Below are 72,089 nucleotides of genomic sequence, written 5' to 3' on the forward strand. Positions count from 1 at the left end.
ACCTATTGTTCTTTACGATTCGTCCGGAAATTGCACTTGTCCTTTCACGGTAAGCCAAGGGTGTAACAAGTCCGATTTATGTATCCCGCTCGATCGGGATCTGATAGCAGCCCAAATAATAATTAATTAATGTGACCGTGTACCTAATGGGGCTGGCAATCGGATTTGACTGCTACGGAGTTGTTACATTCCATTTTGTCCTTCTCCAATGCTGTAATAATGAAATGTCTGGTGACAAGAAGAACGCCAACACAGCTTCACTAATCAAGACCTATATTCGTCTCAAAAACACAAGAAAAAGGAGACAGCCACTGCCTTCGTCATACATAATTAATTACGGCTAATCTCAGCACAGGCCTCTTCGTTATTCATTATTGTCACACGCAAATTCAATCACTGCAATCCAACACTGCAATCCAACACTGCAATCCAAATGATGCCGGCGCGGTAGACGCGAAACCAAAAATATCGGCACAGAAATACCACTGATCACTCTAGTAATTATACTTCTTCACTTTCCCGTATTATTCTAACACAAAGGTGTTAAACCGCGGCGATGGCCACTCCCTTTGTCGGTAAACCCTTGCATTACAGCAACAGGCCTCCACACGGCTCGGCCCGCAAACTGAGAACTGACTCAACTCTACACTCGCTCACGCAACACGACACACTATCGATTGTTTGCCCTATCGACCTGTGGCAACTGCAAACTTATAGTAAGGGCCTACGGACCCCTTACAATTTACATGGATACTCTGCAACACATTCAAGTGCCTGGCAAAGGGTTCATCGAGCCTCCTTCACAATTCTCTATTATTCCAATCTCGTATAGCGCGCGGAAAAAACGAACACCTATATATTTCCGTACGAGCTCTGATTCCCTTATTTTATCGTGGTGATCGTTTCTCCCTATGTAGGTTGGTGTCAACAAAATATTTTCGCACTCTAAGGAGAAACCTGGTGATTGGAATTTCGTGTGAAGGATCCATCGCAACGAAAAACGCCTTTCTTTTAATGATGTCCAGCCCAAATCCTGTATCATTTCTGTGACACTGTCTCCCATATTTCGCGGTAGTACAAAGCGCGCTGCCCGGACTTTTTACATGTACTCCGTCAGTCCTATCGGGTAAGGATCCCATACTGCGCAGCAGTATTCTAAAAGAGGACGGACAAGCATAGTGTAGGCAGTACTTCCTAGACGTGTGTGTGTCCGTTGTCAGTTTTGTTAAATGTCTATAAAATTTTTCTTTCTCCAATACCTTTTTTTCCAATGATATATTGAAGGAACAAGAAACCAGTCCAATACGCTCATAGTCAAATACGTTTTTTTTTTCCTAACAATGAACACAGGAAGGACGTTCTGGCCTAAGTGCCTTACAAAATAATTTCTAAATTTCTCACAGATTGAGAAGCTTTGTTATTCACTTTCTTCCCTAAAAAAGGCGAACTCATACATTTACCCCGAAGACTGTTAGGTGCTCACTTACTCAGAGCGGATAAGAATACTTCGATGGTGTAATACCGATCGTAGGAGTGAACTAGATGGGCCGTTACGTCATAAAACTATGTTCGCGTGTCGGCACGCAGGGCACGGGTCGTCGCTTATATAACGCCACGCTGCGAGCAAACTCCCGAGAGGGAGCGTCTTACTAGATGGGTGCAGAGGCAGCGAGCAGCAGGCAGCGGGGCTTCTTGCGCAGAGACTGGGCCTTAATTAAGTTTTTCGTCGGCTTCTGCGACGCCCGCGTGTTTTACATCGGCAGACAGCGGGGGCGGGCGCCGGCAGAAGGAGCTACGCGGCTCCCTCCGTGGTCGGCGCCGCCCACGTCGCAAAGTGCCGCAGTTGTGACTGCCGCCGCCGGAATAAAGTCGACCCCCACGCCCACCCACACACCCCCACACCACGCTCCTACTTAGTACTTGCCACAAGCTCCTCAGCATTTACACCCCACGAGCCGCCGTGCAAGACGCTAATCAACGCCGAGACTTTATTCTGCTGCAGCTGGAATGCTCCACCTGTCTAACTCTCAGTTACACTCTGTGGAAAATTGTTTAGGGCCGTAAGAGAAACCGTGGTTTCCACTTGCACCAAATTTCGATAAATTTAATTCAAAATCTTCAAATTTGTGTGAAATCTTGTGGGACTTAACTGCTAAGGTCATCAGTCCCTAAGCTTACACACTACTTAACCTAAATTATCCTAACACACACACCTGTGCCCGAGGGAGGACTCGAACCTCCGCCGGGATCAGCCGCACAGTCCATAACTGCAGCGTCTTAGATCGCTCGGCGATAAATTTAACTATCAGGCTTAATTTTAACAGAAGACTAACCTGTTCGCCACACGTGTAGTTTGATACAGATATAGAGCAAGTTATTGACTCTCTTCGAAACATTTGTGTCTCGGTATTTCTCACAATTAACATCTAACCACAAACCAGCCGCTGTTGATACGCGCTGTTTGTTAGGAAGAAATAGTGCCGTAACTAATTGCGACACGACAAGTTTATCTTCAGGCGCCTTTTTCAGTTCCGAAATTACATTCTGCTGAACGTGTGATATTCGCTTATGGGGTTAAGGTTACTTACAAGGGAACCTCCCCATCGCACCCCCCTCAGATTTAGTTATAAGTTGGCACAGTGGATAGGCCTTGAAAAACTGAACACAGATCAATCGAGAAAACAGGAAAAAGTTGTCTGGAACTATTAAAAAATAAGCAAAATATACAAACTGAGTAGTCTATGCGCAACATATACAACATCAAGGACAATGCGAGCCCAGGAGCGCCGTGGCACCGTGGCTAGCGTGAGCGGCTGCGGAACAAAGGATCCATGGTTCAATCCACCCTCGAGCGAAAAGTTTACTTTCTTCATTTTAGCAAAGTTATGATCTGTCCGTTCCGTTCGTTCATTGACGTCTCTGTTCACTGTAATAAGTTTAGTGTCTGTGTTTTGCGACTGCACCGCAAAACCGTGCCATTAGTAGACGAAAGGACGTGCCTCTCCAATGGGAACCGAAAACACTTGATCCCAAGGTCATAGGTCAACCGATTCCTCCACAGGAAAACACTTCTGATATATCCTATACGACACTGGTGACGGCATGCGCGTCACATGACAGGAATATGTTGTCGACCCACCTAACTTGTACACTTGGCGAATCGGTAAAAAGATTCTTCTACCTTGCCCGATTTAGGTTTTCTTGTGGATGTGATAATCACTCCCAAAAAAGTGATGAAGAGTTTGTCACATAAACTGCAACAAATGAATGCAACAGTTTCACAGTCGGACAGTTCTCCCTGTGTTCTGTCAAAACATATGTTTTTAACGATTTCAAATTTTTCCGTGTGTAGACCGTCAAATCCTGCATATGTCCAAACACATCAGAACATGTCCAGGAATTTTGGAGATCGAAGTTGATTATGTGTGAGTGCCTGAACTTTGATAATTGTTTGAAAATTATAAATTAAACTTTTCACTCGAGGGAAAACTTGAACCAAGGACCTCTCATTCCGTAGCTGCTCACGCTAACCACGGGACCATGGCGCTCCTCAGCTCGTATTGTCCTTGATGTTGCCTATGTTGCGCATGGACTACTCAGTTTGTATATTTTGCTTATTTTTTTTTCATAGTTCCACACAACTTCTTCCTGTTTTCTCGATTGATCTGTGTTCAGTTTTTCAAGACCTATCCACTGTGCCAACTTATAACTAAATCTGAGGGGGGTGCGATGGGGAGGTTCACTTGTTAGGGTGGTGATGCCTTACGTAACAAAGCAATGTAATAAAATCACAATATTTAATATAAATAGACCAACTAGTGAACTAAGTGACATCTACAAATTCCTAATATAAGGACTGAATTAGGTTGGTATTACTTACATCCCGCTTTCTGCATCTCTTCATTTTACTACTGACTTTAGTAGCAGAAATTCATATTTCGTCCCTGCTGGCATTCATACACAAGGAGAGCGATTTACATAATAAAACTATGCCAATCGCTGCGTCTGTCAGAAGTTACATGTATGCAGATACAACAGAAAAGTAGTGCGGTTAGATGTTACACTAAATACAATTTACATCAAATGAGCGTTACATGTATATAATGTAAACGAGTAAAAGTCAGTTCATCATGAAGAAATAGATATTCCGTTACATATTGCACTAGATAAAAAAAATATGAGAAATTTCTACACACAAATACTGTGAAGGTAAATATTATGACAGCATGCTAGCAATTACCTCTTTAATAATTATTATATGTCGCGTAATAGACGAGAGGTAAAATACAAATTTAGATACACAGCTGTTATAACAATAATTACTACACTAACAGTACGATAGCTTAATGAATATTTAGTTTAATTTAATTCTTGTATTAACTTTTGAGAAATCGATTAATTAATTAGCAGGCTGTTGTACCACTGGACAAGAACATTTCTGAATTTTACTATTGCCAGTGTGAATGGTGTTTACGTACGTTTAAAAACAGAAAGCAGTTGGACACAGTTCTGAAGATATGCTGAATTAGCTTAAAGCGAGCAGCCATCTGAAGACGAATGTAGCGAATGTAGCTAACGCTACCGGTAACGGCACTGGTTGCTCCTAATTAACAGCATCGGTTACAGTAGCTGGTCGCCGCTTTTACTTTTACGTAAGAGTTAACCTTTACTTTCAAACTACTGTGGTCTCACCATGTCAGTTTTCCACAAATTGGCACTTGTGACGAATATTCATATCTAACAGCTATGTTACCTAACTGAAATTATGTGGTACTCTAGCTTTAAATACCCCGACTGATTAAAAATATCAGGACACACCTTTGTAATGCGGAATTGACCACTACATGTAGCATATGGTAGACCGACCAGCATAAAGGGAGGTGGAGAGAATTGTGTTGTCAGTAGAAGAAGCACAACATGCAGAATTCAGAAATGGATCAAATGGCTCTGAGCACTATGGGACTTAACTTCTGAGGTCATCAGTCCCTTAGAACTTAGAGCTACTTAAACCTAACTAACCTAAGGACATCACACACTTCCATGCCCGAGGTAGGATTCGAAGCTGCGACCGTAGCGGTCGCGAAGTTCCGCACTGGAGCGCCTAAAACCGCGCGGTCACAGCGGCCGGCACAGCAGAATTGGTCAGTCAGCGCAGCTCAGTGCCTTCTAGTGCGGACTACTGTCTTCTAAGCAACAGGTACTTAGGGACATTTCAAACCTTCTAAAGCTGCCCAAATCGATGGGTGGTGAAGTGCTTGCCAAAACAAGATCAGACAGATATCCTATACTGAGGGACAGCGCGGTGGTTGTAAAAAAATCGCATGAAAACGGCAGAAGGAATCACTCGTGTTTGCCAAAGACATATTAATAGTCCAGCTAGCAGAATGAGTGAGTGTAGAAAGCTATAAATAAGTAGTTATAATGATCGAGCAACTTCTCATAACATTTTTACAGTCAGTGCTAAGCAACGTTTTAGACGGTGTAAAAAGCGTTGCCACTGGATAGTGGATGACTGGAAACAAGTGATTTGATGAATCACGCTGTATACGATGGAAGGAGTCAGATATGGCGAATTCCTGGCGACATTGTGTAGATGTAGTGCTAACAGTGAAGTAGGGTAGGTGTGACGGCATGAGGGTGGTTTACGTTGTCGTGGAGTGGTCCCCTCATTACACGTAAGAAAGTACTACATGGGGAAGAATAGGAACACATTTTGCAGCATTGTGTTCTATTTACGTAGATGAACAGTTCGGAAACGATAGTTGTTTGTGTTACCGTGACAGTGCTCCCTGTCATAAAGCAGTACCTGAGGCAGTGGTTTGTGGGGAATAACATTTCCGAAATGGACTGGCTGCCGAAAGTCCTGATCTGAATCCAATGGAATATACAGGGTGTTTCAAAAATGACCGGTATATCTGAAACGGCAATAAAAACTAAACGAGCAGCGATAGAAATACACCGTTTGTTGCAATATGCTTGGGACAACAGTACATTTTCAGGCAGACAAACTTTCGAAATTACAGTAGTTACAATTTTCAACAACAGATGGCGCTGCGGTCTGGGACACTCTATAGTACGATATTTTCCACATATCCACCATGCGTAGCAATAATATGGCGTAATCTCTGAATGAAATTACCCGAAACCTTTGACAACGTGTCTGGCGGAACGGCTTCACATGCAGATGAGATGTACTGCTACAGCTGTTCAATTGTTTGTGGATTCTGGCGGTACACCTGGTCTTTCAAGTGTCCCCACAGAAAGAAGTCACAGGGGTTCATGTCTGGCGAATAGGGAGGCCAATCCACGCCGCCTCCTGTATGTTTCGGATAGCCCAAAGCAGTCACACGATCATCGAAATATTCATTCAGGAAATTAAAGACGTCGGCCGTGCGATGTGGCCGGGCACCATCTTGCATAAACCACGAGGTGTTCGCAGTGTCGTCTAAGGCAGTTTGTACCGCCACAAATTCACGAAGAATGTCCAGATAGCGTGATGCAGTAACCGTGTCGGATCTGAAAAATGGGAAAATGATTCCTTTGGAAGAAATGGCGGCCCAGACCAGTACTTTTTGAGGATGCAGGGACGATGGGACTGCAACATGGGGCTTTTCGGTTCCCCATATGCGCCAGTTCTGTTTATTGACGAAGCCGTCCAGGTAAAAATAAGCTTCGTCAGTAAACCAAATGCTGCCCACATGCATATCGCCGTCATCAATCCTGTGCACTATATCGTTAGCGAATGTCTCTCGTGCAGCAATGGTAGCGGCGCTGAGGGGTTGCCGCGTTTGAATTTTGTATGGATAGAGGTGTAAACTCTGGCGCATGAGACGATACGTGGACGTTGGCGTCATTTGGACCGCAGCTGCAACACGGCGAACGGAAACCCGAGGCCGCTGTTGGATCACCTGCTGCACTAGCTGCGCGTTGCCCTCTGTGGTTGCCGTACGCGGTCGCCCTACCTTTCCAGCACGTTCATCCGTCACGTTCCCAGTCCGTTGAAATTTTTCAAACAGATCCTTCATTGTATCACTTTTCGGTCCTTTGGTTACATTAAACCTCCGTTGAAAACTTCGTCTTGTTGCAACAACACTGTGTTCTAGGCGGTGGAATTCCAACACCAGAAAAATCCTCTGTTCTAAGGAATAAACCATGTTGTCTACAGCACACTTGCACGTTGTGAACAGCACACGCTTACAGCAGAAAGACGACGTACAGAATGGCGCACCCACAGACTGCGTTGTCTTCTATATCTTTCACATCACTTGCAGTGCTATCTGTTGTTGAAAATTGTAACTACTGTAATTTCGAAAGTTTGTCCGCCTGAAAATGTACTGTTGTCCCAAGCATATTGCAACAAACGGTGTATTTCTATCGCTGCTCGTTTAGTTTGTATTGCCGTTTCAAATATACCGGTCATTTTTGAAACACCCTGTATTTGGGATGAATTAGAACGTCAGTTGTACTTTTTTTTTTTTCCACTGGACACAACGTTCTTTCGCAAACATATGACGTATGCGGTCAATTTGCTCGCTGGACACGCGACACATTACATGTTTTCGGGAGATGTATTGTCTGTGATGCATTATTTGTTGTACCTGCAACACGAACACGAGCTCATACGTTGTAGTACAAAATACAGAACTTTCTTCGCGAACTATTTAGGAAGCGTATTTCACAATCCGCTCAATAAGCTGTGTTGTAACCGCGACCAGGACGGCCGCGGGGTTGCCGAGAGTGAAGCGCGGCGGGACCAAACGGGAGCGGCCAGCAAACAAACAAACGAACAGGAAAGGACAGACGCGAACAACGACGGACTTCCGAGCAAGACCTTACGAACAACAACATGCAAAAAGCAACGGGGTCACAAGAGACAACCTAACGAATCCACAACGTCCACTGGCACACAGAAACAAAGTAAACACGCTGTCTGTAGGTGAGACGTCGATAGACTCGCTTGGATGTCACACTGCCGCGCTAAGCGAGGATGGGGTACGTCGCTATTGGCCGCTGGGACCACGTGGTCCACTGTGGCGCCCTCACGTTATACGCGAGCAGTCGCGGCTTACATCTACATCTACATCTACATCCATACTCCGCAAGCCACCTGACGGTGTGTGGCGGAGGGTACCTTGAGTACCTCTATCGGTTCTCCCTTCTATTCCAGTCTCGTATTGTTCGTGGAAAGAAGGATTGTCGGTATGCCTCTGTGTGGGCTCTAATCTCTCTGATTTTATCCTCATGGTCTCTTCGCGAGATATACGTAGGAGGGAGCAATATACTGCTTGACTCTTCGGTGAAGGTATGTTCTCGAAACTTTGACAAAAGCCCGTACCGAGCTACTGAGCGTCTCTCCTGCAGAGTCTTCCACTGGAGTTTATCTATCATCTCCGTAACGCTTTCGCGATTACTAAATGATCCTGTAACGAAGCGCGCTGCTCTCCGTTGGATCTTCTCTATATCTTCCATCAACCCTATCTGGTACGGATCCCACACTGCTGAGCAGTATTCAAGCAGTGGGCGAACAAGGGTACTGTAACCTACTTCCTTTGTTTTCGGATTGCATTTCCTTAGGATTCTTCCAATGAATCTCAGTCTGGCATCTGCTTTACCGACGATCAACATTATATGATCATTCCATTTTAAATCACTCCTAATGCGTACTCCCAGATAATTTATGGTCTTAACTGTTTCCAGTTGCTGACCTGCTATTTTGTAGCTAAATGATAAGGGATCTATCTTTCTGTGTATTCGCAGCACATTACACTTGTCTACATTGAGATTCAATTGCCATTCCCTGCACCATGCGTCAATTCGCTGCAGATCCTCCTGCATTTCAGTACAATTTTCCATTGTTACAACCTCTCGATACACCACAGCATCATCTGCAAAAAGCCTCAGTGAACTTCCGATGTCATCCACAAGGTCATTTATGTATATTGTGAATAGCAACGGTCCTATGACACTCCCCTGCGGCACACCTGAAATCACTCTTATTTCGGAAGACTTCTCTCCACTGAGAATGACATGCTGCGTTCTGTTATCTAGGAACTCCTCAATCCAATCACACAATTGGTCTGATAGTCCATATGCTCTTACTTTGTTCTTAACCCTTTGTTTCCTGACATAAGAAAAAATTTACTTTTTAACATTTTCTTTGCAGAATTTATGCTATTGTGGCCTCAAAGGACGGTAGGATTTTTTGTAAAATTTTATTTTATTTTTCACAACTTTTTTCTCTCCTGGTACTTAGAAGTACCGTCAGACTCCATGTACAGAATCACAACATGCGCAGAAAAATGCTCCAATTTTTATAACTTGTACCTTATTCCACATAAATATTAAATATTTTTACATTAGAAAATTAATTAACCGAAATATGATATTTCTGAATTTTTTTTTAAAAAATTTCGCATAAATTTATTCTAGAGCTACTTCACAATACATAGTAACTTAGCTATACATTTTTGACAGTATATACATATCACATATTTACTGATACCTCATGAAATTGTAGGAAACAGTTCTTTTTCTCATTGCAGCACAAATACACTTTACATGTACTACATTGTGAATGTGGTCTCGACTGAATTTTATTTTTCGCACACATTTCGCATCGTCCTCTTTTACAACTGAACACTACAAAATGGTTTCCTCGGTTGCCAAGACGTGCATCCTTCGGAACAGAAAAGTTATCCTTCCTTCTCTTTGGGAGAGTTATTTCATCTTTACCAGAGTTTCTCTTTTTGAGATTTGGCACTTGCTGTACATTCATTAGCCCTAGTGCCACAGCACGCCTGAATTCCAGCAGTGGAAGTGCCCCATGTAGATAACTGAAAATGACGTAAGCATTGACAGAAGCAATTTCTATTGCTCCCCAGAAGAGACGGTACCACCATTTCTTTGATCGCTTGTCAAGACCATAAGTTGAATGTAATCTGTCTGCATGATCCACACCACCCATGTTTTTATTGTAATTACATACAATAACTGGACATGGTATAGTCATACTAGTTCCATCTTTCTGTTTTCTTGTCACTACGCTCTGTTCAATGCCATGGAAGTTTGACGCAAAATAAACTACTTTATTTTCCTTCCATTGAAATACTGTTAGGTCTAAAGATGACTCTCTGTGATTTGATTTAGACATTTTTCTTTAGGTAAATTCCCTGGCAAACCTTTCCTGTTTGTTCTAATTGTTCCACAGGCAAATGTATTTACCAATTTCTGTGTGAGAAAAAGTGGACAGAACAACTAGTGAGACGTAACGCACTGTTGCTACAATGAAGTGTTCGCACAACCTGACGGTACTAATAAGTCCGCCTTATATTTTCCACTTTATCTCATTCACTTGTAACGTAATGCTTCAAACTATTATAAAAAAACAAAGAAGGTAAGTACGTACAATGGAAAACTCAACGGAAGTTTCAATAAATTGCGCACAAATTCAGGCAACACCATGGAAACAAGCACATACGATCTTCTGTTTTCACAGCAGCGCGCGAAAAACAATTTCAAGCTCTGACCGCCAGAGAGGTCTATGTATTGCACAATAACATCTATGAAACAGTAGAGCAGAGTTACTGTTACGTACCGACGGGCTCTCAGATCACGAAACTGCACCACGAGAAAATAATTAGAGTCAAAACTTACTGGTACTTTTAAGTACCGTCAGGCAACAAAGGGTTAAACGACTGTGGGGAACTGTATCAAACGCCGTGCGGAAGTCAAGAAACACGGCATCTACCTGTGAACCCGTGTCTATGGCCCTCTGAGTCTCGTGGACGAATAGCGCGACGGCTGCAGAGACCTCTACTGGTAATCGATGTCTATGCCGTCTGGCGCAGATTCGAAACCCGCGGCGCTCGGTACCAGAAGCTGGAGCGTCCCAGGGACGAAATGACTCGTTGATCGCACCTCTGAAGACGATAATTGACACGGTTTATGCATGTTTGCATATTGCACATTCAGAAGACAGCTGGCTCCATCCTGCTAGCGCCAGATGTGACTGGATAATGTTTACGAGTCCCATGCATCACAGTAAACGGATATGACGAGTCACAAAATCTTCCGAAAAACAGTCGGCACCCGAAGTTGGGATGCTGCCCCAATGGCGAGAACGATCAAGTTTATCCGTCTAAACGCAATACTTATGATGTATCATTGTTTCTTGCTGAAAATGTTGAGCCGGCCGCGGTCGCCGAGCGGTTCTAGGCCCTTCAGTCTGGAACCGCGCGACCGCTAAGGTCGCAGGTTCGAACCCTGCCTCGGGCATGGATGTGTGTGATGTCCTTAGCTTAGTTAGGTTTAAGTAGTTCTAAGTCTAGGGGACTGATGACCTCCGATGTTAAGTCCCATAGTGCTTAGAGCCATTTATACATTTAATATTCAGATATCCTCAGTAATAACACATATCAAAAGCTTCTATTCTCTTCCTGTGTGACCTGTTTATGGCCCACTTTTGAATTTCAAGCAAGGATACACTGCACACTTTTATAAAAGATTTCCAAGCTCTTTTTTTTATGAAGCATGCATCGATGACCCAAAACATTATGACCACTTGCTTAACAGCGTGTCGTTCCACTTTACAAACACCGTACAACAGAAATGAAATGAAATGATCGTGTCATTGATGGCCGAGGAAGTTCGGCCGCCGGTTGCAAGTCTATTTCAGATATTGCCATTTTGGGCGACTTGGGCACCGGTGATGATGAGGACAACACAAAACCCAGTGCAAGAGTGGAGAAGATCTCCAACGTGGCCGAAAATCGAACCTGGGCCCGCTGCATGGCAGACAGACGCGTTATAATTCAGCTAAGCGTGTGGACCAGTAAAACAGTGTTTCTGCTTGTGAAGGATTCTACAAGTCCCTGACAGGATTTCAGAAGTATGTGGCACCAGACGTGTACACACAGGTCTACATCTACATCTACATCCATACTCCGCAAGCCACCTGACGGTGTGTGGCGGAGGGTACCTTGAGTACCTCTATCGGTTCTCCCTTCTATTCCAGTCTCGTATTGTTCGTGGAAAGAAGGATTGTCGGTATGCCTCTGTGTGGGCTCTAATCTCTCTGATTTTATCCTCATGGTCTCTTCGCGAGATATACGTAGGAGGGAGCAATATACTGCTTGACTCTTCGGTGAAGGTATGTTCTCGAAACTTTGACAAAAGCCCGTACCGAGCTACTGAGCGTCTCTCCTGCAGAGTCTTCCACTGGAGTTTATCTATCATCTCCGTAACGCTTTCGCGATTACTAAATGATCCTGTAACGAAGCGCGCTGCTCTCCGTTGTATCTTCTCTATATCTTCTATCAACCCTATCTGGTACGGATCCCACACTGCTGAGCAGTATTCAAGCAGTGGGCGAACAAGCGTACTGTAACCTACTTCCTTTGTTTTCGGATTGCATTTCCTTGGGATTCTTCCAATGAATCTCAGTCTGGCATCTGCTTTACCGACGATCAACATTATATGATCATTTCATTTTAAATCACTCCTAATGCGTACTCCCAGATAATTTATGGTACTAACTGCTTCCAGTTGCTGACCTGCTATTTTGTAGCTAAATGATAAAGGATCTATCTTTCTGTGTATTCGCAGCACATTACACTTGTCTACATTGAGATTCAATTGCCACTCCCTGCACCATGCGTCAATTCGCTGCAGATCCTCCTGCATTTCAGTACAATTTTCCATTGTTACAACCTCTCGATACACCACAGCATCATCCGCAAAAAGCCTCAGTGAACTTCCGATGTCATCCACAAGGTCATTTATGTATATTGTGAGTAGCAACGGTCCTATGACACTCCCCTGCGGCACACCTGAAATCACTCTTACTTCGGAAGACTTCTCTCCATTGAGAATGACATGCTGCGTCCTGTTATCTAGGAACTCCTCAATCCAATCACACAATTGGTCTGATAGTCCATATGCTCTTACTTTGTTCATTAAACGACTGTGGGGAACTGTATCGAACGCCTTGCGGAAGTCAAGAAACACGCCATCTACCTGTGAACCCGTGTCTATGGCCCTCTGAGTCTCGTGGACGAATAGCGCGAGCTGGGTTTCACATGACCGTCTTTTTCGAAACCCATGCTGATTCCTACAGAGTAGATTTCTTGTCTCCAGAAAAGTCATTATACTCGAACACAATTTCCGCAAATTATGGCATGGAGGTTTACGGTCACGTAGCTGGTGCCACACATGTGTTCCAGTGGGTACAGATCAGGCACGTTTGCTGGTCAAGGCATCAATGTTAGTTCACTATAATGCTTCTCAAACCACTGCATCATGATGCTGCCCTTGCAACACGGACTGCTATGCTGCTGGAAGCAATCGTCGCCTTGCGGGGAGACATCAAGCATGAACCAATGTAGCAGTAATGTTGACACAGTTCACTGCTGCCATGATGACTTCGATTACCACCACAGGTCCCGTAGTAGCCCAAGTCAATGTTCTCCATAGCACAATTCTGCCATCATCGCCCTGCATCTGTGGCGCGGTGCATGTTTCGTGCTGCCATTCGCCTGAATGACGGCCTATAAGGACCCAATCACTGACCTGGTGCAATAAGAAATACGATTAATTCGATAGGCAACACGTTTCTAATGATCCACGTTAAAATCTCAGTAATGTTATGCCCATTGCAGTCATAACTGACGATATCGTTGGGTCAACACAGGAACACGTAGGGATCGTGTGATGTGGAGCTCCGTGTTCAACAATGACCTTCGAACGGTGTGCTCCGAAAAAGTTGTGCCTGCACAGCGCCTACACAGTGGGGGATCCTCCAATCCTTTTTTGTATCGGTCGTCCAATTCCAATACAGCTTACGCGTTATTCCACCATTCTCCAACCAGTTTCCGCAGGTGCTCAGGAAAGTAGTACGCCAACAGGCGACCAGCTTCAACGTTTCAGAGATTCTCGTTTCCAGCCGCAGCGACACAACAATGTGCCTTTTGTCAACACAGCTTATATTTGTGTATCTCCACATTGGGAGCCTGTGTCCTCGCTATAATGTCTGCCCGCTCGTCTCTCTTCCGCGTACGTTCTCTCCTTACTGCGTCATGTGCTCACAACACCACCAGGAGGCATTGGACCTGACGGTGGGCAGTGGTCATGACATTTTGGCTCATCAGTGTATATACAGACTGAAGCAATGAATGGAAACAGTAGCAAGGCGCCGGCCGCGGTGGCCGAGCGGTTCTAGGCGCTTCTGTCTGGAACCGCGCGACCGCAACGGTCGCAGGTTCGAATCCTGCGTCGGGCATGGATGTGTGTGATGTCCTTTGGTTAGTTAGGTTTAAGTAGTTCTAAGTCTAGCGGCTGATGATCTCAGATGTTAAGTCCCATAGCGCTTAGAGCCATTTGAACCATTTTTGAATAATAATACACTCCTGGAAATTGAAATAAGAACACCGTGAATCAGTCCCAAACATGCTCAATGGGGGACAGATCCGGAGATCTTGCTGGCCAGGGTAGTTGACTTACACCTTCTAGAGCAGGTTGGGTGGCACGGGATACATGTGGACGTGCATTGTCCTGTTGGAACAGCAAGTTCCCTTGCCGGTCTAGGAATGGTAGAACGATGGGTTCGATGACGGTTTGGATGTACCGTGCACTATTCAGTGTCCCCTCGACGATCACCAGTGATGTACGGCCAGTGTAGGAGATCGCTCCCCACACCATGATGCCGGGTGTTGGCCCTGTGTGCCTCGGTCGCATGCAGTCCTGATTGTGGCGCTCACCTGCACGGCGCCAAACACGCATACGACCATCATTGGCACCAAGGCAGAAGCGACTCTCATCGCTGAAGACGACACGTCTCCATTCGTCCCTCCATTCACGCCTGTCGCGACACCACTGGAGGCGGGCTGCACGATGTTGGGGCGTGAGCGGAAGACGGCCTAACGGTGTGCGGGACCGTAGCCCAGCTTCATGGAGACGGTTGCGAATGGTCCTCGCCGATACCCCAGGAGCAACAGTGTCCCTAATTTGCTGGGAAGTGGCGGTGCGGTCCCCTACGGCACTGCGTAGGATCCTACGGTCTTGGCGTGCATCCGTGCGTCGCTGCGGTCCGGTCCCAGATCGACGGGGACGTGCACCTTCCGCCGACCACTGGCGACAACATCGATGTACTGTGGAGACCTCACGCCCCACGTGTTGAGCAATTCGGCGGTACGTCCACCCGGCCTCCCGCATGCCCACTATACGCCCTCGCTCAAAGTCCGTCAACTGCACATACGGTTCACGTCCACGCTGTCGCGTCATGCTACCAGTGTTAAAGACTGCGATGGAGCTCCGTATGCCACGGCAAACTGGCTGACACTGACGGCTGCGGTGCACAAATGCTGCGCAGCTAGCGCCATTCGACGGCCAACACCACGGTTCCTGGTGTGTCCGCTGTGCCGTGCGTGTGATCATTGCTTGTACAGCCCTCTCGCAGTGTCCGGAGCAAGTATGGTGGGTCTGACACACCGGTGTCAATGTGTTCTTTTTTCCATTTCCAGGAGTGTAATAATAATAATAATAATAATAGTTGACAATAATGAAAGTAAGGATAAATGGCAATAATAACAGTAATAACAAAACAAAGTGCATTAAAAATAATATAGACTAGTTTAGAACAATTTAAACCATGTTTAGTATTGTCAGGAAAGAAAGGATGAAGAACAAGAAAATTGGAATGACAGTAATAGTGGCTGTTAGGAGAGGACTTGATCTAAGTAAATAACTGTAAGCGAGTAAATAACTGTAAGCGAGGAGAAGGGAAACGTTGTAGGGGGAAGGGGGATTGAAGAGTGTGGGCTGCAGACCAGTATGTAGAAGAGATAGCTATTGCGAGAGCAGGTGAGCCATCAGCTGCTTTTTGAAGCCTGGAAGTGATTTAATTTCTCTGATATTTTGAGGAAGATTGTTCCAAAGTCGGGTTTCGGATACAGAAAATGATTTAGAAAACATGAAGGCGTTGTGTGGTGGTACTGAGAGGATCTTACTTTGTTCGGAACGAGTATTTCTGCTGTGCTGTTCAGATAGTAATGTAATGGCTGAAGGTAAGTAAGACGGAGTCTGATGATTGAGAAGACGATGGAGTAAACATCAAGTATGGTAGTCCCTGCGTTTATCAGCACGTAGCCACGATAATTGTTGATAGGTTGGAGGGATATGATCGTAATAACGAACGTCACAAATATTTCGGACGCAAGCATTCACCGCCAGTTCAAGCCTGTGATAGTTTTCGTACGAAAGTCCTTGAAGAGTAGCATCGCCACAGTCGAGAATAGGGAGTGTTAGAGATTCTACGAGCTTCGTCACTAATCGAACACGGATCTCTTGCCCACTTGGCAGATGCAACTAAACACTACGCCAGCCTGGCACAGTGGCTTTGTACAGATGCGCACACTACCCTAAAGAGTTTTCCTCCTTAATCCAAATTTCCATTCACGCTTCAGCCCACTTGGTATTCCGCCTAAAAGCGAAGAGCATTGCAGAGGCTCTCCAACTGTATTGGAATAGCACCTCACCATCGACGAAGTCAGTCAGGAAGTCCCGTTTCGTTCGATGCTGATATACCATTTCAATACAATTGGAGTGCCTCTGCATTGTTATTCGAGTTTAGTGGAAATACCAAGTGGGCTGAGATGTGCTTAGGAATTGAGAAGGGAAACTTGTTACAGTAGTGCGTGCAGCTGCGCAAACCCACTGCGCGAGAGTGGCGTAGTGATTAGCACATGTGCCTACTGAGCAGGAGACCCGAATTCGAATACCGGCCTTGGTACAAATTTTGGTTCATTGCTTGATTCTTCTTATCTACACGATAGATCCTTGAGACTTGTAAAGATATGTGGTACCATAAATAGTTTTGCTTAAATTTATATTCGACGTTAACAAATTCCCTTTTTCAGGTACACCCTTATGGCTATTACTAGTCTGCATTTTACATCTTACTATTTTGGCTATTACCGCTTGTTTTGGTGCCCAAGTAGTGAAACTCGTAGACTACCTTTATTGTCTCATTTACTAAACCAACTCTATCACTATCACCTGATTTAATTCGACTACATTTCATTATCCTTGTTTTACCTTTGCTGATATTCTCCCTACAACCTGTTTTCAAGACATTATCCATCCGTTCAACTTCTCTTGCAAATAGTTTGTCGTGTCTGAAAGAATTACAGTGTCATCAGCAAACGTCAAAGCTTTCATTTCTTCTCTGTCACCGTGATTTCCATGCCATACTCCTCCTTGATTTCCTTCACTGGTTGCTCTAAGTAGTAACAGGAAAACATTTGGGAGAGGCTAGAAACCTGTCTTACTCCCTTCTCAACTACTGCTTCCCTTATACGCCCCTCGAGTATTATAACTGCAGTCTGATAACCGCACAAGTTTTAGGCAACCTTTCGATCCATGTATTCCCCCCCCCCCCCCCCTACCTTCAGAATTTCAGTGTATTGCAATCATCATTGTCAAAAGATTAAAAACACCATGTAATTTATGAAACTAAGTCAAACTGTGTTATCTACTCTCACAAAAATTTACATTGAACAGCAAAAAATAAAGGAGTCATGCACTAACTAATCTGGTGATATGTTATAGCACAGTCTCTCCTAACAAGCGACTGGACACGCCTAGTTCGACTCGTTAGAGGTCGGTGAACAACTCCGTGGCTCACAGGAAGACTAAACCTTTACTTTCGCGTCAAAGCATCCATTTCCTCACTTGTACGATCCAGTGCTCGCCGTCACGTCATCCCTCCTTTTGATTTCCTGTGTTCGCGACTACAGTAAAAAGGAACGGATCGAAAAAAAAGAGGAGCGGAAGAGAAAAAGCGCTGGCGCCCTCTACTATCCCGAGGGCGTGTAAACGGCCGTGGCGGACCAATTGGCGCGCTAGCTGCCCCAGTATCGTCGGCTGACCGCCTCATAAATATTAACACCCCGTTCGCTCTCCTCCGCCCGTGAGAGGACGTATAAAAAGGCAGGCGGTTACACTGAACACCGCGTAAGGGCTGCAATTTTTTTACACTCCGTCTGCCAGTAGTAACTCGCCTCCAAGCTAATACCCATTATTACTTGCGTCTGTTGAAGAGCTATGACCTAGTAAGGTTATTCGTAGTACAGAATACTTCGCTACGTAGAGAAGTGCACGAAACTTGCCTAGCTGGAGTAGGTTTGTATTAACGTACAGCGGTGCCCATACGCTGTTGCCTGACCTTATTCTGAACCAAACATTGCTTACTATTTTTAATGATACATGGTAACTTAATGATGTTCTTCTCTAGGCTACAGTGACTAATAGGTTCCTCTATATATATAAAAGAATGCAGAATGATTGCAGACCTAAAAACACACGGTTAACGCAAGCAGGAGATCCCGGGTTCGAATCCAGGTCTGGCACACATCTTCACTCGGCACCGCTGACTCTACATGAAGTCCCGATGCAGCTGACATCATGAATTCCTTCTTTTTTCTTTGCATTCTCTATCCCCCACTTTCAGTTTACGTAATAACTACTACACTATTCGCCATTAAAATTGCCACACCAAGAAGAAATGCAGATGATAAACGGGTATTCATTGGACAAATAGATTATACTAGAACTGACATGTGATTACATTTTCTCGCAATTTGGGTGCATAGATCCTGAGAAATCAGTACCCAGAACAACCACCTCTGGCCGTAACAACGGCCTTGATACGCCTGGGCATTGAGTCAAACAGAGCTTGGATGGCGTGTACAGGTACAGCTGCCCATGCAGCTTCAACACGATACCACAGTTCATCAAGAGTAGTGACTGACCTATTGTGACGAGCCAGTTCCTCAGCCACCATTGACCAGACGTTTTCAATTGGTAAGAGATCTGGAGAATGTGGTGGTCAGGGCAGTAGTCGAACATTTTCTGTATCCAGAAAGGCCCATACAGGTCCTGCAGCATGCGGTCGTGCATTATCCTGCTGAAATGTAGGGTTTCGCAGGGATCGAATGAAGGGTAGAGCCACGGGTCGTAACACATCTTAAATGTAACGTCCACTGTTCAAAGTGCCGTCAATGAGAACAAGAGGTGACCGAGACGTGTAACGAATGGCACCCCATACCATCACGTCGGCTGATACACCAGTATGGCGATGACGAATACACGCTTCCAATGTGCGTTCATCGCGATGTCGCCAAACACGAATGCGACCATCATGATGCTGTAAACAGAACCTGAATTCATTCGAAAAAATGACGTTTTGCCATTCGTGCACCCGGGTTCGTCGTTGAGTACAGCATCGCAGGCGCTCCTGTCTGTGATGCAGCGTCGAGGGTAACCGCAGCCATTGTCTCCGAGCTGATAGTCCATGCTGATGCAAACGCCGTCAAACCGTTCGTGCAGATGGTTGTTGTCTTGCAAAGGTCCACATCTGTTGACTCAGGGATCGAGACGTGGCTGCACGATCCTTTACAGCCATGCGGATAAGAGGCCTGCCATCTCGACTGCTAGTCATACGAAGCCGTTGGAATCTAGCACGGTGTTCCGTTTTACCCTCCTGAACCCACCGATTCCATATTCTGCTAACAGTCATTGGATCTCGACCAACGCGAGCAACAATGACGCGATACGATAAACGGCAATCACGATAGGCTACAATCCGACCTTTATCAAAGTCGGAAACGTGATAGTGCGCATTTCTCCTCCTTACACGAGGCATCGCAACAACGTTTCACCAGCCAACGCCGGTCAACTACTGTTTGTGTGTGAGAAATCGGTGGAAACTTTCCTCGTGTCAGCACGTTGTAGGTGTCGCCACCGGTGCCAACCTTGTGTGCGTGCTCTGAAAAGCTAATCATTTGCATATCACAGTATCTTCTTCCTGTCGGTTAAATTTCGCGTCTGTGGCATGTCATCTTCGTGGTGTAGGAATTTTAATGACCAGGAGTGTATTTTATATTCCACACACGCACACACACACACACACACACACACACACACAAATCTGTAGCTCAGATTAATCGACGAGTTACAGGTCTCAACATTCGGTACAGCTCTCACTACTGCAATGAGTTCTGTCCAAGTATGTACGCAACTTAATTGCAGCCCCATTGATCGAAAGCCAATCAGAATAGAGCACTGAGGGGGAAACATTGCCCTGCAGTAACAGCAACAAAGATAATTATTTTTGACGTCACTGAGGAACCGCAACGACAGCAGTTAATTCATGCATTCTATAAAATGTGTGTGTGTTTTCCGCATCTCCACATCTCCTCCTAAACAACACAACCTGTTTCAACCAAACTTTGTACACGTAGCCCTTACTGTCAGCAACAATCACTGTGGGGTTAAGAACCGCTTACCTATCCTAGTTCAGGATATTTGACGTCTTAAACTCTCAGACGCGTGAGAAAGTGCCGAACTGTGCATGTCGTTTAGATTTACTTCTTTTCTACTAATTCTACTCGCAACACATTTTGCCGACAGTATCCACATATGCCGCCTAACGAACGTGTAAAATTACGTCGCTGTAAGACACATAGATCGGGAGATATGACGTCATGAACACTAAGATGCATGAAAAACTGTAGTGCCGTGCACGGCGTTTATATGTATTTGTTCTTTGCCACTAAGTCTGTTCGCAGCATATTTCATTGACAGTAACGGCATATGCCGCAGAAGGTATCTACACAAACACGAGGGCTATTCGGAAAGTAAGGAACGATAGGTCTCGAAATGGAAAGCACAGTGAAAATCAAAACTGTTTGATTTGCAACGGTTAGCTACACCTTCCAGCTACTACTCTACACATTCGCCGCTCAGACTTAGACATCTGCCGTCGTGTTGTACCAACTTTTCAATTCCCTCGTTACAGAAGACAGCCGCCAGTGCTTTTCGACAATTTTCTACTCTGGACTGCAGCTCGTTGTCTGTGTCAAAATATTGTCTACACAGCCAGCGGTTCATCTGAGCAGAGATGAACCTCAGGGGTAGCCAATAACGGGCTGTAGTGTGGGTGATCAAACACTTCCCATCGGAAACGCTACAGGAGCATCTTCATTGCCCCTGCAGAGTGCGGCCGAGAATTGTCGTGTAGAACAAACGGCCGAAAATTGTCGTGTAGAACAAACTGCATGACAGTTATGTTATGTGGATTGCATAGCTTGAGGCGAAATCTTTCGCCAGGCCCTCATACTTGGCGGGAGACGCTAATTTTTAGCCGTCTTTACATTCTCACTGTGAGCTTAGAAGTGAAAAGAGCGACATGGTGCGATCGACGGGCGTACTAGACACAGTGCCCAACGCATCCGTGCAAAGCTTCATCAGATTTTCACTGTATTTTCCATTTCGCGACCGATCGTTCCTTACTTTCCGAATAACCCTCGTACATCATTGCAGGACACATAGTTCAAGAGATATGACGTCATAAATACCGAGATTTGTGAAAAAATTCCGCATCGTGCGTGAAGTTTTTACACATTTATTCTTGACTACGAAGACGCTTCCACAGTCGAGTCAAGGAAATCCCTAACATCTCGCAGCGCTTTTGACAGCTTTGAACTGCGAAGCGCTAACGCCCGTAGGCTAAAACGAAAGCCATCTGTAGGGCTATGAAGAGGCGTTGCCATGGAGACGTTTACAAAATCGCGTTCCCGGCACCAGCGTACAGCAACTGTTCAGGATCATGTTTCTTAATTGGGATACAGTACATTTATACATTATGCATATTTCACCCCACGATTGTTTCATAATTTCAAAAGTCTTTTCGCGAGTACATGGAAATGAAATATTTTTGATACTTCACTACAAGCACATTTCATTTTTGGTTTTCGTTTCTAACAGAAAATCTGCCAAGTCCGTATCCGGGCAATGCAGCTAGTATTTTAATAAAAGGCAGCCAAAATCGCAATAAATGATTTATTTTTAATTCAGGTAACCGGTTTCGGCAGGGACGACAATGTTCAAACCATGGGCCCCAGACGGCGTGAGGGACCGCTTCTGGGAGCCGCTGTTAGGTACTGACTGGTATCCGTTACGAACTTCGTGAACGGCTTCCTCACGTCATCCGGAGTCTTTCGTCTGCAGAAACTGGTTACGAGAATTATAAAGAAGTAAGTTATTGCATTCTGCACAGCTTTTTAGTAAAATAAAAAAAATAGCAACAACAAAGATGTTCACCTGTTCAAGAGGAGCAGAGAAAATACGGCTGACTTACTGCAGCGCCCTACAAAAGTATTACCTTGACCTTTGTTAAATATTAGCTGCTTGCTGCTATAATGTTGACATACATCGATAGCTACGGGGAAAGTTAATGTAGTATAAGATCAAGACAACCTTTCTGCTTTTGTCTTTTTTAATCCATCAGACTTTCTGTTCTTCGCATAGGCTTTGCTAACTCCTAGTATTTCTCCCCTCTGTTGCTACTTCCAATGCCAAATCAACTCTTACTGGATGTCGCAGCAGATGTCCCGCTGCCAGCCGGTGTGGCCGCGCGGTTCTAGGCGCTACAGTCTGGAACCGCACGACCGCTACGGTCGCAGGTTCGAATCCTGCCTCGGGCATGGATGTGTGTGATGTCCTTAGGTTAGTTAGGTTTAAGTAGTTCTAAGTTCTAGGGGACTGTTGACCTCAGCAGTTAAGTCCCGTAGTGCTCAGAGCCATTTGAACCATTTTGAAGATGTCCCACTAATTCTGTTACCTGATAAGTGTCCTCTATTCAGTTGTTTTTCATCCTTCGCTAATCCGATAGGACCGATGTCCTCGTTGTTTGGTTCCCCCCGCCCCCCCCCCCCAAAAAAAAAAAAAAAATCAACCAACCAACCAGAATAACGGAAAAAAACTTACTTGGGGAATCTGTATGACCGAATTATAAAATAACATCTATAGACTGAAATTATAGCTAGTAGGAGAACACATTGGCTTTCTCACAGGCTGATCCCGCGTAGGAAACTGATAAAAGAAGAGCTAGAGGAAGAAGGACCCACAAAATTTTCATAGATTTACAAACACATACCACAACTTATCAATAAAGAATATGCATCGATATCTTGTGAAGAGCACGATAAATACGATGTTGCAGTAAAAAGTTTACGGGGGATTAGAGACAATAATAATTATTATCTCTAATTACTGTCTCTACTTATTTTCTCTAATTATTCTCTGTAATTGGTTATATTACCCAGGAGTTTTCTTATCTCATTTTAATTATTAAACTAAGATACGAAATCTCCCGAGCAATACAGCCAACTACAGGCCCTAAACAAGTATATTTTATAGCACGTACCCTGTTTGAATATTATCTGAAAAAAGATCTTTAACGAGTTTAGAATTCACCAATGATCAAACAATTACTATTGGCTGCAGATGACTATGACACAGAGCACTTTACGAACAAAATATTACGAACACACAATACAGCTGGATTAACAATAAATTTTTTTTAAATAAAATGTCTCACTATCGGAAGTAAACAGCCTGTCATCATCATAGCTGAAAAAAACTATGCATACATGCCAAAAGAATAAATAACTGTGAGCTATAATATCAGATCACGGCTCCAGAAAACAAGAAATAGGACAGAGGACAACAGAAACTAAACGAGCTAGATAAGCTGAATTCCATCCTTTGGTGAGGTAAGACAAAGACAGAACAAAAGTTATATGAATTAATAATAAAAAGCATGTGTTTTGTGGCGTGGAGTTATGGGATGTGGCAAAATAGAAGCATTATTGCAAGGGAACTTTTTAGAATAAGTTGTAGAATTTCAAAGCGAGGGAAGATCTCAAACCAGGAACCGAACGAAAAACTCAGTGTCTATGAGCTCAGAGGCTGAAAAACGGTGTTTAAAATGCTATGTGCAGGTAATAAGACTACGGGATGAACCATGTCTGCAAGAGATACTACGTTGGCGTCCTCCACACAGGGGAGAAGAGAGCAAGACCCTGGACAGAATGAAGAAATAAAGTGAGGGAGGATACGCCGCGAAGGAACGTAAAAGAAAGTTTATACAGGGATCGAGAGGCTTGCATACGAGGTTGCAAGAAGTTGGCTAAACAGCTGTTAAGAAATCGCTAAATAAATACGAGGACGTTTCCAGCCGTGGTTCTGATCATAACTACCTAGTTGTTGGACAAAAGGATCAGAACACAAGAAACACCCATTGATAAATTTAACAGATCAGGAATATATGAACTCACATGCTGCACCTGCCAGTCAGTGTACATAGGACAAGCATGCAGAAACTTCAAAACAAGATATTCAGAACATCTCAGAGCTTTAAAAAGCAACAGCTCCCATAGCACATTTGCTGACCACCTTGTAGCCAACAATCACCACCCAACCACAATAGAAGCAGACCAAAGAATTCTAAAATCCAGCCACAGCCTATACAGCAAACTGACCATTGAGGAAAACTTTCATATACAGAAGGCAAAAGCACAAGGAAAACAGGTCTTAAACGAATACACTACACTCTGCAAGGGCACACTATTTAACACATTAAAGGAACTTTACAAATAAAAACAGCACAAACGGATAAAGTCTACACACGCACACACACACACACACACACACACACACACACACACACACACACGCGCGCGCGCGCATGCACACACACACACACACACACACACACACACACACACAAAGATAAAATGCAAACAAAATTCAAATTTGGCGCCGAACTCTCTGGTCAACAAATGTACACTGACTGGGCTGGGACACATAACAAACCACAATCACAATGTGTTCTGGTGAAGTGGAAAGTGTTTTACTACGTTATTTGTGAAAAATACTTGTTACAGTTTCGTGTGCATCTCAACACCTCAGCATTATGCGGATAATGAAAGTACTTGCCACACGAAAACGTAAGTAAAAACGAATATAGGCGCGAAAACATCGCGAAAAACTGGATCACATTCTAGATGGTAGTGGTTAGTGTTTAACGTCCCGTCGACAACGAGGTCATTAGAGACGGAGCGCAAGCTCGGGTTAGGGAAGGATTGGGAAGGAAATCGGCCGTGCCCTTTCAAAGGAACCATCCCGGCATTTGCCTGAGACGATTTAGGGAAATCACGGAAAACCTAAATCAGGATGGCTGGAGACGGGATTGAACCGTCGTCCTCCCGAATGCGAGTCCAGTGTGCTAACCACTGCGCCACCTCGCTCGGTGGATCACATTCTAGAGAATAGGTTAACTCGCACCAAAAAAAAAAAAATCTCGTCAACATCGTTTGGTTGCAGATGACAAGCTACCTGTAGTAATTAACACACAAGTGATCCAGAAAATTCATGAACTCCAAATGTAAAGGTATTTACTAAAAGAAACGATCTGTTGTTTGAACTAAAAATGCACATCATTTTATAATCATTTAACAAAAATGTTCACATTGCAGAATAAATAAAAACGAAAACACACTGATAATGGCACAGTGGCACCGAAACATGTTTGGGTACTGTGAAAAACGGTGTTTTGCATAACTGGTGGACCTCACATCCAACAATTTTAAATGCAAACACGGCCAGTACAAGGAGCTGCAAATCAAAATGCTGGATATAACTACCTAGATTCGGAATGGAGGGTTTATTAAATACCCCGAGTTCCTGTGGAGTCGTAATTCTTACGTCTGCCCAGGTGGACCATGTCGTCAGCCAAACTTGTCGAGAACATAAGAGGTCGAGACGAAACGTGGGTTTACCACCAGTGATACGCCACCAAGAAATTTGAAGCGCTCGAAAATGTTGTGGCCACCTCAGGCCGCTGACCTCCACGGCAATGAAGGAAGTCAGGACGAGCGGCAGCTTTTGAGACAACAATGCAGGGACCTCGAGCGCTGGTGCAGAGGGACGAAATACGAGCCGCACGACGGAGCAGGGTGTGGCAGGGTCATTCTCGCCAGGTGGCGAACGCCGGCGGTGCGCCTTCTTCCGCCCCTCGCCCCATAATAGCGCTCTTCGGCCGGGGGCAGAGGCGAGGGGGGCGGCCCTGGCTTTCTTGCGACCGATGGATGCCCCGGCCAACCTCCAGCGAGAGCCCATATTAAATTCCATTATTATTAAAGAGAGCGGCAGAGATTCGCGCAACGTTGCCTACCGGAGACAGGGGGGCGGGTTCCTCGCAGACGGCGGAGGAGGGGAGGGGAGCGGAGCGGAGAGGGCCGCCCCGCGATAAAAAGGAGGCAGCCGGGGTCCTTAATTACAGGCCGGCGATGAATTTTTTAGTGCCGTTGGCGGCGGCGGCGGGGGCGGCGGCCCCTGGGAGGCGGGCCAAGCATCGGCCCCTGCTGCCGCCCCCACTGCGAGGTACCCGCGCCGCTGTTTGCTCTGCGCTAGATCAACAACACCGGGAGCGAAGCCCGTCTCGGCGGCGCGGTGTGCAAACACTAGCCTTTCGTGTTGCGGCGGATAGTTGGCGGGGCCGGCTGAAAATGGTAATCCTGTACACTGGGGACTCGCGGCTGTAATAACAGAAATGGCAGGCGTTTGTATTTGCTAGAAATTGAGTAAGAGGCTGGGAGGACCTACCTACATAGAAAAGTATGGACATAAACTGATACATGTCCTTTGAAACTGGATGTACCGTCCGTATCGTATCTAATAGGTAAGACCACAAGGGCAAAAACAGAAGAAAGAGAAGGAAAATGCTTCAGTAAACAAGGATAGGAAAATGAGCTGCCCGCGAGATAACTGCAAATCAGTAGCAGTGGCCGAGTGGTTCTAGGCGCTACAGTCTGGAACTGCGCGACCGCTACGGTCGCAGGTTCGAATCCTGCCTCGGCCATGGATGTGTGTGATGTCCTTATGTTAGAAGGTTTAAGTAGTTCTAAGTTCTAGGGGACTGATGACCTCAGTAGTTAAGTCCCATAGTGCTCAGAGCCATTTTTTTGCAAATCAATAACTCACCCCGATTACCCCAGTTGTTACCAAAAACTAGATGAATATAGTCTGGATCATTTGCGCTCCGATTATATAAAGGCCAATTTTTACCATATTCATTATTTATGACGTCATATTTCCTTCAATATACTGTGATATACACTAAAGCGCCAAAGAAACTGGTTTAGGCATGCTTATACAGCCGGCCGTGGTGGCTGAGCGGTTCTAGGCGTTTCGGTCTAGGACCGCGCGACCGCTACAGTCGCAAGTTTGAATACTGCCTCGGGCGTGGATGTGTGTGATGTCCTTAGGTTTGTTAGGTTTAGGTAGTTCTAAGTTATAGGGAACTGATGACCTCCGATGTTAAGTCCCATAGTGCTCAGAGCCATTTGTACCATTTGAGCTATGCTTATTCAAATACATAGTTATGTAAACAGGCAGAATACGACACAGCAGTCGACAAAGCCCTTACAGGACAGCAAGTGTCTGGGGTGGTTGTTAGATCGGTTATTGCTGCTAGAATGGCAGATTTAAGTTAGTTTGAACGTGGTGTTACATTCGGCAACAAGTGATGGGACACAGCATCTCCGAGGTTGCGATGAAGTGGGGATATTCCCGCACGACCGTTTCACGAGTGTACCGTGAATATCAGGAATCCGGTAAAACATCAAATGCCCGGAACAGAAAAAGGTCCTGCTAGAACGGGGCCAACGACGACTGAACAGAATCGTTCAACGTGACAGAAGTGCAAGCCTTGGCAAATTGCTGCAGATTTCAATAGTGGGCCATCAACAAGTGTCAGCGTGCGAACCATTGAACGAAACATCAACGTCATGGTCTTTCGGAGCCGAAGGCCCATTCGTGTACCCTTGATGACTGCACGACACAAAGCTTCACGCCTCGGCTGGACTCGTCGACACCGACATTGGACTGTTGATGACTGGAAACATGTTGCATGGTCGGACGAGTCTCGTCAAATTGCATCGAGCGGATGGACGTGTACGGGTATGGAGACAACCTCATGAATCCATGGACCCTGCATGACAGCAGGGGTCTGTTCAAGCTGGAGGAGGTTCTATAATGGTGTGGCGCGTGTGCAGTTAAGTGATATGGGGCCCCTGATACGTCTATATAGGACTCGCTGACAGGTGAAACGTACGTAAACATCCTGTCTGATCAAGTGCGTCCATTCATGTCCATTGTTCATTCCGGCGGGCTTCCACAATTCCAGCAGGACAATGCGAAATCCCACGCATCCAGAATTGCTACAGAGTGACTCCAGGAACACTCTTTTGAGTTTAAACACTTCCGTGGGCCACCAAACTCACCATATATGAACATTATTGAGCATATATCGGATGTCTTGCAACGTCCTGTTTAGAAGAGATCTCCATCCCCTCCGTCATCTTAAGGATTTATGGACAGCCCTGTAGGATTCGTAGTGCCGCGGAGGCTCTACACGATATTAGGCAGTTGTACCAATTTCTTTAGTTCTTCAGTGTAATTTTGCAGGTGCTAACTGCCACACCACGTTATCATTATAAGTCTCACTGGCTCAGCATGAATTGTTTGTACAACCAACCGACACAGCCTATACCTCAACCTCCACTACACTAATAACTTCTGATCTGAAGCTTAAAGTTAGGCACCTCTTCAAGTGACCTACGCCTCCTGGTAATAGGCGGCGCACGGCCTGGATGGAAGGATCTTAATTGTGGCTTCTCTCTTTTGAGCCCAACCCGACGGATACCTATGGTAGATCGGGGAAAACCACCGTTCAGGTTGTGTTGTCGGCGGGGCCGGGAGTGGCTTGCGCCTGACGTACTCTACTAGGAGCCTTGTAGGCTCAACACAAACCGTTAGAGTCATTACCTTTATTGCTATTACCACAAGAACCCTTTCATTAGCATCTTTGAGCCAAGCACAAAATCAGTTACCTCTCTATTGTATATCGTAAATACTTTAGCACGCTGGACATGGAGGTCTTAGTTTCTAGCTTTAACGTACCCTAATCTCTTCTAGTTAAGTTAGTTTTTAGGATGGTAGATGTTAAAGGCATGGTGAGCGACGGCCAGCGTCTTGAGGGTCATTCCAAGACCCGGGCCGCCGCCCACAACCAGGTGACGGGCAATATTACACCTATCTCTTCTCTATTCAATTCTCTTCCTTCCTTCTTTCTAAATATTTAATTTCGTTTTGTTTATTAATATCTCACTTGATTTTGTATTAGTTATAAGTTTTTCTAATGCTGCACAAAAAAAAGATATCAAATGGATGTAAACAAACAGAGCCCGCCTCCACGTGGCGGGACACGGGCAACGGTGTGAGTGGGGACGGGAGCCGGGGTGGTGTTACCTTCAGTCACTCCGGACCCAGTCACAGCGGCCAAGTAGCAACATACGACCCACCATAAGAAATTAGACGGTGAGTCATAAAAAATAAGCAGCTAGTGAAAAAAAAGTATAGAGTAATTCTGAGATAGCATCCTTCAACACGATCGAGCAGCTGTTCATAATGCACGGCCTGTGGCGGAGTGGTTACACGACAATAACATCCCTGTAATGGACTGGCCTGCACAGAGTCCTGACCTGAATCCTACAGTATGCCTTTGAGATGTCTTGAAGCGCCGGCTTCGTGCCAGGGCTCACCGACCGACATGAATATATCTCCTCAGCGCAGCACTCCGTGAAGAATGAGCTATCATCCCCCAAGAAACCTTCCAGCGCCTGATTGAATGTATGCCAGCGAGAGTGAAAGCTGTCATCAAGGCTAAGGTTGGGCCAACACCATACTGAATTCCAGCATTGCCAATGGAGGGCGCCACGAACATGTAAGCCATATTCAGAGAGGTGTCCGGATACATTTGATCACATAGTGTATGTAGTAGTCACACCGGTTTTTAAAATAAAACTGGAACTCTTGATATTGCATTCCTTACCAAACTTAAACAAATGCGGATGTAAAGCTGTACACCATGAAAAGGGTACTCGTGGTCACGAGGTTACGAAACGAGATGAAAATGATAAAAATAGCAACTGAAAGAGATTTCCATTGCAAATATCTTGAATTAACGATGTTCTAACCAATCAAACAACATTTACAATACTTCACGTGAGTTACTATTGTACTGAAGAATTTACTTGTCATGTGCAAGCGTCAGTCACTCGAAAACGAGAGTGAGAGAAAAATAAAATTGGCCAGGTGCAAGTAGGATTCGTGCACTGAGGGTTCAGTACAAACCCAATTACGTGTACAGACACTTCATCCAGCCCGGGAATCGAAGATCCCGAAGATTTTTTCCAATTGTCGACACTGATATTCCCATGGTATCGGTCCCACGGATTTCAAGACTTTCGGGAATGTTTTAATTTCAAGTCTGAAGCCGGATAACAAATCATTTGAAAAGTTTTGGTAAGTTCTATGAGACCAAACTGCTGAGGTCATCGGTCCCTAGGCTTACACACAACTCAATTTAAATTAATCTAACTTAAGCTAAGGACAGAACTCGAATCTCCGACGGGGGAAGTCGCGCGAACCGTGGGAAGGCGCCCTAGACCGCACAGCTACCCAGCGCGGCATAACAAATGACAAAAGAACTACTTCTTCGTGTGATATAATTACAAATTAACAGTTATCTCAGTCTTTTCCTTTAGTTGTAGTGAGCAACTTTTCTTCTTGCCAAATTTCATGATTCTACTTCAAGAGGTAGTACCCCACAGATTTTAATGAGTCAGTTTACAGGTATCAAAATATGTCACATAAATGGACGTATCTCTTGACTGCATTGATCTAGAAGATTAACATTTTCGTACCACACAAGAACTATAGACATTAATAAGTGACATAAATTGCAACTTGGTAAAGACGTACATACAATAAGATAGGAGACGAGACACTGGCAGGGGTAAAGCTGTGAGTACCGGGCGTGAGTCGTGCTTCGGTAGCTCAGATGGTAGAGCACTTGCCCGCGAAAGGCAAAGGTGCCGAGTTCGAGTCTCGGTCGGGCACACAGTTTTAATCTGCCAGGAAGTTTCAATAAGATAACAATTGACAAAAAGCTTTTTTCGTGTGATATAGTTACAAGTCCACAGTTTTTTTAATTTTTTCCTTAACTTATGCAGTGAAACCTTACTTCTTGCCAAATTTCGTGACTCAACGTCAAGAGGAAGTACCCTATAGGTTTTGATGAGTGATTTTACGAGTGTCAAAATGTGACATAAATGCCCGTATCTTTTCATTGCATTGACTTAGGACCCAACGTGTGTTATGCCGCCAAGAGACCATAGACTTTAGCATGTGAAATAACATTCCATACGTCGATCCGTTCCTGGAAAATGGGTTCTGAGCTGGCTGACGGACAGGTGGGCAACAAAGTGATCTTGTAAGGGTTCTGTTTTTACAGACGTAACCTTAAACATTAAGTAAACCGTTTATTGTTTCAAAACTACTCACTGCAACTGTTAATACATTTATTGCACTGAGAGACAAGGCTGTTAATGACTTGAGGAGAAAATGGTGGCCGTTGGAACCATGACTGTGCCCAGTAGCTTACCTCTTCGTCCAAGGAAAATCGACAGCCACGGATATCTTTCTTCAGGGCTTCAAGAACGTGGAAATAGCATGGCGAGAGATCGAACTGTTTGGAGGATGTGTAACGGCTTTCCAGCGAATGTTGTGCTGTGTACTCGAAATAACTTCAAGAACATGTGGGCCTGTCCACAGTTCGATTTCTCCCCACGAGATTTCCACAATTTTGGAACACTGAATACAGGTATTCGTGGCCGTCAGTTTGCTTCGGACGAAGAGATGCACGCGTGGGGTGGCTCCAATCATGGTTCCGTAGGCAGCCACAAACATTTTCACATGAATACATTGACCGTCTTGTCTCACTGTGGTGCAATTGAATTAACAGTTATGTCCTTCACTTTTGAAATAATGAACATTTTACTTACTTTTTTCCTCTGTCTCGTTTTCATTTGACTGCTCGTTATACATTTATACTAAGTGGAGCAGTATTCATACTCTTGTCAGTAGCACACCGTACCCACACATTCGCCATTATTTCGCACGAGGAACGTTTTTCCTTCTGTTATCTCATATTTACGACCGTTTCAGTGTCTGCTATTACCTTTGTACAGAACTGAATAGAGCCCCAAGATATTTCAATGTTAATAAGTGCAGTGCAAACAAAAGTAACGGCATCAGGGAGCGATGACATTATAATAAGAAAATAAAAATTATGTTGGATGGACGGAAATGGCGACATGTGCAAGATTTTAAGGGGCTTGGAAGTAGAAAGGGAAGAAATCTGAGGTGCAGTACAGACGAACAGAGGGTAGCAATGGTAAATTGACATTATGACAGAAAAGTAGCAAATTCTCGCATGGTATGGAGATGGAATTATGGCAATGAAGTGGTCATGGTACTGAAGTCTGGACATTGAGGAAGCAAGACAGGAAGCGAATGGAGGCTTTTGAAATGGTGGGAAATGGAAAATATGGAATGGGAGGAAGGAACGGCGTACCGCCTCCAGTAGCACTATGCCCCTGTGAAGAACTGTTCCATTCAAACCGTCCTTCCAGTTCAAGAGACATTCTCTTGACAACAAACAAAAAAACGTACATACATCATATAAGCAAAATAGGAATGCAGTTACATTTCATAATACGATAAGTCACCTGCAGCGTCGATAATTGCTTGGCATTTCCATGGCAAGCTTCAAACCAAGTTTTCCGCGTATTCACGTGGAAGAGACTTCCAGATGCGTCCAGTTTGCGTTGACAGCTGTTTCGAAGTCAATTTTGTTTGCATCTGACGCAATGTTAAGAATGGGTTTCCCGAAAAAGGCTCAACAATCTTTTTCTCCACACTTGGAGTCGCTTTACCGATTGAGCTTTGTGCCTCAAAGGTATCCACGGTATTAACCAATTTAGGGTCCGTTATCCACTTTTGTACGAATGACTCTGATTCCTCCATATATGTAGACGCCGCGGCATGTCTCGTTTTAGGACCTTTAGGGCGGCCGCAGAGAAACACAGCCTCAAAACGAGACGAGTGAGGTGCACTCATGTCTCTTCTTGCGTATCTCAGTCAAGAATTGGAAATAAGCAAATGCTTTATGGACGTTGTGTGAAGGACAAAGGTTCGCTCTATTGGGAAGTGAAAGAAATAAGTCGGTATCTTTTACAGTCTGTGTGGAATGCCGACCACGCTCTTACTTAACAGACTGTAGTTGTGTGTTCGTCTGTACTTGATTTGTGTTATATCTAATAGAAACACATGACTCTCAAGCGCGGCTTGGTTGTGCACTGGTGTCCAGAATTAAAGCAAAGAATCGCTATTTCACCGTCCTGTGTCTAATTCGCAGTATAGGGTAACTCGGGGCAGAACGGGATAGCGAGGCACAATGGGAAACTGGTCTTTTCTAGACTGGGCAGTGCTGCAACCTGTTGTATGGGCATGTAACTACTTCTCTGAATGGAAGGGAAGTCTTGGCAGTCATTTTGATTTAGTTTGAAGTGCGAGATCCAAGTGAATTGTTGTCCGTCACGTTACCGCTTGAGTTGTTCTAACGTTTGGTGAATTTCAACGGCAGGTAAGCTGTTAATTGTTAATTGTATACCCTAAAATGACACATTCCCTTAAAGTGCATGACATTTGTTATACTTTAGTTATTTAATGCGTTTATGCGTTTAAATACGTCAGTTATTACACTCCATAAAAGTTGTTAACCTCAAAACTGCTCTTGCGGCGGAACGGGACAGGGCAGAATGGGATAGTGTTCCGTTCTGCCCCGTCATATTTTGATGAAAGTAGAAAGCAAACTAATTCTTTTTTTGCACCTTGCTGTTCCAGATGGTGCGAACGTACATGAAAAATACTGATAGACAGTAATAGGACGTAAAAGCGATGGAAATGGCAGTTTCAGCCGTTTCATCTTCCCAAATGGGATTTTTTAAAGCATCTAAACAGTTCAACGTACCGAATCAACATTGGAAAGATACAGGGTGTTTCAAAAATGACCGATATATTTGAAACGGCAATAAAAACTAAACGAGCAGCGATAGAATTACACCGTTTGGTGCAATATGCTTGGGACAACAGTACATTTTCAGGCGGACAAACTTTCGAAATTACAGTAGTTACAATTTTCAACAACAGATGGCGCTGCAAGTGATGTGAAAGATATAGAAGACAACGCAGTCTGTGGGTGCTCCATTCTGTACGTCGTCTTTCTGCTGTAAGCGTGTGCTGTTCACAACGTGCAAGTGTGCTGTAGACAACATGGTTTATTCCTTAGAACAGAGGATTTTTCTGGTGTTGGAATTCCACCGCCTAGAACACAGTGTTGTTGCAACAAGACGAAGTTTTCAATGGAGGTTTCATGTAACCAAAGGACCGAAAAGCGATACAATAACGGATCTGTTTGAAAAATTTCAACGGACTGGGAACGTGACAGATGAACGTGCTGGAAAGGTAGGGCGACCGCGTACGGCAACCACAGAGGGCAACGCGCAGCTAGTGCAGCAGGTGATCCAAAAGCGGCCTCGGGTTTCCGTTCGCCGTGTTGCAGCTGCGGTCCAAATGACGCCAACGTCCATGTATCATCTCATGCGCCAGAGTTTACACCTCTATCCATACAAAATTCAAACGCGGCAACCCCTCAGCGCCGCTACCATTGCTGCACGAGAGACATTCGCTAACGATATAGTGCACAGGATTGATGACGGCGATATGCATGTGGGCAGCATTTGGTTTACTGACGAAGCTTATTTTTACCTGGATGGCTTCGTCAATAAACAGAACTGGCGCATATGGGGAACCGAAAAGCCCCATGTTGCAGTCCCATCGTCCCTGCATCCTCAAAAAGTACTGGTCTGGGCCGCCATTTCTTCCAAAGGAATCATTGGCCCATTTTTCAGATCCGAAACGATTACTGCATCACGCTATCTGGACATTCTTCGTGAATTTGTGGCGGTACAAACTGCCTTAGACGACACTGCGAACACCTCGTGGTTTATGCAAGATGGTGCCCGGCCACATCGCACGGCCGACGTCTTTAATTTCCTGAATGAATATTTCGATGATCGTGTGATTGCTTTGGGCTATCCGAAACATACAGGAGGCTGCGTGGATTGGCCTCCCTATTCGCCAGACATGAACCCCTGTGACTTCTTTCTGTGGGGATACTTGAAAGACCAGGTGTACCGCCAGAATCCAGAAACAATTGAACAGCTGAAGCAGTACATCTCATCTGCATGTGAAGCCATTCCGCCAGACACGTTGTCAAAGGTTTCGGATAATTTCATTCAGAGACTACGCCATATTATTGCTACGCATGGTGGATATGTGGAAAATATCGTACTATAGAGTTTCCCAGACCGCAGCGCCATCTGTTGTTGAAAATTGTAACTACTGTAATTTCGAAAGTTTGTCTGCCTGAAAATGTACTGTTGTCCCAAGCATATTGCAACAACCGGTGTATTTCTATCGCTGCTCGTTTAGTTTTTATTGCCGTTTCAAATATACCGGTCATTTTTGAAACACCCTGTATGTGCGTAAAGCTACAAATAATCCTGAATACATAATTGGCAAATTAGATGGGAAATTTAAAAAGGCGTTCACCGCAGAACAAGGACATGAGCTGGTAACATATCTCAAGTCAATGGAAACCAGACTTTCTGGTCTAACAGTGAAAGATCTCAGATCACTAGCCTGTTAAATAGCCGAAAGAAATAGCTTACCACACAAAATTTGACAAACAAACTTGTTTAGCTGGACAGGACTGGGTTAAAGGATTTATTACGTGGCATCCTACACCGTCTATTCGCAAGCCATAAAATACTTTTGGTGCTCGAGCAGTGGGATTCAACAAAGTAGCAGTTTCACAGTTTAGCTCTCTTCTCAATAATGTTATTGATAAGTACAAGCTGACTGCTAACAAATTATTCAACTGTGATAAAAGTGGCTTGACAGTAAATGCTAAAACTAAGTCGAAAATAATAGCACTTAAGGGAAAAAGGCAAGTAGGAGCGGTAACATCTTCAGAAAGTAGAGAAATCGTTACAGCATTCATCTGCATGTCTGCATCTGGTTTATACATGCCGCCCATGCTTATCTTCACAAGGAAGAAGAAGAAACAAGAATTTGAGCTTGGATTGCCTCCAGGAAGCTGGTCTGAAGTTCACCCCTCGGGGAGGATCACTAGCGAATTATTTCTAGTATGGTTTAGAAAGTTTGTGGGATTTTCTAAGGCCACGAAAGAATCACCTGTGCTTCTAATTGTTGGTGGACATTCAACTCACACTAAAAACCTGGAGCTGCTTGATATGGCTAGAGGCAATGGTGTAGTCCTCCTTTGCTTACCGCCATACACTCCACATAAATTACAACCCTGGACGTAACGTTTTTCAAGCCCCTGACTTGTTATTGCAGTGAAGAGATAAAAGAAATGTCTACGGAGCCATCCAGGAAAAGTTGTCACTCTTTCTTCAAATATCATCGCTATATGGAGCCGCGTTTTTACGTGCTGCAACGATGCCGACGGCTGTAAATGCCTTTAAGAGAACTGTAATATGGCCGTCTGACCTGAATGTGTTTTCAGACGCAGACTACCTCCCATCAGCGCCAACAGATATTCAGTTCGAAAACTGCGAAAGTCCAACTACAAACTCTACAGATGGACATCTAACACAATGATTACAGGCTCCCCAGTGTCTACTGAACCTGCCACTAATAGGCCTACGCCTAAGACTGACCGAGGCTCAGTCATTGGCCCCCAGTCTGGATGTTCATGGATGCCAGACTCTCCCAATCAGCTGTGTTCGCCGAACAACTCAGCTTTCCAGATATCGCCCGAGGCTGTCATTCCAATCCCAATAATCTGTCAAAATACTCGGCGGACTACAAGACGAAAAGGAAAAACCGTCGTATTAACAGATTCTCCTCATAAGAAGGAACTGCAGAATGCTGTCGCACGTAAAGTAGGCCAACAGAAAGGAGGAGGGTGCACAAATATGAACAATGTCAGGACAGAGACGTCAGGTCCAATGCAACTTAAGACAAAAATATCAAACTGTCACCCAAATACACCGTAACAACCAAAGACCTTAAGAAAAATAAAAGATGGTGGAGAAAAGAGAATCAGAGAGAGATAGGATGCTGAGTGTCTCTACTGTGGGGACTTCTACTCCGTTTCTAATGAGGGGTGGGTCGCATGCCAGAGGTGTTTCAAGTGGGCACACAATTCATGTGCTGGCATAGACAGTGAAGATGAAGAGGAAATACTGATTTGTGATTATTGTCGAAAGGACTAGTAGCTGGTGGTTTGGTGGATATTAAGCATTGTACATTTTTCAGAATGAGATTAAGGGGCTCCGGAAAGGCTCAAAATCATGAAAAGTTCAATTTTTACTTTTTTGCGTTTTCTGAATCTGCAGACTATTACCTTTTAATAGATATATAATTTATTCAATTCCGAAGACTACAACTATTTTTAAATTTTTTTTGAAATGTGTTCTACATGGGCGTGACCCACTGTGGCGCTGTTAAACTGCTGTCAATTGGTGTCATTATTAACGTCCGTGTTCATCAGGTACATTTTAGTGATGTGAGATAATGTATGTGTTGTGGCTAACCTGTGATGGTTCAATATATATTGCTGGTGTGATTGTCGATTGTTTCATGTTTATTTACTCTGTCGTTATCTCGAAAATATTCGTAATTAATTCTGTTTCTTGAGTCTCTGTTTTGTTGAAGTATAATAATGAGTAAAAGTAAAGTTATTAGAAATCCTCTGAAGGCTTTTAAGAAAAGGAGAAATGTTGGAAAGCCAAAGGTATGTGTTATTACTGTAAACAATAAAGACGATAACCAAGTGAGTGAACCTAACCTCTCAAGTACACCTGTCCATAGCAGTCAAAGTGGGAAAGAAAATACTTCACAGAAGAAGCTTGGTTCAATGAGTGAAAACTATGAATGTTTTGTGGGCGAATCGGATGTGAATTAAATATTTGATATGTCGGTTCTCAAAGGAATTTTTTCAAACTGTGTAAGATGAATTCATTGTAGTGAAGTTGGTCTGGAACTCTCCATAATAAAGCACGTAGGACTTGCTAGTGAAATACAACTGAAATGTGATAAGTGTTCATACATGACCACCTTTTGGAACAGTGTTGCAGTAACTGCAACTGAAGAAAATGGTAGCAAAATCTACGAACACAACAACGAGCGATGCTTGCTTTAGACAAGGAACGCCTTCGGGCTGCAGACAGGGCTGTAAAGAGTCTAGAAATACAAGCAAGAGTAAACAGGAGGAGGAACAAGAGGAAGCTGGAGGAGGAGTTTGCAGAGGATGAAGATAATCCATCCTATGGACCTGGAATGCACTAAAAAGTTAATCCAATCTTTGTCGCTCGATTCCCAAAACTTTTGTTTTCTCATACTAATTACATGTGTTCTAAGGATCTTCCAAACATATTTGTTTCAAACTTTCAGTAAATGTTACACAGTACCTTCTGCATAATTTAACACATCCTTTTTCCAAAAAACTGTATATTTTTGAATATATAAATAAAAAATTGCAAAAAAATGTTGTGAATTTTCATTACAATTGAAAAAAAATCATCTTTAATAACTGAACTAAAATTTTGTAAAATCCCTGTGTTAAGTTGTAGCCCATATTCCAATAAATAATCTGTAAAAAGTTCAACTTCCTACCTCAAATACTTTGTGAGGAAAGATGTAATTTATAAGCGTTATTTTAACATTGCAAGTATAGGGCGTTCCGGAGCCCCTTAAAATATTTTGAAGAATGACTTTTTAATTGTTTAAATTACACATTCGTTAGTCTGAATTGCCTTTTATACAACATTTTGTCATAGTTCAATACGATACTCTTAATTCAAATTCAACGTTTATGCAATAATTTAACAAAAAATAACCTTATCCTATTCTGCCCCGTGGGTGGGGCGGAACGGGAAATATGCAAGACTTTCTTTGAAAAATTGTAAAAAATGCAAAATGTATCGTTTTAAGTGATTACAAAATAAGGTACATTAGGTTACACTACAGGGTGTCTGTTTATAACTTTAAGAAGTGTTTCCTTGTGTTCCCTTATTTTATACAAATTGTTAAACATTAAGTATCCCGTTCCGCCCCGAGTTCCCCTAACTATCAACAGAAGTCCGTAAGTCCGTACAGTCATGTTCTGCACGGAAAGTGGCATTGTGGTCAACGGGAAACCACATGAACAATGACGTCAGGGCACCTACAAACGAGGTAGTGTTCGCCGGGTAGCCCCACATCCACAGTCGCTGTATATTTAGTTAACCGACGGTGCAGTAAGGCACAAAGAAGACGCCTACCAGACTCTCTGCCGTGGAGGGCCATAAGAAGAATGGAAGCAGGCAGTCGCAAACTGATGAAGCCCATTGGCTTAATGTGAATCTTCTAGTTGTTCCTCAGATGAGGGAACAGTTTATAGAGATCGAAACAGTAGCCCAGTGATGGACCGACCACGTCTGATGTCAGAAAGAGACGGTACCGCTTTAGTACTGCACGGCACCTGTCACCTGACGTCGCACTCGCACCATCCACTGGACATGTTGTGTCGAGAGACGTGGTGTACCGAAGACTTCGGCAGGATGTCCTTTATTGTTGGAGACCTGCTGCGTGTCTACCACTGACGCGTCTTCATAGAAGGGAACGCCTAGAGTGGAGTCTTCAACATGGCACCGGGGCAGTCGAATACTGGGCCCGTGTTCTTTTCACAGATGAGTCCCGATTTGGTCTGGAGAGAGTTTCTCGACGCATTCGCATCTGAAACGAACGTGGAACAACGATTTCGGAACGAAAACGTTAAAGAAAGACACCGATGTCGAGGATGATACATAATGTTGTGGACAAGTACGATGTTCATCACATGAACACCTCCACATGAAACTGTACGGTTGTACCGGCAAGGTGTAACTGCTGCCAGGTATCGTGACGAGATCTTGGGAACTCATTTGCGGTTGTTGCGAGGCGGTGCTGGCCCAGGCTTCGTATTGGTGGACACTAAGGACCGACCTCATAGAGCAAGTGTGGTTGATGTTTTCTTGGAAGCGGAAGATAGTGCACACAGGGCACGGCCTGCTGGCTCTTCCGATTTGAATCCCGTTGAGCATCTCTGGGGTGCTCCAGGGAGACCGGTTGCACTGTGTAAGGATCCACCAACCACACTCTAAGACCTTCGAGCAACTTTCCAGAATAATGGGCGTTATTGCCTCAACATGAGATTGACGATACCACTCAGAGCATGCTCCGTGGTTCTTAGGCCTATCTGGCTGCCAGAGGTGATCACACCACATACTGAGCACATTAACCGGTTGTAGAAACTTGTGTGCAAATCCGTTAAGTTTGGAAAAGACGAACATTTTTGTCTGCCGTTATGTATATTGTAGTTGGAGAATACTCGGTATTGTAGAACACTCAGTAAAATATCGTTTATTGAAACTGAACTACGCTTCTCGAACAATCACTGTATAGACACAAAAACAAATAACTTGTAGACGACCATTCATCAAGAGCGTCAGTGAGGTCCATCGGAGCTGGTCCTAGCTCAGCGAGAAACTGGCTGTACTGCTGCTGCGCTGGCCTTATAAAGCCGGCGGAGGCAGGCGGAGTACTCCAACTTTCCTTGTATCTGTGAGGCGACTTCTGCAGAAAAAGGTTCGCCTTAGTCTCTAGCAAGTTCTGTTTGTTTTGAAGGTTTTCCTCTTGGTAGCGCCTGCAAGCGCTTGTGTATGTTATATGGTACACAGGGGTGTCTTGAGTGTAGTCTGCCTGGCAGGGGCCGTATGTGGCAGACGTAACAGTAGTTATTTACGTTCTGTATTCTATATGTTGTTTCTACTTTACTATCACCTGTTCGTTTTGAAGCGAAGTAAACAGCACCTTGCAAAATTTCCGTTTGTTACATTAATTGTGGACACCAGTGTAGTTTGCTTCGGTGTGGGAAAGTGAACAGCTGTTCTCGGTGCAGCTGCCGGTAACTTGAGTCCCGCGAGGAAAGCGATAGGGCGGCGGCGGCGGCGGTAGCGGCAGGTGGGTTCGATCGCAACGCGAGCCGCGAGGCAGACAGGTTCTGTCTGCGGCGCCGCAGACACGGGGATCAGCCGCGCCTTAACAGCCGCCGTAACGGATCCGCTCTCCGCCAGGAGATGCCTCCCCCTCCCTCCCACTCCCCAGCCCCGTGGCCTATCCGATTTCCTCCAGACCCACCGGCGTTCCGCCACTGGTTTGTGCACGTCCGAACGTAGCAGGTATCGAGTACTATTCGTGATACTCTGAGCACTGCAAGGTGCCAGAATTCCTTCCACACTATTATGCTTGTTCTCTCTCGTCATACCTCGTGCTTTTTCGGTGTGATTGATTAATAGTGTGCTTTCAGGTGTTCAACCGAGTTCAAATCCATTTCATTCACAACATTTCGAAGACGGCGCAAGTGGGCTTTTAGTTTAGAAAGTAAAAACCACAGCCAGTAGCTTCATTAGACCTTGGATTTAGTGAACCTATACCTTACAATCAATAATAAACAACTGTGTATTGAATAAGCTATTCTGATTGAATAAACAGTTCTGTAATGCGCCCTGACTTCCAGAATTGAGAAGAAAATAGTAGCCACACTAACAATAATAAACAATTATCTATTGAGTAAACAAATCTAATTGAATAAACAATTCTGTACTGCACCCTGACTTCGAGAATAATAAAGAAAATAATAGTCACGCTTACACACACACAATAAATGTCGCGACTGGTAAATGAGAGGCATAGTCTGTGTATTTCAGCAACAAACACTGTGAAAATCACTCGTAACATGCAATCAAAACTTCTTTTGAGAGATGAGACTTCTGCTTTGATACAACCCGCCAAGAACTCATCTCCTGTACCAACTTCTTCACCTTAGAGCAGCACTTGTACCCTACATCCTCAATTATTTATCAATGAAATTCGCCCTACATAATAAGAGTATACTTGTATGTCGAGGTGTACTAAGCAAGCTTTACAGAAAGTGACGGGTAGTCATAAAAGCACCTAAAGTTACAAAATGAAAGTAGCGGCCTTAAAACAAATCTCTGTGTACGTCCAGCACAACAGAATAAAGCATGTCTACGTACTTGTTTATCATGAAACTACTTAACATCACACATTTACAACAGAACATGCACAAACATTAAGAAGATCAGAACCTGACAGTATACAATCAGGAGCTTCGCCGAGCAAAGCTTGTCGGTTATTTCTTTCTTTTTTTTTTAATCCTATATAATTCTTACAGATGAGGAAACCCCTAGTATATTTGAGGACATACCCTCATGTGGAGTAAAATATCACACTGCAATCTATGAAGTACAAAAATGTGCATATTTGCGGCGTAGGTACTATCACAACTGGTGATATAATTAGCTGTCACGGCATCAAAAATGCAACTTGACGCAAAATCCAACGGCAGACAACACACTGAGAGAAAAACGGAACCCAAAGTGCCCGCAAACAATACTCACAAATACCTTATGAGTCTGAGTTATGCACAAAGTCGAAATAAAAAGATATGAATTGGTGTCCTTTTACATAGTTTAACAGGTCGTCATTACTGCGTTGAAATAAACCAACAAGGATCTCAAATCCTACTTAAATAAGGGGAGTCCTCCAAGTTCTACATCGACATCTACGTGATTACTCTGCTATTCACAATAAAGTGCCTGGCTGAGGGTTCAATGAACCACCTTCAATCTGTCCCTCTACCGTTCCACTCCCGAACGGCACGCGGGAAAAACGAGCGCTTAAATTTTTCTGTGTGATTCCAGAATGAGATTTTCACTCTGCAGCGGAGTGTGCGCTGATATGAAACTTCCTGGCAGATTAAAACTGTGTGCCCGACCGAAACTCGAACTCGGGATCTTTGCCTTTCGCGGGCAAGTGCTCTACCATCTAAGCTACCGAAGCACGACTCACGCCCGGTACTCACAGCTTTACTTCTGTCAGTATCTCGTCTCCTACCTTCCAAACTTTACAGAAGCTCTCCTGCGAACCTTGCAGAACTAGCACTCCTGAAAGAAAGGATATAGCGGAGACATGGCTTAGCCACAGCCTGGGGGATGTTTCCAGAATGAGATTTTCACACTGCAGCGGAGTGTGCGCTGATATGAAACTTCCTGGCAGAATAAAACTGTGTGCCCGACCGAGACTCGAACTCGGGACCTTTGCCTTTCGCGGGCAAGTGCTCTACCATCTGAGCTACCGAAGCACGCGAAAGGTCCCGAGTTCGAGTCTCGGTCGGGAACACAGTTTTAATCTGCCAGGAAGTTTCATATCAGCGCACACTCCGCTGCAGAGTGAAAATCGCATTCTGGAAACATCCCCCAGGCTGTGGCTAAGCCATGTCTCCGCTATATCCTTTCTTTCAGGAGTGCTAGTTCTGCAAGGTTCGCAGGAGAGCTTCTGTAAAGTTTGGAAGGTAGGAGACGAGGTACTGGCAGAAGTAAAGCTGTGAGTACCGCGCGTGAGTCGTGCTTCGATAGCTCAGATGGTAGAGCACTTGCCCGCGAAAGGCAAAGGTCCCGAGTTCGAGTCTCTGTCGGGCACACAGTTTTAATCTGCCAGGAAGTTTCTTTTTCTGTGTGAGCCCTGACTTCTCTTATTTTGTCCCCCTCCCCCCCCCCCCCCCCCCCCCCCACCGTATGTTGGTGGGTGCCTACAGAATGTTTTTGCAATCGGAGAAGAAAACTGGTGACTGAAATTACATGAGAAGATCCTGTCGCAACGAAAAACACCTTTGTTTTAATGATTGCCACTCCAATTCACATATCATGTCTGTGACACTATCTCCCGTATTTCGCGATAATACAAAATGAGCTGCCCTTCTTTGTACTTTTTCGATGTTCTCATCTGACATTGTTATACTACTTCCCTGGTGGTATAAGGCATTATCTCAATTATTTGTTGAACGTCTTCTAATCTCTGTCTTCCTCTATAGCTCTACCCATTGTGCTCCCTGTAGCACCATGGAAGTTATTCCCTGATGCCTTAACAGGTATTCTATCATCATTTCCCTTCTTTTTGTCAGTATTTTCCATATATTCCTTTCTTCGCCGATTTTGTGGAGAATCTCCTCATTCCTTACATTGTAAGTCCACCAAATTTTCAACTTTCTTATGGAGCACCACACCTCAAAAGCTATGAATTTCCTTGTGCTGGCTTTCCCAACATCCATCGTTCACTACCCTATATAGAATGTTTTCCACAAATTAAGGCTAACCGCACTACAGAGTGCATAGATATTCAGGTTACAGCTGAACTCAGTGCAATGGGATCGTGACTCTTGGTTGTACCAAGCTCTATGCAAGTTATCTTCTGGAGACATAAACGTATGTTCGAATGAGTGTGAATTCCTAATGGATCAAACTGCTGAGGTCATCGGTCCCTAGACTTACACACTACTTTAACTAACTTATGCTAAGAACAACACACACACACACACCCGTGCCCAAAGGAGGACTCGAACTTCCGGCGAGAGGGGCCGGCTCCATGAAAATACATACATACATACACTGTAAGAAAAATCTTCCCTGCACCTGTCGAGTCAGGAACCAGCATCATAGCTTTCTTTATACCTGCAATCGGTACGTCCAGAGAGCGGGACATTTATTATCATCACGGGAAAGCTGAGTTATTTCATTATCTGCACTGTTTGTAACCATTAAATAAGAAAGAAAGGAACAGTGGCAACAGGCATGCACAAATGTCTTCAGAAAATTCGTATACATATGCAGTAAGTCATGTAGGAAATAAGAAATAAATAGCAACAAAGTCCAATGAAATATGTATATTGCCTTCGGCTCAAACAGTAGTGAACACAAGGCAAGCGGCATTCATAACATACGTGAGCTAAAAGTCGAATTGCAGTAATTACAAACATTAAACTTTAATACAATGGAAACACCACGTAGGAATATCAAAAATGCAAGAAAATACAGATTGCTACTTACCGTAAAGAAGACACATTAGCCGGCCTGAGTGACCGAGCGGTTCTAGGCGCTACAGTTTGGAACCGCGCGACTGCTACGGTCGCGGGTTGGAATCCTGCCTCGGGCATGGATGTGTGTGATGTCCTTAAGTTAGTTAGGTTTAAGTAGTTCTAAGTTCTATGGGACTGATGACCACAGCAGTTAAGTCCCATAGTGCTCAGAGCCATTTGAACCATTTTTGAAGACACGTTAAGTTGCAGACAGGCACAATTAAAAGACACTTACATAGAGCTTTCGGTCACAGCCTGCATCAGTGAAAGAGGGGCAGAAATCATTCACACATACAGGCAAGTACACCTCATACACACATGAACACCAACTGCAGCAAACCGGGCCGAAATGTCGGAGTTCGTGGTCACGTGTGCATGAGGTGTGATTGCATGTGTGTGTGAATGGTATGTGTGTCTCACTTAGTGATGAAGGCCCTGGCCGAAAGTTTTATGTAAGTGTCTTTTAATTGTGCCTGTCTGCAACTTAACGTGTCTTCTTTCCGGTAAGTACCAATCTGTAGTTTCCTAAGTGGTAAATATTCCAATTTGTTTACCACATCTCCAATAAAGCACAGAAAACCTACACTGAAGGAGAAATGACAAAATTCAGTGCATAATAGTACAGAATGAATGACTACAATACTAATCCGGTAACGAGATTCCAACTTACGAAAAGGACAACTACCATTAACTAGAGATGAAACAACCGGTTTTCGGTTGTATCGGCTTTTTTCTTCGCCATTTTAACCTCAAAATCGCTCAAAATAACCTGATTCCCTAACAACCGATTTTCGATCTTTATTCCTGTCATTTCCTGTAGTAAACGTAGAAATCGAGCAAAGATTAAAAAAGAAAGATTCTGTCAGTTTCAAGGTGCATAGAATCAAAATATTACACTAAATAGACAAATAAAAGAGAACTTACTCCGTCCACTGTTCGTTGCTTTTCTCAAAGAGTGATTAATGTTTGAGTACTACAAAAATTCACCAGCAGTCTCCTATTGATTCTAATTTATGAAAACTTTGCACAAAAGTCGTGTTATAATATTGGCTCATACCACAATTTCGGCATTACCAATAGTCAGTACTAAAGGGTGAAACCTGAAGCTGTAGAACTCTGTTTCTTGTGTCGGTTTCCCCGCTTTCAAGGCTAGAAGTAGATAAAGGCATATTATGTTGAGACAGGCAGTAGGTCAGGTACTTTATTTTTTATTGTATATTATACCGTTTAGGTATGAAATAGTCTGCCTTGAGAGTACTAAGTGGATAATTAGCCATCCTTTGAAGAACAGCTAGTTTTATCTACTTCTTGCAATAGTTGGTAGCCTACATGGGCGGTGGGGGAGGGCGGGGGAGTGGGAGGGAGGCAGGGGCGACACTTTCTCAAATTCACTGAAGCAGGTACGGTGTGTAGAAATTATAATTTTAAAAGTTTTCTCCCTCTTCTACATATATTTATGCCGACGCCCGTAGGAAAAAGTTAAAAAACGTAAAGTCAAATATATCTCAAAACTAGAAGATGAATAATGGTTAACTGGCTTTCTATTGACGTCCAGTTCATTTCCTAATAATCATCGATTCTCCGTTATTAAGACCTCTTGCTGTGAGAGAGATGCAACGTCAGCTTGAGATTTGAACCGTGTGTTTGTTCAAAAATGTTCGAATGTGTGTGAAATCTTATGGGACTTAACTGCCAAGGTCATCAGTCCCTAAGCTTACACACTACTTAACCTAAATTATCCTAAGGATAAACACATACACCCATGCCCGAGGGAGGACTCGAACCTCCGCCGGGACCAGTCGCACAGTCCATGACTGCAGCGTGTGTTTATTGTTGCTGGCGCAGGCAATGCGACAGTCGCTGTAAAGAACTAATGGACGTGTGAGTAAAATCTGACAAACAGCTAATAACCGCTGTTGACCATTTGTTTTGCACGAACGACAGGAAATAGTACGAACTACTATTTTGTCTACATGCAGTAGGTCAGCGTTTCAGTGGTAAACTGAGATACTAAAAATCCGAAGGTCTCATGTCCGATCCTGATCTGTCCTAGGATTTTCCCGCTTTTTTCACTTCTGATAGTGTTTACTAATCTGAGTTGCACTGTTGCTCCGAATCCACATTAAACTGGATGGCTAAGTCAATTAAAAGCTCGAAGGAAGGCAACGTCGTACTACGTGTAATACCATCATTCGTAGTAAAGTACTGTGTTCTTCCAAAAGAAAAAAAAACGCAGTCTTTGGTTCGCCTGCTCCACAAAATTTTCTAAGTGAGTGTACCAGTTTAAATTTTTTGCAATCCAAATTCCTAATCATTTAGTTTAATCTATTTTTAGTTTTGTTATTTATTATCTAATCTAAGTTTGACGGAAACTTTTTAGTACCATACTCTTGTGGAGGCCACTAATTTTTAAATGTGTAGGATGTGGCATGTCGATATGTATTTTTCGTATTCGTTGTGGGCCAGAGATGATTGTTATTTGCAAAGTGTATTTAAGAGACCCATGGAGGTAAGAAAAGAAAGGAATTGTCAAAACGTCTCAGACTTGATGCCGACATCCGCTGCCTTACAGAGCCCTAAAGTTTAGGTCCACCGCATTTATACTTCGACGGTTCACGTAGGTGATATTTCCCTATGATGTCACTCAGAAGTGCCCGTGCCCTGTTTCGACCCTTTGGGAATATCCATCGACTTTTCGGATCGTACCCTAAGCAGCGACTGTAGTTTTCATTGCGTGGAGACGTAGTTGTTTCATTAAAACTGCCAGATGTATCGTTTACGAGTGCTCTAATCGATGTGATCGTAATCTAAAGTTCAAACGAGTCTCATTTCATTCATAAATGGACCCGACGAAGCAATATTTTCTTATCTATACATTAATTATGGTTTGCTCTGTTTACTTTTATTCTTATGCGAGCCACACCGAACCATCTGTCTCACCTCCCCACAACACGCGGCTACGTGACCTCGCTGATGATTAGTGCAACACCTCATGCCCTAAATTCCTCCCGCCGATAGTTATTCGTTGTCCACATTTCCTCCCTCTTTCTGAAAAAAATATCCGTGCTAGAGCAGCCGGTGACAGCGGTCATGTGTGTGTGAATTCTGTGTCTATTTATTTATTTATTTTATTCACACGTCAAGTTCCGTAGGACAAAATTAAGGAGCAAATCTCCAAGGTCATGGAACGTATCAGTACATGAAATTACAACATAAAAGTAATAACTGATAAAAATAAAATGTTTATGAACCCGAAAAAAGTCAAGCCATAAGTTTAAGTAAGCGCAAGCAACAATACAGCGAGAATCAGTTTAATTTTTCAAGGGACTCCTCGTCAGAATAGATGGAGTGACCCATGATGAAATTCTTCAGTTCCGATTTGAAAGCGCGTGGATTACTGCTAAGATTTTTAAATTCTAGTGGTAGCTTTCTGAAAATGGATGCAGCAGTATACTGCACACCTTTTAGCACAAGAGTTAAAGAAGTCCTACCCAAATGCAGGTTTGATTTCTGCCGAGTATTAACCGAGTGAAAGCTGCTTATTCTTTGAAATAAGCTAATATTGTTAACAAGAAATGACAGTAGGCAATATATATATTGAGAGGGAAATGTCAAAATACCCAGACTCGTGAACAGGGGTCAACAAGAGGTTCGTGAACTTACACCACTTATTGCCCGAACCGCCCGTTTCTGAGTCCATCCTTTTAGAATGGGAAGAATTACCCCAAAACATAATATCATACGACATAAGCGAATAAAAATAAGCAACGTAGACTAATTTTCATGTCGAACGATCATTCACTTAAGATATTGTTCGAATAGTAAACATGGCAGCATTAAGTCTTTGAACAAGATCCTGAACGTGGGCTTTCCATGACAGCTTACTACCTATCTGAACACGTAGAAATTTGAACTGTTCAGTTTCACTAAGCATACGCCCATTCTGTGAAACTGAAAAGTCAGGTTTTGTTGAATTGTGTGTTTGAAACTGTAAGAACTGAGTCTTATTGTGATTTAGTGTTAGTTTACTTTCTATAAGCCATGAACTTAGGTCATGTACTGCACTATTTGAAACCGAGCCAATGTTGCACACAACAACCTTTACTACCAAGCTAGTGTCATGAGCAAACAGAAATATTCTGGAGTTACCCATAGTACTAGAGGGCATATCATTTATATAGATAAAAAACAGGAGTGGCCCCAACACTAATCCCTGGGGCTTCCACTACTTCCACTTGACCGTATCCCACTCAGACCCCACATCACAGCCATTCTCAAGACTGTGAATAATGACCTTTTGCTGTTTGTTGCTGAAGTAAGAGGTGAACCAATTGTTAGCTACTCCCCGTATTCCGTGATGGTCCAACTTCTGGACTGTATGAGTGTGTGTATACGCTTTGCTTCCTCTCTGAAGAAGGCTTTGGGCGAAAACTTACGTGAATACTCTTTCCGTTTCGTCTGTCTGCTGCTCCGTATGTGAGTAGCAGTCTATCCTTTTCACAGTATAGTTATTCCCTCATAAAGTTTGTTGTAAATAATCCACCAAACAGTAACAGTGATGTACATAACTACAATATCAAAAGAAAAAATGACATTCAGCACGCCACATTTAAGTTGCGTGCAGCACAAACAGCGGTTCACAATACTGCAACCAAAAGTTTTAATCACATATCCAGTGATATAAAATGCCTGACAGACAGCAAAGTAAAATTTGAAATTAAATTGAAAACGTTTCTTTTTGACAACTCATCTTATTCCACAGAAGACTATCTATTATTGTAATGTGTAAATGGTGATGACTAGGAATCACTAACATTTCTCTTTAAGTAAAAAACAAAACTAATAAGTGATTGGCATGGAGGCATACTTACATACAAAAATGGTGTTAATATAAAATAACACGTTCCACCTCATTACCATTTATCGTTCAAATGACACACGGAACGTGAAACTAACTAACTATTGGTATATCGTAAAGCATGGTATGATAGTATATACTTTGAAAACATCAAAATGAAATTTAAATGTAAAATGAGCACATGATCAAAGTAGACGTACATTCCGATTCTGATATGTCTGGTTATTCCTGAAAAACTGGATATTCCAGGAAAAGAAGCTAATGGGCTGATGCTAGAAAGATAGGCCTATACGTCACACGGGTTAGACTGTAATTATTAATAAAGACTTACATACATATTAAAGCAAAATATCCGTTTCACGGCGCCCAAGCGTTTGGGACCATTCCCTCAATCACATTTATAGTACTGCACAGTGCTGTAACATTTTAAAAATATTATATCCTTTTTTAAATCTGTAAATTGCTACTACATCTCAGACACTGGATGACGCATCATAAATAAGATTGCAAAGTGAGAAGATGAGTGAACTACAGTGAAATTAATGCGCTGACAATCTAATGAAACAAGAACTCTATTCTGCATAGAGATATACTTCTATTCGGTTCTGTTTCTTTGACATTTCAATAATCGTTCACTTTGTTGACATGCACAAGATATGATAGCATGTCTTGCTTCTGTCCTCACTTCACACGTTTATGGGCTAGCGAAGAACGCGTAATAATGTTGTGCTTAAGCATTTTTTTTCTATCCTCATCTCACACGTTTATGGCCTATCAAAGAACACATACTTAAGATTTTTACAAACGATATCATTAAAAATGTTGTGCATACGAGTTGAAAACTGAAAATGTAACGAACAAGAAGCACTACCAGTAAGCAAGCAAGCATTGGTTTCGGAGTTCCAGCTACATTTGCCATCGATGCAAACACTTTAAAAGTGGACTTAAATGGATAACGAAAGTACGTTCTTCATATTACTACCTTCTCTTCTTTGTTACGCGAAAAATATGAACAAAACCGAGTTAAAATAACAAGAACAAATATAGCAAGAACAGGCATTGCCTGTAGGGGAGGAGCGACTGTTAAAACTATCTTTTAGAAAACAGCCAATAGTCCCGCTTTGTGTTTTCTATTGACCGGTTTCGCTCTTCAAATGAAGAAGAGCATCATCAGAACATACAGTTTAACCTTGTCTGACAGCACTAACGATAGCATTTGAGGTTGGCTCACAGCTCTAAGGATTAAACTGTCTGTACTATAGTATGTTTAATGTACAGTAGTAAATGATGACACTGACAGCTTGAAAGATGAAATGCCATCATTTACTACTGGACTTCAAACGTAAGTTTAAATAGTATAATGCAGTCTGTTTAATCTTTAGATTTGTCAGCCAACTTTAAACGCAATCTTTAGTCCTGTTGATGATGCTCTTGTTCATTTGAAGACCGAAACTGGTCAGTAAAAAAGTAGAAAGTGTGACTTCTGGATGTTTTTAAAAAATTAAGGGCAAAAGTGTCGTATTAGTAGGGCAAATACGCATTCAAGAACAGAAAAGCGTTCGAAACTGCCTTCCTGACACTACGTTATTCATGTAAGTAGTGTAATTTTTAGTATTTAAAAGAGCTGTTGCGTGCACGCAACACAAATAATGAAACAGAAGCAGTCGTAAACAGTAATCTGCTAATGTTTCGGGCTGTTTATGATGGCGGGCAGGCTCCTACCACCCGGCTTCAAAACAATGTACAGTGTTAAATCTATAATGCCATCACCCTTCTTTTTTTACCTCCATGAAGAAACATTTGTGTTCATAGTTATCTGTGATGTGCTTGGGTTCTTTATTCCGGGACATTCGGTAAAGGAGAAGAAAGATGGCTTCTATTCTGAAATTCTGTAGAGATCTGAAGTTTGTGGAAAACAAAGGAAAAAAAAAAGAAAAATCTCTTGCTAAATTCTTGCTTAAGTCTCTATGTAATTATACTTAACTCCCGGTTGGAAGGTTTCTTGCATCATGATGAGGAAACACAGAACCTGCACTTCAAAGCCCTGCCTTCATATATTAAAAGTACAGTACCATCGTTGCTAACCATTAACCATCAAATTTATCTTGCATTGCTCTACGTGTGATATTCTTCCCTGGTGCACTGATTTAAAGTCTGTGCATTCAGTTTGTAAGATTAATATACAGTATAAAGGATTGTAGTTTGAATGGTTCCTGCGAATTGGCAAATGGATAAAAAAATGTAAGAAAATAAAAAAAAAAACAGAATTTAATCCTTGATCATAAACAAGTCAATACTATCAAATGAAAGTTTACCAACTTGGAGAACAATATTTCTAGCTCCAGAGGGTGAAGTTATTTCATTGCTGTAAAGAAATATTACGAGAAGCATCAGTTGTCTTCAAAACTAAACAGTCAAACACGAAAAGTATTACAGTGAATCTTACATTCACTCTCAAAGCAATAAGTTTGTTGTTCTGCGCAAAGTTCAAACTATCGTTGTAATACATATAAGATATTTTAAGCATCAGTTGCCACTTTTCACACCATGAAGATATCTTGCCGAAATCATTTTCCAATTCTTTTTGGCTTTATGTTGACTTTACTGGATGAAAATAACAGCATCTCTGCGAACGAAGTAAGTGGGCTGCTCAGATTGTCTCCTAAACCATTAGTGGAAGTTAAGAATATCAGAGTTCGTACTAAAAGCAGTAGGGATGAGAAATATATTGGAATCACTGATTACTAAAGTATTTACGAGATATCCAAATTAGTGCTACATCCGTTTTTACAAATTCAACCACCATCGAAGCCCACACGTCACTGCTCATCAAAAGCACAAACCTTACTATTTCGCAACATCAGTTTCGTTATGAAAACGAGTCACTGAGACGGAAATAAACGTAGACCTATGTTCCGAGCAACACATAGGACGGTCGTAGTGTGCGCGACCAGGCCTTTCGCAGCACAGTCGATTTGTCAGATTCCAGTAATATAGATCGCATTTGAGGAAATTAAAAGTGCGCCTTTGAAGCGATGGCCAATTCCATATCGCTTCTGCTGCGAGCGCTCGTTCCAGTAATGGCGCACAGAATTTAATTTGCGTTCGGAGCTTTTAATGCGGTTTGACGGTATACATGCGAAGGGAGCAGAAGGGAAATGAAACTTTTGGCACTTCCAGCACGTGCTCGAATATAACATCGCCAAATGGACGCTTTTTATTCATTTTTACTCCGTGGTAATAGCAGCCCAGTAAAACGTGCTTCGAGGAGACGTCTTCTAACCAAACTTTACAGCTGGACGGTGATGATTCAGTTCCATTTGCCTCATTTTTCATGACGCAGAGAGACATTCCGCGGTTGTTAAAGGTACACTATTACACGAAATCAGTAGCTCGTCTTTAAACCTTTAGGTACTGATCCTGTGTTGTGAATAGTTTTTCTCTTTTAAATGTTGCTGAGTATGGGAAATCAGGAAATTAGGGAAGTTCCTACACAGAGATGCTTACTGTATTCCTCTGTAACTTCAACCGTTTCATCTCTTTTTTGATGAATTTAAGAGGTGCTTCTAGAAAACAAGTTCCGTTTGTTAGTAAAAACAAAACGAGTACATAAAAAAAATATTGGAAAAACCTCAAAATCTTAAACTATCATTCTTCATAGCTACTACTATTTTGTAGGCACTTGTCATAGTGTGACACAAGTTTTCGTACACCTTCCTCAAAGCCGCCTGTGTTAACAACCGTATGGTTTAACATATTCCTTGAGCTGGTCATGGTTGTTGAACTCCTGACCGTCGCAAGGAACGGCAGTCTGCATGTTGTGACGAGAGTGTAAGTTGAGGTTCCATACATGCTATAATATGGTTCTTCAGTGTATCGTTGTTGTCGTCAAGTAGTAATATAAGTGGTTCTTCCCACATTTTACAACATCTCTGTTCACATGTGCTACAAATGTTTGAAATGGCTCTGAGCACTATGAGACTTAACATCTGAGGTCATCAGTCCCCTAGACTTAGAACTACTTAAACCTAACTAACCTAAGGACATCACACACATCCATGCCCGAGGAAGGATTCGAACCTGCGACCGTAGCAGCACCGCGGTTCTAGACCGAAGCGCCTAGAACCGCTCGGCCACAACGGCCGGCCCACATGTGCTACAGAACAAGTCAATCTTGATATGTGGTTCCACATGTGTACTGACAAATTGATTGGCATGTCATGTCTCATGAGATATGGTGCATAGTAATACTATGTATGTACATGAAAATGACTTGAGAGTCGAAATTAGTCAAAAGTGCAATAAGTAAAGATACATTTTAGGGCCTCCAACGGACTATGTGGTATCGTCCAAAGATGGTGGTCCAACACCAGTAGTTTACAAGACTTCCTTGTCCTAACACACAATGGTTTATCAATAAAAAAAATTGTCGATGTTTCTCCAACACCACGAACTTGAGACATAGTGATCATGAACTTCCGATAACCGAGAACATCACGAGGAGGTACCTGCTCCAAAGACGTAGCTGTAGTCTTAGTAGTAGTATCAATACGAATTATTGCAACAGTCAACCAACATTGACCGATTGGATCGTCAGTAACAGAAAAAGTAAAATCAAAACGACCTCCTCGAAAACCAGTCTGTCCTTTCAAGACATCAATCTGTAACGACGAATGGGAGAGGCTAAAGAAGACACTCCCTCTCTCTCAGCACATCAGGGCCCTCGCACAGAGGCCAATATAACGCAAAGCATGGATGTGCTCTGCCCCAGTTTGGAACTCAGCAGAAGCAGTCTACATCATCGAGTAAGACCAGTGTTAGTCAAGTCACAGATGGTCATATACTTTTGTAAATGCTGAACATCGTACTTCAAGACAACAGTTTCTTAATTAGTGATCAAGTGATGCTTTAATAGTCATGGATAGTTGTAAATTATTAAGCATTCCTGTGCCCAAAGGATTGCATCAAGTTATTGATATGTCCATCTTCCTCCAAGAATCAACAGTATATTCCGTAAATTTTAAAAGTGCAATAATATTTCATATGTTGTAGTTCCAGTGAGCTTTCTCCCAGAGCAGTCAAAGAACCCACAGTTATTGTCGGATAATTCTAATTTCGTCTGGTCATAACATACAATGTGTACTTTTACGAAATATATCAAGGCGTGGAGACGCTTACAAACAAGATCGCCATCAGACTGGAGTCAGTGTAAGGGGCATTGCAGCATGTTTCTTATTCCGAACGGGCCAGCAGGTGCCCTTGATGTGTGTTGGGGACTGAAACTTGTTCATAACACGGAACTTCGTACAACAAAGACAGACCGAATGAGGCAGTGCAGGTGTTAATATGCTGACCTTATATTCGGGCGGATGGTTCATGCTCCTCCCAGCCATCCAGATTTAGGATTTACCTGGTTCTCCTAAATCATTTCAGGCAAATTCCGGGACGGTTCCTTCATCAAAGATACAGTGGACTCCCTGTCCAACTACACGTCCTGTCTTTATAAAGCACACTTATACAGGATTATTCCGTGATGAAAAAGCATACCTTCAGAGCTGTGAGCACTTTTTCATCATTGCTGCTAAGAGACATGTCTTCTACACTACATGTGCTCTAGTCTTAAGGTGTGAAAGAGGTCTACTGTTATTGGTCTCACAACGATTTTCACTTATAACTTTCTACTCGATCGATTCCGGAACAGGGTATCTTACTTTAATTCGCTTTGTGTAGTCAACCTATATTTATATTTTTGTGCTATCTCTTAACACTGAATGCGATGACAAATTCAATATCATTTTAAGGTAATCCATTGATCAGTAAATGAATAATAACACTAACCTTCCAGGTATGAAGAGAATCGCAGAAGTGCAATACGCAAGATGTCCTTGTAAGACTACAATAGGGAAACAATAACCTGCTCATCTCAGGGTCAATTTCCTATGTGTTTTACGTTACCTTTAGACAAACACCATATTGCAAAGTGGACTTTTATTAGGGTAGGTATGTGCATTTCATAACCAGGCTGTGTTCCTTCTCCTCGGTGGCAGTTCAAATAGGTTGAATTGGACCATGCACCAATCACAATGAGAAACAGCTCCGACTGATAGCCATTTGTTACGCCTAGAACCATTTGAGCGTGACTCTCCACAGAACTTTCAAGCGCCTCCCAGCAGTCCTTGCAGCAAACTGGTCCACTTCCCATAACGTCCAATTTTCTCGACAGTTGTCATTACGCTTGCATTGACCAGCTGGATTTCATATTCTCACCAACTGAATTACTTCTCAGTAAATTTCATTGATATTACACAGCGTCCTCCTCTCCCAATATAAGAAAATACACTTATGTCAGGGACGTTCCTTTCTAAAAGTATATGTGCCTATTGTTTTCTTTAGCCAGTGTCAGCAAACTCTGTCTAATCGAGTTGTTTATCATCTTCACCTTGGGCTCATCCATGTGGTGGGCTGAAGTACCTCCTGCAGTCACAATGCAGTGTCCCGACAATATGCAGATGAAATCGTGATTCATAAATTAGCGAAAGTAGCACGATAAAGTACTTATCTACCAGTAACCAAGCTTGTCATCGGGTCATATACACCTCTCTAGCGGGAAACAGCTGAGAAGTTCCATGCCCTCTTTTGCACGTCTCCTCTCATTTTCATCAATTTTATTAATGTTCTATGTCATTGCACGGTAGTAACAGACCGAATAAGGTTATTGTAATGACAGTATTTGTACTGAGAGCTCAAAAAATACTTTTCACTTGATTCCTAAACATGTTGTTTCACATCCCTGGGTGGCCGGTGCGGGGCGAGCATCTGAGGACGCGGCACACGGCACTTCCGGCTGGGGGCGGCACTTCCCTGAATTCTGAGGGGTTCGCACAGTAGGCTTAAGCGCCTGGCTGAACGACTGACGTCGGTCGAGTTTCGCCTATTTTATGCAGGGAGAAACACCTGCGAGACGTCTGAGTGTCGCCGCAGTTTATGTGTTTACCGTTCCGGCGCATCTGGAACAAAGATTCCTGGCACCGACTGACTGCATTGTCCTCTTGATTATGAGAATACTTGTGGACTGTGCCCTGCTGGGTGCGACTGTCTGGCGTCCGATGGTCGGTGGTCTAGGCAGATTGTTTCCGTAGCCGGTGAAACGACAAGTTCAGTGCCCTCAGCTGAATAGCAGAGGCATGATTGGTCAACTTAAACTGAGGCTAGTTGATGTCATAAAGCCCTGCTTGAAACTGGAGGGAACGATCGCTATTGGCGCGAATGGTGTTCTGACAGTGTGGGGGAATTTTGGAATCAGAACTGAATGCTGATTCGCAGTTTTCGAGGAGAGTAGGGAGTAGGGCAATGTTGGCTTCGCTCTTGCGTTGGGCGGGCAGTAAATTCGGGATCTGATCCTCCTCGGAGTCGGGCGGTCTTGCGACTTGGTCGCTCGTTTTCGGAAGAACAGCCTTCGCGGCCAGGGGTTGACACAGAGTTGCTGCACGGCAGAAGTCGGCGCCTGCATCATCAGGACGCTGCCTACCGACGACGTGCTGCAGATTTCAGTACTGGTACAGTATTTTGCGGCTCCGGCATTGTAGGACCTTATCAATTTTATACTGAGTCCCTCAGCAGCACGCGCGAGCACGCTTTGCTACAAGTCCACCTTGCTTGTTTCTCCATGTGATCTCATTTGAGCTCTCAATACCAATTGCGATACTGCTATATAGTCGGGAGATTAATGTTTGATTCATTAGGACCTCCAGTCATTATCGTCAATCTATTGCATCACAGAGAGTAGAAGCCCCTTGTTCATATTTATATGTTCATATGTGTGTGAAATCTTATGGGACTTAACTGCTAAGGTCATCAGTCCCTAAGCTTACACACTACTTAACTTAAACCATCCTAAGGACAAACACACACAGCCATGCCCGAGGGAGGACTCGAACCTCCGCCGGGACCAGCCGGACAGTCCATGACTGCAGCGCCTAGACCGCTCGGCTAATCCCGCGCGGCGCCCCTTGTTCTCGAGCCAACTCTTATTCTCATAAAATTTCGGTATACTCTATCCTTTAACCTACTGTGTGTGTCGACAATTACGTGCATTTATGTTCTCATAAATAATAAATCTCATCGTAATATTTAATGCGCATATCATTTCGTAGGTATATGCAGAATCCCATTTCCTGTTGTTTATTATGATAAAAAGTTCTCTTTTTTTCTGAATAGATTACGATTTTTATTAAATTATTGTGAGTGTGCACTCCTTATTTTACCAACTAGCAGGGTCCACCATCATTTTCTTCCGTTACCATTGCGCGCATTATTAATTAGCTGGTAGGTAAGGAGGAGGTCGAGTGCATGTCTTGTTCTCATGCAAAATTCGTCTGACTTAAAGAGGTACATGTATAATGCATTAGAAGATTTTGATTCACACATAAAAGAAAAAATTATTAGCGCGTGCTGTGTCACAGTTGAGGAAACATTTACAGACATAAAGTGAGCAACGGTAAGAGGCTGTAATCATACGAATAGCACACAAAATTACACTGTATTTTTCATTTGCGATGACAGATTGTTTTCGGATGTCTGGAGAAAGGCCGATTCATCGATTTAGGTAGAAGTGGGCTCAAATAATAGGGTGAAAGGACACCTTTCCTAAGATCCGTTGATAACGTTACTATCTCCAGTAGAAACGAAGAAAAATTACAAGTCCTTTTGAAGAAATGACAATGAGTGCAGAATACAGGCTGAGAGAAAGCCAAAGAAAGACGAAAGTCACTCTGAAACTCCTTGATCCTGTTCCTCGTTATAGGTTGCGTGTGGTTATTGGTGCCTTTCGCAATAGTTCCGTCTACAGCCTCCTCACAGAAGCCGCCAATCCCCCTGCACACATAAGATGGAGCCAACTCCTGGCGTCTTAAGCAATCGCCATTCGACGACCCCCTGACCACCCCGTGTATCGCGTCTTCTTTACAAACGAGGCATAACCCTCTCCTGATACCTGACCTCGGGTAGGATTGCCGGTTGGAACGTGTCTCACTTCCGCCTGTCGGAATCTCCATCCCCACTCATCTCCACTCACTGGGAAGTTATGACTGTGTCATAAACATATGATTGTGTCTATAAATAAACAAAAAAAATTTCACTGGGTAGTACCTGTTCGTTTCCACCCCCCCCCCCCCCTTTGTCCCTAACCTCTTGGATGGTGCCTCGACCGCTGATTGGGACCGACCTATTACAGAGTCCTAATGTCTCTGACGCCCCTATGTTATACCAGCGTTTTGTATATTCCATCCTTGAAGATTTTCAGGATGCTACCCTCTTCTAGGCTGATGGTTCTGAAACGATAAATAGGACGAGTTACGCTTTTACGTTTCGTCCTCGCATAGGACACTATTTACTGCCGGGATCCTGTAGTGTGCTCACAGCAGAGCTGCTAGCCATTAACAGGGCCATTTTGTTACTCAGACCTCCCTCCACAGTGTTTTAATATGTACCGCAGGCTATAACGGATGCTACTCTTGTCACCCTTTGGTCTCTGCTGTCCATGACCTTCTCTCTGCCCCTGCCTGCTCGGTTGTCTTTCTGTGGGTCCCAAGCCACGTGGGCATCCCAGAGTATGAACTGTCTGACAATTTGGCTAGAGAGGCAGGTACTTACCCCCCCCCCCCCCCCTTCTAGGTGAAGATATGAGGATTCACATCAAATTTCTTTTTGCCCAAAAGTGGAATGGCATTTGATGTGCTACTGCTCTCAGTCATAAACTCCGCACAAGAAAGGAGACTACTACAGTGTGGCGCTCTTCCTTCCGCACCTCTAGGAAGGAGTCCACTGTCTTGTGCCGTCTACGCATTGGTCATACCAGAATCACTCATTGCTTTCTCTTGCATAACCAGTCACCCCAGAGTATGGTTGTGGAACCAGACTGGCGGTCTGATATTGGTGAAGTCCCCTTCTTTGGCCCTTCGTACTAAGCATGGCCTTCCAGATTTCTTGTCTTTAGTATTGCTGATGGCTCACGGATGGCTGAGATGGTCCAAGTGGTTTTTACTTCCAGGTATAAGGTTTTGCTTTCCTCCTGGAGCTGGAACAGGGTGCTTTTGGTTGAGGGGTTTGGGACACATGACGACTCCCCGTACAAAGATCGCTCTTTTATCCCTCTGTTTTCCAGTTTTTAGATTTGACCTAACCTTTCATGTCCTCTACCGTGCGTGTTTCCAGCTTCCTCGCTTTATAGTTTGACCCCTCTGATTGGATCTGACAGCTTTTGCAGACGCTTCCATCTTACGCACGTAACTTTTGAATAGAGGGAACGATGACCTCGCTGTTGAGTCCCATAAACCCCCTCAATCAATCACAAACGAAAATAATGGAATTAACGACAAAATTAAAATCTAATTTGGTGACAACAAAGCAGACAACGTGAAGGGACTTCGCTACCTTGGAAGCAAAATAATGTAAGATTGACGAAGTAAACAGGACGTGAAAAGCACACTAGCACAGACAAAGAAGGGTTTCCTCGCCAGGAGAAGTCTACTAGTATCAAACATCGGCCTTTATTTGAGAAACAAATTTCTGAGAACGTTCATTTGGATCCCGGGATTGTACGGAAGCGAGCGGTGGACTCTGGATGAACCAGAAATGAAGAGAATGAAAGCGTGTGAGAGGCGGTGGAATAGCAAGATTTTCAAAGGTAGATGTACTGATGAGGTGGTTATCTGCAGAATCTTAAAGTTCAGAATAATCCACCTATTTTGACAATGCTGAAGGAAATATTAATAATGCAAGTGGTTTTTCTGTCTGATATTTACTTAATGACTGCTGTTATTTAATGTGAATGAATCCAGGTTATTGTCCGCAAACACCACCGGATAGATCGTGTACAGTAAGGAGGTTTTGCAATGTTAAAATTCGGCTAAGACGATTCTCTCGCATTCTTTGGAAATATGATATGTGTGTGAACAAACTAAGTTTGAAAAGTAGGAGTTAGGTTATAGTGGAAATCAACCTGTGATGGTGGGTCGTGTGTTGTGTCGGTATAACTCAGTGAGTAAGATCAATGTCCGCGAAAGGCAGTGTTCCAGAGGTGGACCCGGGTACATCAAACAGTTTTAATGTACTATTAAGTTTAAAAACAGTTCATAATCTATATGCAGAGTGAAAGACCCATTATGGAAACAGCGCCTAGACTTGGCCTAAGCAGGTTTGATGATGAAGTTACGTTTGTGGGGCGCTCAAATACACGGTTATGAACGCCCTTACAAATTCCCAAACTTTGCTGAGCCCAAACTCGCCACTTTCATGAACGATGATGAAATGATGAGGACAACAAAAACACCCAGTCATTAAGCAGGTTTGACTGTGAGATACTTTGTTACGGTACTGTGTAATTTCAGAAATAGGGGACAGCGCTGACGAGATGAAGGAAACTGTGTACATAGGTCATCAATTATGTTTCAATGTCTTAGTCAGTACGATGACTGCTCGCGGAACTCACAGGCTCGCATTAAAGTCACGGTCAAGCAATGTATTTCCATCGTGAATTGAATGCGAGCAGATGTACACTACTGGTCATTAAAATTGCTACACCAAGAAGAAATGCAGATGATAAACGGGTATTCATTGGACAAATAGATTATACTAGAACTGACATATGATTACATTTTCAAGCAACTTCCGTGCATAGATCCTGAGAAATCAGTACCCAGAACAACCACCTCTGACTGTAATAACGGCCCTGATATGCCTGGGCATTGAGTCAGAGCTTGGATGGCGTGTCAAGGTATAGTTGCCCATGCAGCTTCAACACGATACCACAGTTCATCAAGAGTAGTGACTGGCGTATTGTGACGAGCCAGTTGCTCGGCCTCCATTGACCAGACGTTTTCAATTGGTGAGAGATCTGGAGAATGTGCTGGCCAGGGCAGCAGTCGAACATTTTCTGTATCCAGAAAGGCCCGAACAGGACCTGCAACATGCGGTCGTGCATTATCCTGCTGACATGTAGGGTTTCGCAGGGATTGAATGAAGAGTAGAACCACGCGTCGTAACACATCTGAAATGTAACGTCCACTGTTCAAAGTGCCGTCAATGCGAACAAGAGGTGACCGAGACGTGTAACCATTGGCACCCCATACCACCACGCCGGCTGATGCGCCAGTATGGCGATGACGAATACACGCTTACAATGTACCTTCACCGCGATGTCACCAAACACGGATGCCACCATCATGATGCTGTAAACAGAACCTGGATTCATCAGAAAAAATGACGTTTTGCCATTCGTGCACCCAGGTTCGTCGTTGAGTGCACCATCGCAGGCTCTCCTGTCTGTGATCCAGCATCAAAGGTAACCGCAGCCAAGGCCTCCGAACTGATAGTCCATGCTGCTGCAAACGTCGTCGAACTGTTCGTGCAGATGGTTGTTGTCTAGCAAACGTCCCCATCTGTTGACTCAGGGACAGAGACGTGGCTGCACGGTCCGTTACAGCCATGCGGATAAAATGCTTCTGATCTCGACTGTTAGTGATACGAGGCCTTTGGGATCCAGCACGGCGTTCCGTATTACCGTCCTGAACCCACCGATTCCATATTCTGTTAACAGTCATTGGACCTTGACGAACGCGAGCAGCAATGTCGCGATACGATAAACCGCAATCGCGATAGGCTACAATCCGACCTTTGTCAAAGTCGGAAAGGTGATGGTACGCATTTCTCCTCCTTACACGATGCATCACAACAACGTTTCACCAGCCAACGCCGGTCAACTGCTGTTTGTGTATGAGAAATCGTTTGGAAACTTTCCTCATGTCAGCACTTTGTAGGTGTCGCCACCGGCGCCAAGCTTGTGTGAATGCTATGAAAAGCTAATAATTTGCATATCACAGCATCTTCTTCCTGTCGGTTAAATTTCGCGTCTGTAGCACGTCATCTTCGTGATGTAGCAATTTTAATGGCCAGTAGTGTATATTCAAACATTGTGGGTTGTTCCGCGTATATGTGGCCATGGATGTGAAATAGCGATGTCGACGTTCCTTAAAACAGCAGGGAACATGCAGTGTCGAGTCACATTATTGTGACCATCTGTCTCAAGCCTGAACGACTACGCTCTGCAGCGAGGACCGTTAAGACACGTGAAGGGGGAGAGTCAGTGAAGCTCTGGAAAATACCGATTCTAGTGTCATGGCTAGCTGCGCAAAGTTTCTCTGTTGAGGATCCAAGGCACGGAAAGCCCGATCGGATTTAAATCCGAGTAATTTGGTGGTCAGGGGAGCACGTACGTACGCTGCAAGCTGCGTAACATGTTGCATTGTTCTGCTGGTAGTTGCCATAGTGCCGAGAAAGAAACTAATTGCATACAGGCGTATACATAGTCCTCAAGGATAGATACATACTTGTGGTGATCTGTTTTCCCTTCCAGAATGACGATATCACCCAGGGAATGCCACGAAAACATTCCCCAGACCATAACGCCTTCCCCTCTCGCCTGGACGTTTTTAGACGTTTCACGCCGTACACGCCAACGTCCATTTGTCAGATGGATCAGTAACAGTGATTCGTCTGAAAAGGCCACTTATCGGCACTCAGCGTACCTCCAGTTGGGGTATTGGCGTGCAAATTGCAGCTTTCGTCACCGATGAACAGCAGTTAGCATGGGTGGGAGAACCAGGGGCCTGCTATGAAGGCGCATTCGTAGCAACACTCGCTCAACGAGGATACAGTGTTGGTAGCACCTTATCTGGGCTGTCACTTATTCAACAATTGCACTTCGATTCCGTACACGCCTCCGCGACAGTCGTTCACACCTGTCACCCATGGCCTGTGGTACACCACAGTTGGATTGGCTCCGGTTTTGGATTGCGCATTTTACCATGCACGGTGTACCTTTTAAACGCGGCGGCACACGAATAGCTTACAAAATATAGCCGTTTCAGGAATTCTCGCGCCCTTGGCCAGAGAGCCAATGATGATGTCCTTCTGACGTCAGAAACAGTCTGTTAAGTAAGAGCGTGGCTGTCATTTGTGGTAAACTTAAGAAATTATTCTGTGACATCAGATACCATGAACATTATCAATAAGGTCACCCCATGTTGGGCGCCAAAAATGCAGTGAACTCAATAAATTAAATGAAATTACAAAGAAAGAGTACAGAATAAGGGGGTCATAAATGAAAGTAAAAGAATGCTTATACACTACTGGCCATGAAAATTGCTACACCACGAAGATGGCGTGCTACAGACGCGAAATTTAACCGACAGGAAGAAGTTGCTGTGATATGCAAATTATTAGCTTTTCAGAGCATTCACACAAGCTTGGCGCCGGTGGCGACACCTACAAAGTGCTGACATGAGGAAAGTTTCCAACCGATTTCTCATACACAAACAGCAGTTGACGAGCGTTGTCTGGTGAAACGTTGTTGTGATGCCTCGTGTAAGGAGGAGAAATGCGTACCATCACGTTTCCGACTTTGATAAAGGTCGGATTGTAGCCTATCGCGATTGCGGTTCATCGTATCGCGACATTGCAACTCGCGTTGGTCGAGATCCAATAACTGTTAGCAGAATATGGAATCGATGGGTTCAGGAGTGTAATACGGAACGCGGCGCTGGATCCCAACGGCTTCGTGTCACTAGCAATCGAGATGACAGGAATCTTATCTGCATGGCTGTAACGGATCGTGCAGCCACGTCTCGATCCCCGAGTCAGCAGATGGGGACGTTTGCAAGACAACAACCATCTGCACGAACAGTTCGACGACGTTTGCAGCAGCATGGACTATCAGTTCGGAGGCCTTGGCTGCGGTTACCTTTGATGCTGGATCACAGACAGGAGCGCCTGCGATGGTGTACTCAACGGCGAACCTGGGTGCACGAATGGCAAAACGTCGTTTTTTCGGATGAATCCAGGTTCTGTTTACAGCATCATGATGGTGGCATCCGTGTTTGGCGATATCGCGGCGAACGGACATTGTCTGTGTCTCCACGACTCCCCCTTTTTCGCTTCTCATCCATCTCTCAGCTCAACTCCTCTTCGAAACATTATTCCTTTCTGCGTTGTCATTGGCGGACGAAATTTTCAATGTATCCCTTATGACACACTTAAAACTTCCGGGCTGATAGGCCGTTGTCGAAGTATAAAACTCTCTTATGACGTTTCGTCTCCGACTTCGGGAGACATCCTCGGAAGTACAGCGGCAAACTGCGAAGAAAACTCGAGGAAGCGCTGATTATATAGGCAGTAGAGCGGGCGCCAGTATCGATCACGTGGCGTCGGCTGTGAGATTGTCTCTGGCAATGCCAACATTCTCGATTGAAAGTAATCGATCCTCACGCTCTCTGTGCAACGCTGACATCCAAATTTTATCGAGTTTGACACCTTCGTCTTTCCTGTTCAAATTATTACGGTGTTTATTAATCTCGATAGCCTCTCTATACATGCGTGCATAATAATGCGAAGTTTTTGATACGACGCTCGTCTCGCTGAATTTTATTCCATGATCACCTTCCTGGTAAACATTTGGATGTCAGCGTGACGATCGATTACTTTCAATCGATAATGTTGGCATTACCAGAGACAATCTCATAGCCGACGCCACGTGATCGACAGTGGCGCCCTCTGTACTGCCCATATATAATCAGCGCTTCCTCGAAATCTCTTCGCAGTTTGCCGCTGTTCCTCCGAGGATGTCTCCCGCAGTCGGAAACGAAACGTCAGGGGAGAGTTTTATACTTGGACCACGGCCTATCAGCCCGGAAGTTTTAAGTGAAGACAATACCGGCCGTGAAAGCTTACATTGTATGATATCCCAATGACAGATCGCCGTTTCATCGCCACGCCTCTCCGTTCAGGGCGGAAATTTTTTCTATCTGGCGTGGGCTGTCATGTGCCTCGTGAATTGGCATCTTTCCCACGGTTTCACATTCTTAAGATGTTTTCCTGTATTCTGAGGCTGTTGGGAGAGCAGCTACACAATACCTCTATATCCGCTCTCTCTGCGTGAGCCCTGGACAGACTCATGTTCGGGCTCCGCTCAAAATCTGCTGGCGTCCGTCATAGAAATGTCCTCACTGTCGAGAAAAAACATCTTCTTAAGAATGCTGGTTTCTTTCACACGCCTCCCTGTGCCGATTCCCCGCGCTTTTAGCACGCTGCTCCACGTACCCGTGGGGTGCTGGAATTGTCGGCATATATCTGCCTTCTAAGCCACGTAAAATGACTGCCGCCAGGCCAGAAGAACTGAGATGCTTTCGCGCGTACATTCTTGACGGGAAGTCCTAATGGCTGCAGGTGTCCATCAGCTCTCGGCGCGCTTCTCGTTGTCAGACGGCCCTACGATTCGCAACCTCCTTGAGCGAGGCGAGGACGTCCGCCCCGGCTTCCCTCAGTGTCCTTGCAGAATGACTGCACCCGAGGGCTCGCCCCCACTGTGTCCGACTCGGCCACTTGCGGCGCGTTGGCGAAAGTGACCGCGATCGGACGTATTACACATTACACACCGATGATAAAAGATGTTGCCTTAGTTCCTTCACAGCCCAAGAGAGGGAACCATTGTCCTTCACACAATGTCCCTAAATCATAAGTTTACTTTTGAATTCTTGACTGAGATACACTAGAAGGGATATGATTGCAGCTTATGTGCCACGTTTTGAGGCTGTCTTTCTCTGTAGCTAACCCAAAGGTCGGAAAATTAGTCATGCCACGGCATCCAAATACGTATATGGGGTAATCAGAGTCGTTTGTACTAGAGTGGGTAACTCGCTATAAATTGGTTAAAAAGGCAGATAAAGTTGAAGGCCGTGGCTCAGTCTACAAAATTACTCCAAAAATGGGAAAAATGTTTATTAACCTTTTTTCAGGAAATTCATTCTTCATATTGCGTCAAGCGCGAACAAAATTAAAGATAAAGGGTTACTATGTGACGTACGTAACTATTAGAAGTCAGAGCTCAAAACATTAAATATCGAGCTACGTTGAACAAAGCTTTATTAAGTCAAAATCCCATCACGAAACGACTAGTGTGGACAAAGAAAAACTTGTACCGCGGTTGAGACAACGTAATTTTTACCGAAATGATAATTAAATCGAAACCCTTAGCTGCCGATAGGTGTTGCTGAAATACATCAATGGGGACAGCTGAAAATGTGTGCTCCGACCGGCACTCGAACCCAGAATCTCCTGCTTACATGGCAGCGCTCTATACATCCGAGCCACCGAGGGCACAGAGGATAGTGCGACTGCAGGGGCTTATCCTTTGCACGCTTCCCGTGAAACCCACATTCCCGACTGTCCACAACCTACATTCGTAGTGTTCCTAATAGGTATTTGCCCATTCACTCATTACTCGCGCCAGAATAAGCTGACGATTCCCGTAAGAGTTCGGGCAAAGTATACGCATTCACACAGAAGAAGGTCAATGGCCGGGTAACCTTTAACTATATATATAATTATATATAGCCTTTACCTATATATCTGTTCAGATACCATCTTCATTCTAGAGAAGCTGCACATCATCACTGGTATCTGTTCTTTCGGGAACAGACACCATCTTAATATTCATGTTATTTTTACCGACAAGTCTTCTCTGTGGAGCTATGTACGCACACATGGAGCCTAGTCAATGGCCCCAACACGTAGGTACAACGGACTCTCAAACTTTCCATGAAGGTGCATATCTGGGTGTGTTTCTCAAAACTGGCTTTCGGAAATTAGCACATGTTTACCGACAATTTAAGATATTACAAATTTATCAAATCTTATTGATGCTGGCTGCAAAACGTTGGCTCACCGACAAAAATAAAGATTGGATACTGCAGGAGGACAATGATTCTAGCGAAACATCACAGCAGGCTTTGCAGGTATTGGAAAAAGTAGAAAGGTGTTCAGGTACTAGATTGGCCCTAACAGTCGCCTAAGCTAACCCTGTTGAAAATATGTTGTGTCACATCAGAAAGAAGTTGCAAGGAAAATGATGTTCACTTTGAAAACCTGTCAACGTAAATTCGACCCATTTGGACGTTTCTTGCACGTGATTACGCAGAAAATTTGGTTTCAGTCGAGTAGTTACCGACGGTGTGGGTAACTGGAAGTGTTATCAGATGTAATTTCTTTTTTTCTTTGGTTCATATGTGATGTATGTACACGTTTACGTTTGTTATCAAATATATTTTTGTACCGATTAACCCGGTAGATTGTTCCGTTTCAGCATTACGACAACGACTGCACTCTTTTCCGCATCTCTCGATACGCCTGTGACAGTTACTGAACTATATGAAATAAAATCGTCAGAACTTCTGAACGGTTTGTGTTAGGATTCACACTGCACGGTTGGCGGCGGAGCATGATGAAAATTAGTAAGCGGGTACAGTTTGGTTTAGCGACGAATCCCACTTTCATTTGGACAGGTTCGTCAATAAGCAAAATTGGTCCATTTTGGGGACTGATAACCCGTTTTTTGCGATTTGTCTCTTCACCCTCCGCGGGTGACTGTGTAGTATGCAATGTCCAGTCACGGAATAATTCCTTGATGGCACGGTGACTACTGAGCGGTACATGAAGGTTTCGGAAGAAGATTTCATCCCCATTATCCAAAGTGACCCTCATTTCGACAAGATGTGGTTCACGCAAGAAGGAGCTCCACGCAATCGAAGCAGGAGTGTGTTTGATGTCCTGGGGAGGCACTTTGGGGACCACATTCTGGCTCTGGGGTACTCAGACGCCACTGACATGGGCCTCGATTGGCCGCCATATTCTCCGGATCTGCTTACATGCAAACAAGGTGTACAGCAATAACCCCAAAACCATTACTGAACTGAAAACAGCCATTCAGGAGGTCATCGACAGTATCGATGTTCCGAAACTTCAGCATGTAGAATTTCGCTGTTCGTCTGCGCCATCCGTCGCCAATGATGGCAGGCATATCGAACATGTCATAGCATCAATCTGAATATCTGTAGTGACGTTTACGTGTTGAATAAAGAGTGTGCGAGCGGTAGTTTTTTTTCGAATAGTTCAATAATTCTCACGATGTACCTTCAACTGCTACTTCTGCCACCTGCTGTTTGTGAGTGGTTACTGAACTAGGTGGTGGTCGCATTAATGTTGTTGAACTTAGTGGCATGGAATGATAACAGATGTATCAGAGAGAAGCTGACATTCTCTTTAACAGTTTTTTTTCTTTCTTTGAGTCATCAGTCTTCTGACTGTTCTGATGCGACCCACCGCGGTTTTCTTCCTGTGTCATCGTTTTCATTTAAGAGTAGCACTCTTAACCTTCGACCTTCATATCGATCTCGGGTTCGAGTCCCGGTCGGGCTCACATTTTCAACTCTCTCCGTTCATATTTATCAACATTGTCAGTAGCTAAAGGTCTGGATTCATTGTAATTTCATGATTAGATACAGGTGATCTGACAGGGTGCTTACGCACGTGTCACCTGTCAGAGTCGTATCTAGACATATCGGGGATCCCACACCATTCCATCTGCACACGCCCCACACCATTACATTCATCAGCTTGAACAGTCCCCTGCTGACATGCAGGGTCCATGGATTCATGAGGTTGTCTCCATACTATACACGATTTGCTGGATGTATTCCAGTATCGTTTTTCCTCTATAGTTTTTATCCTCTGCTGCTAACTCTATTACTACGGAAGTTGTTCCCTCATGTCTACCCCAAGAAATGTGCTACCATCCTGTCCCTTGTTCCTGTCAATGTTTTCCATATACTCCTTTCCACGCCGATTCTGCGGTGAACTTCTTCGTTGCTTATGTTCTACATTCTTCTCAAATTAAGACTTGTGTTTGACACTTGTAGACTTGCTTTGGCGAGGAATGTCCTTTGTGCCAGTGCTTCTTACGTTCCCTTGCTCTGCCCGTCATCATTTGTCTGCTGCCGTAACTACATCTACCTCGTGATTACCAAATCTCCTGTTAAGTTTCTCGCTCTCCTCGTTTCTGCTCCTTCTCATTAATTTCGTCTTTCTTCAACTCACTCTCAATCCACGTTCTGTACTCACTTGACTGTTCATTCTATTTAACAAATCCTGTAATTCTTCCTCGCTTCCACCGAGGATAGCAATGTCATCATCGACTTTTACACACGGATATTCTTTCGCCTCGAATTTTAATTCCACTCTTGAATCTTTCTCTCATTTCCTTCATTGCTTCTTCTGTGTATAAACTGAACAGTAGGGGTAAAAGAGTACACACCTGCATTAAACCCCTTTTAATCTAAGTATTTCGTTCTTGGTCTTCCAGTCTTGGCGTTCCCTCTTGAGATTTGTAAATAATGTATTTTACCTGTCTTTCCCTTTAGCTTACTCCTATTTTCCTCAGAATTTCGGACATCTTGCACCATTTTACATTGTCGAACGCTTTTGCACGTTGACAAATCCTATGAATGTACCTTGATTTTCTTTTAGTCTTGCTTCCATTATTGGGGCAACGGCCTTACTGCAGTGGATACACCGGTTCCCGAGGGATCACCGAAGTTAAGCACTGTTGGGCGTGGCCGGCACTTGGATGGGGGACCATCCAGCTGCCATGTGCTGTTTTTCGGGGTGCACTCAGCCTCGTGATGAGAATTGAGTAGCTACTCGACCGAATAGTAGCGGCTTCGGTCATGAATACCATCATAACGACCGGGAGAGCGGTGTGCTGACCCCAGGCCCGTCCTATCCGCATCCTCCAATGAGGATGACATGGCGGTCGGATGGTCCCGGTAGGCCACTCGTGGCCTGAAGACAGAGTGAGTGCTTGCTTCCATTATCAACTGTAACGTCAGAACTGTCTCCCTGGTACCTTTAGGTTTCGTAAAGTCAATCTGATGGTCTTGTAACTCATTCTCAATTTTCTTTTCCATTCTTCAGTATATTATTCGCGTCAGCAACTTGGATGCATGAGCTGTAAACCGGATTGTAAGGTAATTCTCACAGTTGTCGGCTCTTGCAGTGTTGCGAATTGTGTGGATGATGTTTTCCCGAAAGGTTGATGGTATATCGCCTGTCTCATATATTCTACATACCAACGTATATAGTCGTTTGTTGTCTTTTCTCCCCATGGTTTCAGAAATTCTTCCTTATTCGAACTTAAGTCTTCCAACGCTCTTCTGATTTCTGATTCTAATACTGGAGCCCCTGTCTCTTCCCTGTCTACTCATGTTCCTTCTTCTGTCTCTTTATCATACATCTCGTCCCCCTTCTAGAGGCCTTGAATGTGCTCTTTCCACCCAGCTGCTCTCTCCTTTGCATTTAACGGCGGAGTTCCCATTGCATTCTTAATCTTACCACCATCGCTTTTAATTTCATTGAAGGGTGCATTGACAATTTCATATGCTGAGTGAATCCTTGCGACAACCAATTCTTTTTCCATTTTTTCACATTTTTCATGAAGCCATTTCGCCTTAGGTTCCCTGCCCTTCCTATTTATTTCATTTCTAAGTGACTTGTATTTCTGTATTCCTGAATTTTCCTAAAAATTTTTGTATTTCCTTCTCTCATCGATCAGTTGAAGTATTTCTTCTGCTACCCAAAGTTTTTCTGCAGTTACCTTTGTAACGTATTACTGTGTTTACAACGTTTCTCATCGATCCATACAGGTTATCTCGCATTTCTAGCTGCTTCTCTCACACAATTAACGATAAAAATTCAGAAATTCTGGGTCGCCACCAGCCCAAGCCCTTCCTAACCATTTAGAAAAAAACGAAGCTGGAAAATTATTAGGTTAATTACTTTAATAATTTAATTACAAGTACGCAAATTTCTTTAAGCAGCCAGATAAATAGCACTCCATGTCGTGCATAAAGCAACTTGATTAATTCAGTATGGGGGTAAGATCGACACCAAAGAATTTATCTTTCACGTATATTATTTATTGTAACTAATTATTTGGTTGCACATCCTAACTAAACATAACTGGTGCCTGACTCGAAATATTTAAGTAAGAACTACGTGAGAATGAAACAGAGCACAAATTTAACTACAGCAAGAAGAAACAAAGAAGCCGGGGGGGGGGGGGGGGGGGGAGACAATTATACTATCATCTCCTGACTCAAACTGTTGTGCTGCTATGTAGAAAGCGCACGAAAGAACAGATATTCTTGCAGAAATTGTAGCTCATTAAACAAGCAAACTGTTAAAATAAAGCCTATTGCGGTGCCGTGGTGGACCAGAGGGGTCATTGATTACCAATCACGTGGCACAAAATCGACACACAAAGACAAAAGCAATTTCCACAAAATATAAGATTAAAAACCATTAAAAAAATAACTCGCTTCACACGCTTCCTTTAAGCTGAAGTTCTTAAGTATTTCACCAGTTAAACATAACGAA

The sequence above is a fragment of the Schistocerca piceifrons genome, chromosome 3 (genome assembly GCF_021461385.2).
Source record: "Schistocerca piceifrons isolate TAMUIC-IGC-003096 chromosome 3, iqSchPice1.1, whole genome shotgun sequence".
Lineage (NCBI taxonomy): Eukaryota > Metazoa > Arthropoda > Insecta > Orthoptera > Acrididae > Schistocerca > Schistocerca piceifrons.